The sequence below is a fragment of the Muntiacus reevesi genome, chromosome 3 (assembly GCF_963930625.1).
Source record: "Muntiacus reevesi chromosome 3, mMunRee1.1, whole genome shotgun sequence".
Classification (NCBI taxonomy): Eukaryota; Metazoa; Chordata; class Mammalia; order Artiodactyla; family Cervidae; genus Muntiacus; species Muntiacus reevesi.
The window spans coordinates 108905807-108977624 of NC_089251.1; the positions used below are offsets into that span (position 1 = coordinate 108905807).

Consider the following 71818-nt stretch of genomic DNA (forward strand, 5'->3'; position numbering starts at 1 on the left):
CTCCAGGCAAGAATACTGGAGTGGGTTGCCATTTCCTTCTCCAGGGGATCTTCCTGACTCAGGAACTGAACCCGTGTCTCCTGTATTGCGGGCAGATTCTTTACCGACTGAGCCATAAGCGATGCCCTACCTTGATGTTGGGGGCATACATTAAAAGTCTGACCTATATATTTACTTTAGTAATTTCACCTCTAGGAATTTATTTAAAGGAAATTTATTTAAGGAAGTGACGTTTTATCCATAAGGATATTCAACTCAGCATGTAATAGCAAAAGATTGCAAACAATAGTAGGGAAGTTGGCAAAGTTAATGACAGATGGTCACAACATAGAACACTGTTAACAACCATAAATCTGTATATATGCACAGAAACACACTCACAATACATTGAGTTTAAGAAGTGAAAAAAAAAGTCAGATAACAAAAAGAATGTATACCATTTATTACCATTTTTATAACAAGGGGAAAAAAGCTCAGTAACTAAGGTCTTCCTATGTGTCAGGCATTGTTCCAAGTGCTTCAAAGGTGTTGACTTATTTAAGTCCTTACACTAACTATTAGGTACTGTTATTATCCCCTTTTATGGACAAGGAAACTAAAGCACAGAGAACTGAAAGAGCCTGTCAAGTCACATGCCAGGAAGTCACAGAGCTGAGGTTTGGCTCTGGACAGGCTGTGGAGGCTGTGCTCATATTGCTTCTTTTCATATAGGAAAAAAGGCTGGAAGGATGTCCTCAGAGCATCCTTATCTCTGTGCTTATCTCTGGGAGGTAATATGTTTTGTTGTATTTTTTGTTGTTGTTGTTGTTTATCTGTCTTCTCTACAGTTGACACACATTACCCTTATGTAACAAGACAAATACCAATAAAAATGTTTAAGGAGATCTTTTTGCAGATTTGAACCAGTCTCTCTAAGCCTCAATTTCCTCATTTGTAAAAGAACAGTACAAATTCTTTACTCTATTTAGTAGTACAAATAGAGAGTAATAACATCTTTCCCATAGAGCTAATGCCAATACTAAAGCAATGCTTGTGAAGGCACTCTGATAATGTAGATTTGGGATGTGCCAGGTGCTACGGTACAAAGCAATACAAAGTAGAATGCAATGAGGCAAGATGTCTGCAGGAATTCAGAGACTGTCAAGTTGAGCAAACTCGTGGGAGCTCGAGGGAGTTCGTAGCTCTTCTGATTGTCTTTAGAGCCTTCCATGACTTTTTTCTTTTCGGTACCATTTATTTATTTGGCTGTACCAGGTCTCAGCTGTGGCTTGCAGATCTTCCATCTTCACTGCAGCAAGCAGGATCTTTTAGTTGTGGCATGCAGGATCCGGTTCCTGGACCGGGGATCAAACGTGGGCCCCCTGCACTGGGAGAATCTTAGCCTCTTAGCACTGGGCCATTAGGGAAGTCTCAAGCCTCCCATGACTTCTCAACTGAGGATTATATGCATCTTCCTCATGCCCTAGGCGTGACAAGTTGGGAGACAGGTATTGTCATGGTCTTATATATAAATAGATGGTTCTCATAGCCCATTATTATATTTTTTTCATTGAGTATTGGTCTCCCGGATTTCCTCTAATGATCAATTCACTTGCCAGTCAGAGGCTGTTATGGTTGTTCTTCTGAATGTTGCTCTCCATCTCGCTTTTCACATAACTTCTGGCCTGAAGGACTGGGAGTTCTCCCTAGTGGGCAAAGGGATGGACAGCCTGGCTCGATGGACTAGCAGGGAGCTTGCTGATAGAGCCTGGACTCCACTTGTGGGATATACACTTCATGAAGCTAATCTATGTACCTCTGGGTATTTAGGAGCTAGTTTCTCACTTTTTCCGGTTGTTTCGTATGATCACCACCTTTGAGGATTATGGAAGACAAAGGGGGTCTCCTTCACACATGCACCCCCATGGAGGGGGGCTGCCCTTAGGAAAACCAAGAGCAGAAATTGTCAACCAGAGTGAGACACTGCCTTTAGGTGTATGGTGGGCAAAACTTTATCTCCACCTTGGTAAGATCTTCAGCTGGACCTAAGAATGAAACAGACATGAAGCAAACTAGCAAGGCAGAAGCGTTCAAGTCTATTTAATGTGAGTTCTGTGTGACACAGGCGCCGACACAGGGAAATGAAGACCCTAAGAAGTGGTGAAGCCTAAATTCTTTTCATTTTTTAAAAATTTATTTATTTATTTTTATTTTATTTCTGATTGTGCTGGGTCTTTGTTGCTGTGTTTGGGCTTTCTCTACTTTCTGGGGGGAGGGGCTACTCTCTAGCCGATTTCTCATTGCAGTGGTTTCTCTTGTTGCCGAGCACAGGATCTAGGCACACAGGTTTCAGTAGCTACAGTCCTTGGGCTCTAAAGCAGGGGCTCAGTAGTTGTTGCACATGGGCTTAGTTGCCCTTTGGCATTTGGGAACCTCCTGGACCAGAGATTTCATTTCAAGGAGGATTCTTAACCACTGGACCACCAGAGAAGTTCCCTACATACTCTTCTATTAGATTAAATGAAGAGAGGCAACTGTGGAAAAGTAACTAAAATATTTGGGGAGCCTAAAGGAAGATGGGGGCTTCCCTGATGGCTCAGCAGTAAAGAATCCACCTACAACGCAGGAGACATTGAACCTGGGTTCAATCCCTGGGTTGGGAAGATCCCCTGGAGAAGGAAATGGCAACCCACTCCAGTATTCTTGCCTGGAAAATTCCATGGACAGAGGACCCCGACAGGCTACAGTCTATAGAGTCACAAAGAGTCAGACATGAATGAGCATGCACACACAAAGGAAGATGAGTCATTATCGAATTGGGTCCTATTACTTGCTGCTTTTAAAATCAATTATTACTCAGCCGTTAAAAAGAATTCATTTGAATCAGTTCTAATGAGATGGATGAAACTGGAGCCCATTATACAGAGTGAAGTAAGCCAGAAAGATAAAGAACATTACAGCATACTAACACATATATATGGAATTTAGAAAGATGGTAACGATAACCCTATATGCAAAACAGAAAAAGAGACACAGAAGTACAGAACAGACTTTTGAACTCTGTGGGAGAAGGTGAGGGTGGGATGTTTTGAAAGAATAGCATGTATATTATCTATGGTTAATCAGATCACCAGCTCAGGTGGGATGCATGAATCAAGTGCTCGGGCCTGGTGGGCTGGGAAGACCCAGAGGAATCGGGTGGAGAGGGAGGTGGGAGGGGGGTTCGGGATGGGGAATACGTGTAACTCTATGGCTGATTCATATCAATGTATGACAAAACCCACTGAAAAATAAAAAAATTTAAAAATTAAAAAAAAATAATAAAAAATAAAATAAAAAATAAAATAAAATAAAATCAATACATACTCTATCAGTGTTGATACAAAAGCTGCCTTTAATCAGAATGCCAGAAATCTGGGGAGATGGACTCAGTGTCTTCCAAAACCATCTCTGAATTTTCTGCTTTTAGAGGGAACAGGGAAGCAATCTCAGTTCATCATTGAGATGAGGGGTCAGAGTTGTCACCATCCCCCACTGTGCAGCCTTGTGTGCAAGCTTGCTGACTCCTCATGATCTTCACTTAAATTTTGTCTCAATTAGAAAAAAGCCAAAGGCAAAAAGAATTTTAGGTAAAGAAAGTCCTTGAGGACTCATGATCTTTATTTAGATGTTATCTTGTTCACACAGTTTGTTAGAGAGATTGCTGAAGGGGAAGCTACGGAAGAGATTTGATCATCTGTTGATTCTTCATTTCTACTTCATCGATTTATGGAAAGAACCAACAAGTTAGGCAAATACTGTGTAATCAAAAGATTTGAAAGGAGTGCTAGAGCTGAAGATGAGTAGAGCATGGGGGTGCCTTGTTTAAGATTAGTGTCAAGATAAAGGGGTGCCTCCTTCAGAGAGCTCTTTCCTGCAAAGGGTTTTTTTTTTTTTTTCCTGCCAAAAGCTGCTTGGAAATCCCTACTTGTGAGAACATCATTCCATTTCTATGGCATCATGGGTGAAAGATCATCTTCTGTAGCTTCTTCATGCTGATACAGAGCACCATATCTTTAGAGGAGTGGAAAATATCTACATGGGTATGTAGAATCTCTTTGCTGAAAGTTGTACTCACCTATTTACAGATGTGGGCAGAACAAGCTACAATTATTCTGATGCCAACAAATATATAGATTATTATGAGCAATAATGCTAATCCCATTCTCTTACAGCCAATTCTGGGAAATGTGCGAGCCATAGATTCAGTACTGCTCAAGATGGAGCAGCTTATGTCATGGTTGCAATCTGGTCATCAAGCAGTTAGCTTTTTCCCTACGTTGTGGCAGTTCTTACAGTATCTGTAAAACAATTCAGGAATGTGCATCAAATACTGAATCTGTGACTCCGTTGTCCTAATCATTAACTTGAACCTGCTCTTTTGTGATTCAGGGAGGCCTGGGAGATTTCAACTTTTCTATAAACAAGAGGCAGGAGATATGAAAGGGCCTTTGTACTTAGAATGTTCAAACTACTGTCCAATTGCACTCACCTCACATGCTAGCAAAGTAATGCTCAAAATTCGCTATGCCAGACTTCAACAGTTTCTTGAACTGAGAAATTCCAAATGTTCAAGCTGGATTTAGAAAAGGCAGAGGAACCACAGATCAAATTGCCAACATCTGCTGGATCATCAAAAAAGTGAGAGAGTTCCAGAAAAACATCTACATCTGTTTTATTGACTAGGCCAAAGCCTTTGACTGTGTGGATCACAACAAACTGTGGGAAATTCTGAAAGACATGGGAATACCAGAACACCTGACCTGCCTTCTGAGAAATCTGTATGCAGGTCAAGAAGCAACAATTAGAACCAGACATGGAACAATGGACTGGTTCCAAACTGGGAAAGGAGTACATCAATCAAGGCTGTATATTATCATCCTGCTTATGTAACTTCAATGCAGAGTACATCATGTGAAATTCCAGGCTGGATAAAGCACAAGCTGGAATCAATATTGCTGGGAGAAATATCAATAACTTCAGATATGTAGATGACACCACCCTTATGGCAGAAAGCAAGAGGAACTGAGGAGCCTTTTGATAAAAGTGAAAGAGGAGAGTGGAAAAACTGGCTTAAAACTCAACATTTCAAAAAACTAAAATCATGGCTTCTGGTCCCATCACTTCATGGCAAATAGATGGGGAAATGATGGAAATAGTGAGAGACTTTATTTTCTTGGGCTCCAAAATCACTGCAGGTGGTGACTGCAGCCATGAAATTAAAAGACTCTTGCTCCTTGCAAGAAGAGCTATGACCAACCTAGATAGCATATTAAAAAGCAGAAATATCATGTTGCCGACAAAGGTCTGTCTAGTCAAAGCTATGATTTTTCCAGGAGTTATGTATGGATGTGAGAGTTGGACTATAAAGAAAGCTGAGCACCAAAGAATTGATGCTTTTGAACTGTGGTGTTGGAGAAGACTCTTGAGAGTCCTTGGACAGCAAGGAGATCCAACCAGTCCATCCTAAAGGAAATCAGTCCTGAATATTCACTGGAAGGACTGATGCTGAAGCTCCAATACTTTGGCCACCTGATACAAAGAACTGACTTATTTGAAAATATCCTGATGCTGGGAAAGATTGAAGGTGGGAGAAGGAGACAACAGAGGATGAGATGGTTGGGTGGCATCACCAACTCAGTGGACATGAGTCTGAGTAAACTCTGGGAGTTGGTGATGGACAAGGAGGCCTGGTGCAGTCTATGGGGTCACAAAGAGTCAGACATAACTGAGCAACTGAACTCAACTGAACTGACTTGTACTTGGGGAGGGGGCTGTGGCCTCCAGGATTCTGCTTCATTTTGGAGTTACTTCTGACAAGTTCTGTTTGTATAGAATTCTCTTGGCCTCGATCTCCCATTGCTGATGATAAGACTGTTTCTTTCCTCCTAATATCAGAAGGCTATCTTTCACAAGGGAATTTTCTCCTGTTTTCAGGAAGAAAAGGCGAGGAGCGTCAGAGCATCCTTCTTGTACCTATTGTTTTTCAAGTGTCTTTAGCTCAAAATAATCACTGTGGCAAAGTGGCATATTTGGGAATGGTGTATTCTGCCAGCCTTCAGCTGGATCTGGAATACCCAAGCACCCATCCTTAAAGATTCTGATCCTGGACTGGGGGTCCTGGTATCAGAAGCCTTGAAAGGTCCTGGAAGTTGAGAACCTTTGGGTCAGAATCACAGAAAGTGTGGGAGTTTTGCAATGACTTCCTGTGCCCCATTTAATAACTAAACCAAAATCGCTATAATGGCTGAGGACTGATTTGCAATTGCTCTGGAACGTGTGAGCAACTGGGAAGTCCACAGCAGCTGCTTCCCCAGGAAACAAAACCACTGTGTGGGGAGGGGTGTGTATTTTGATACCAGTCTGGCAACAAGATAAGACCCGCCAAGATACATAACATCAGGCAGGTGGTCCACCTTCCTCTTGACAGGTCCCAAGAAACCTTGCTTCCCCTAAGTGAAATAAGCTATCTGCTGACAGAGCTGCAAGCCTTCAAAGCTGTGCCCCGAATTCATAGATGAGTTTGAAGAAGAAAAAGAACCAAACCAGCTTGTTTGAGATGGACATACAGCAGGGGTAAGGGATCCAGCCTGAAAGTCAGGCAGTTCAACGGGAGACTTGTTCCAAATGTTTGGCAAACACGTGTGTTTTGTCTCACCTGCCCTAACCTTTTGTGGGTCTAAATATTGAACAATAAGCATCAGCCTGCCACTTGGCAGTCCTTCAAAGCCGGACTTTCAAAAATGCCTTTTTGGGGACTTTCTTGGTGGTCCAGTGGTTACCATGCCTTGCTTCCATTGCAGGGATGCAGAGGACACGGGTTCGAACCCTGATTGGAGAACTGAGATCACACATGCCATGCAGTGCAGCCAAAAAAATAAATAATTTTTTAAAAAGAATGAAATAAACGTTTTGCCTCACTGCTACTTATAGATTTGGTAGGTTTTGTTGATTTTAGCTTCTACTGATACTAATTCAAAACAGATTCCTGAGGGGAAAGAATTTCAGTGAATGTGGAAATCCTCTCATTTTCCTTCCATTTTACAGGGTCTGAGCACAATGCCTGTAACCGCATTCCTTCCCAATGTTAGCAGGTTAATTTTTGTGTTTATATATAACTGGCACTACCTGTCCTTGATTCTCAGGAGAAGAACTGAGGAAACAAATGTCCCAGACACCAACTTTCCTTTCTGATATGTAGTAAAGGGAAAAGGTTTTGAGTCGTTTAGTGCTTGAATGGAACCTCATTCACTGTTGTATTACCAGGCCTTGACGGAGTGCCTGTCTCAAAGAAGCCACCAGCTAAATCTTTGCTAAACAAATGCATGGCATGAAGCACTCACATATTTATTATGCATTTGGTGCCCAGCATTGGTGACTGATCTACATCCTGAGAGCTATTTGTTTATATCAGCATTTTCCTATTTGAACTGAGAACCACTAATTAGATAGTGTTGGTGGAACTGACTTTAAAGCCCAGCCTGGGACATGCAGAGAGGCTGGGCCAAAGCAGAAATGACACTCAGCTGTGGATGTGTCTGGTGGTGGAAGTAAAGTCCAATCCTGTAAAGAACAATACTGCATAGAAACCTGAAATTTTAGGTCCATGAATCAAGGTAAATTGGACATGGTGAAGCAGGAGATGGCAAGAGTGAACGTCAGTATCTTATGAATCAGTGAACTAAAATGGACAGGACTGGATGAATTTGATGACCTTTATATCTACTACTGTGGGCAAGAATACCTTAGAAGAAATGGAGTAGCCTTCATAGTCAACAAAAAAGTTTAAAATGTAGTTGTTTGGTGTAATCTGAAAAATGACAGAATAATCTTGGTTCGTTTCCAAGGCAAACCGTTCAATATCACAGTAATCCAAGTCTATGCTCCAACCACTAATGCCGAAGAAGCTAAAAGTGACCACCAGTTCTATGAAGACCTACAAGACCTTCTAGAACTAGTACCCAAAAAAGATGTCCTTTTCATCACAGGGGATTGGAATGCAAAAGTATGAAGTCAAGAGATACCTGGAGTAACAGGCAAGTTTGGCCTTGGAGTACAAAATGAAACAAGTAAAAGGCTAACAGAGTTCTGTCAAGAGAACACACTGGCCACAGCAAACACCCTCTTCCAGCAACACAAGAGACAACTCTACACATGGAGATCACCCGATGGTCAATACTGAAATCCGATTGATTATATGCTATGCAGCCAAAGATGGAGAGGCTCTATACAGTCAGCAAAAAAAAAAGACCGGAAGCTGACTGTGCCTCAGATCATGAGTTCCTTATTCCAAAAATTCAGACTTAAACTGAAGAAAGTAATGAAAACTACTAGGCCACTCAGGTATGACCTGAATCAAGCCCCTTATGACTGTACAGTGGAGGGACAAATAGATTCAAGGGGTTAGATCTAGCAGACAGACTGCCTGGAGAACCAAGGACGGGGGTTTGTGACATTGTACAGGAGGCAGTGACCAAAATCGTCCCAAAGAAAAAGAAATGCAAGAAGGCAAAGTGGTTGTCTGAGGAGTCTTTTCAAATAGCTGAGAAATGAAGAGAAGAGAAAGGCAAGGGAGAAAGGGAAAGATATACCCAACTGAACACAAAGTTCTAGAGAACAGAAAGGAGAGATAAGAAAGCCGTCTTAAGTGAACAGAGGAAGAAAAAGAAACAGAGGAAAACAACAGATGGGAAAGATTAGATGTCTCTTCAAGAAAACTGGAGATATCAAGGGGATGTTTCACACAAGGATGGGCACATTAAAGGACAGAAATGGTAAAGACCTAACAGAAATAGAAGAGATTAAGAAGGGGTAGCAAGAATACACAGAAAAACTATACCAAAAAAAGTCTTAATGACCTGGATAACCATGATAACCATGGTGTGGTCACTCACCTAGAGCCAGACATCCTAGAGCATGAAGTCAAGTGGGCCTTAGGAAGCACTACTATAAACAAACCTAGTGGAGGTAATAGAATTCCAGCTGAGCTATTTAAAATCCTAAAAGATGATGCTGTTAAAGTGCTGCAGTCAACATGTCAGCAAATTTGTAAAACTCAGCAGAGGCCACAGGTACAAAGGTCAGTTTTCATTCCAACCACAAAGCAGGGCAATGCCAAAGAACGTTCAAATTACCATACAATTGTGCTCATTTCATAAGCTAGGAAGGTTACGTTCAAAATCCTTCAAGCTAGGTTTCAGTAGTATGTGAACTGACAACTTCCAGATGTATAAGCTGGGTTTAGAAAAGACAGAGGAACTAGAGATCAAAGTGCCAACAGAAAAAGCAAGAGAATTCCAGAAAAACTTCTACTCCTGCTTCATTGACTAATCTAAAACCTTTGACTGTGTGGATCATAAGAAACTGTGGGAAATTCTTAAAGAGATGGGAATACCTGACCACCTTACCTGTCTCCTGAGAAACCTGTATGCAAGTCAAGAAGCAAACTTAGAACCTTACATGGAATAATGGACTGGTTCAAAATAGGGAAAGGAGTATGTCAAGGCTGTATATTGACACCTGCTTATTTAATTTATATGTAGAGTGCATCACGTGAAATGCCAGGTTGGAGGAATCCCAAGCTGAACTCAAGACTGTTGGGAGCAATATCAACAACCTTAGATTTGCAGATGACACAACTCTAATGACAGAAGGTGAAGGAGAACTAAAGAAACTCGATGAGGGTGAAAGAGTGGAGTGAAATAACCGACTTAAAATTAAACATTCAAAAAATTAAGATCATGGCATCTAGTCCCATCATTTCATGGCAAACAGATGGGGGAAAAGTGGAAACAGTGACAGATTTTATTTTCTTGGGCTCCAAAATCACTGTTGATGGTGACTGCCATTAAGTTAAAAGACACTTGGTCCTTGGTAGAAAGGCTATGACAAACTTAGACAGCATATTAAAAAGCAGAGACATCACATTGCCGACAAAGGTCTGTCTAGTCAAAGCTATGGTTTTTCCAGTAGTCATGTATGGATGTGAGAGTTGGACCATAAAGAGAGCTGAGCACTGAAGAATTGATGCTTTTGAACTGTGGTGTTGGAGAAGACTCTTGAGAGTCTCTTGGACTGCAAGGAGATCAAACCTGTCAATCCTAAAAGAAATTAGTCCTGAATATTCACTGGAAGGACTAATGCTGGAGCTGAAACTCCAACACTTTGGCCACCTGATGTGAAGAACTGACTCATTGGAAAAGACCTTGATGCTGGGCAAGGTTGAAGGTGGGAGAAGGAGACAACAGAGGATGAGATGGTTAGATAGCATCATGGACTGAATGGACTTGAATCTGAGAAAACTCCAGGAGATAGTAAAGGACAGGGAAACCTGTCCATGGGGAGGTTGGCGTCCTGCATGGGCTACAGTCCATGGGGTCGCAAAGAGTTGGACACAACTGAGCGACTGAATGACAATAATATTGGATGTCCTGAAGAGAATGCGTTTTTAATTCCTGCTTTCCAGTTCTGGGCTGTTGTGAGTACTTGGTAAATTATTAATGAAGGATGAGGCTGGAGCTGTATTGTGAGACTCCTGGGAGCCTGGATCATGGTGTAGGCTTTAACAATGCTCTTTGGAGGGCCCTGGGGAAGACACAGAGGTGAGTCAGACACAGATGCTGCAGGGGACATGGAGTGGGCTCCGGAGCCTGAGTTTGTGACTTTCAGCTTTAAACTGTTCTAAGCTTCAGATTCTTTATCTGTACACTGGAAATAAAAATATCACCTACTCTGTATTAATGTTTTGTCAAAAAAACAACCTAGCACAGGGCAGAGGGAGGCAGAATAAGTATCCAATACATCATGTGTGTGTACATAAGCATCAAATACATTCAGAGTTCAGTTGCTCAGTCATGTCTGACTCTTTGTGACCCCAATGACTGCAGCATGCCAGGCTTCCCTGTCCATCACCAACTCCCGGAGCTTGCTCAAACTCATGTCCATCAAGTCAGTGATGCCATCCAATTATCTCATCCTCTGTCATCCCCTCTCTTCCTGCCTTCAGTCTTTCCCAGCATCAGAGTCTTTTCCATTGAGTCAGTTCTTCGAATCAGGTGGCCAAAGTATTGGAGTTTCAGCTTCAGCATCAGTCCTTCCAGTGAATATTCAGGACTAATTTCTTTTAGGATTGACAGGTTTGATCTCCTTGCAGTCCAAGGGTCTCTCAAGAGTCTTCTCCAACACCACAGTTCAAAAGCATCAGTTCTTCGACACTCAGCTTTCTTTATAGTCGAACTCTCACATCCATACATGACTACTGGAAAAACCATAGCTTTGACTAGATGGACCTTTGTTGGCAAGGTAATGTCTCTGCTTTTTAATATGCTGTCTAGGTTGGTCATAGCTTTTCTTCTAAGCAGCAAGCTTCTTTTAATTTCATGGCTGCAGTCACCATCTGCAGGATTTTGGAACCCCCAAAAATAAAGTCTCTCAAATACATTACAGATAAGATCTCGAGGCTGATTTAATTTTATAATACAACTTGGGGCCAATACAAGTTTTGTTTTTTTTTTAAAGTAACACAATCAGATCCATGAGGGCAGAATGGAGGGAGAAGTAGGATTGTAGCAGGGATGAATTTAAAAGATATTTGGATGATGATATAAAAAGGAATTAGAAAAAAAGTGCTCAGACTAAAACAAGACTGTTCATTCTACAAAAAGTGAAAGTCGCTCAGTCCTGTCCTACTCTTCGGGTCCCCATGGAGTCCATGGAATTCTCCAGGCCAGAATTCTGGAGAGGGTAGCCTGTTCCTTCTCCAGGGGTCCTTCCCAACCAAGGGATCGAACCCAGGTCTCCCGCATTGCAGGCGGATTCTTTACCAACTGAACCCCCAGGGAAGCCCAAACCACTATATTAAAAAATATATTGCAATGGTCTTTTTTAAAGTCAAAGTCTTGAATCCATTAAATACCGCTTAGCTGTAATCTAGCTGCATGTCTAAGTCAGTTTCTTAAATTTTTAGGAAACAGATTACACTTTCAGTGAGGTAGTAGTTCCTTATTATGTACATCTCATTTGACTATAATGCTTAGCAGCTGAAAGTCCCATGCTCAGAAATATCTCTTCTACTCTACCCATTTCACCAAATTAATTTGATTAACAAACTCCTCTTTTAAAATGGTTTTCTTAAGAAACTTAAGGTCCATGGGTACGAGAACATAGGGGTGGGGAATAATGGTAACAGAAAAACTCAAGATTAAAAAACGAATCATGTGGGACTTACACCAAGTATACATAAATCTTCTAACAAAAATGTATGCTCGTAGAAACTGGCGTTCTCCTTTAAAACACCAGTTTTGGGTTGCTTATCCATTTACTCCAAATAAGTTGTCCCTTTTCTCTTCCTGGCACCTTGGTGACACAATCAACTGAACTCTTTACTTCCCCCTTTCACTTACAAACGGAGCCGAAAGGGGGAAATGAGAGCCCATTCTCTCAAACTTTTCTCGTGCACTTAGAACGTGCTCTGGGCTCAAACGAGTGTGCGCGTGAGTGGCTGGGTGTAAAAGTAGCTACACTACGGTGGGACTCAAGTTCAGGACAAAAGAGGAACTGATTAACTTGATCGGCACACGTGTCGGAAGGCTCTTCACAGAGGCAACTTCTCAAGAATTTCGAGGCTGCGGGCAGGGAGGACGGGAGGGAACCGCAGGCTGGCGGAGCTGCAGAGTAAATTTCCTTGACAGGGGAACACAGTCGAAGTGTCAGGGTCGGTCTCGGGAAGCAACTTGGTGGAGTATCTCGCATCCTGAGACTGGTTACACGACTAGGTGAACTTAACTCGGGAACTCAACGGCCCCTTCAGTGACGCCCCACGGCGGGGAACCACCGGGTTCCCAGGGCCGCAGGACCGCGAACCCGGCAGCCCCGGTGTAAACCGCGACCCGGGCGAGCCGCTCACGCCCCTCCCTTCCCCGCAGCCCGGCGCGCGCGGGGCTCGGAGCCGCCGTGAGGGGCTGGCGCTGACTGCGTCCTTGGGTACCGAGGCTGGCCGGGCGGGCGCCTCCCGGGAGAGGACAGTGTCTCCCGGGGCCCTGCGGAGGGCCGGCCACCGGGACCGCGGCGGTTATTCCCGACATGCTCCTCTCAGGGAGGATTTCAAACCTTCGGCCACAGCCAACTCCCCTCCCTCGGCCCCGTCGGGCCCCAGCAACAGGCGGTGGCCCGCGTATCATTGGCCGGGTCGCGCGAAAGCGTGTTTGATTGGCCGCCGCGCCTCCCGGCCCCGCTCCAGCGCTCGCCGCCGCCTCCATTTTGTCGGTCGAGACAGGAGGAGGAGGTCGGTTGAGACGCTGAGGTGGCCAGCAGCTAGCTCGTCGGTGCTCGTGGGCTTCGCCCGTTCCGTGCCTCGTCTCTCCCTGGAAGGGGAGGGGGGCTTCGAAGCCGAGCAGAAGCCGCCGCCGCCGCAGTCACGGGCTTGAAGTCGGTGAGTGGCGGCGGCGCGACGGGTGCGGCCATGTTGGCGGCGGCGCTCCCTATTGTTGGGGGAAGGAGGCGAGATCCGAGGCTGGGGGGCGCGGGCGGCCCGGAGGAGCGGGTTCCCGGGCCGGGCTCGAGGAACGCGGAGCGACTTGGAAGCCCAACCCCGTCGCGAAAGACCCGAACTTTCCGGGCTCCCTTTGGGAATGACTCAGGGTCTGGGAACTAATTTCTTTAGGGCTGTTAAAACAGTCTGGAAGGGCCTCTCACCCATTGGATAAGAGCTTCTTGTTTGGTAACTTGGCTTCTAGGACTATGAAGTGGAATCTCGAATGTTTAATGTTTATAATGGTGATTGTTTTCATATATTTAAGATGGGAAACTGTTATGGCTTGTGAAACTTATTTTAAAACGGGGGAGGAGTCAAGAGTTCTTAACCAAAGGAAACGCTGCGTGACGTAAACATACTGGGAGAGGAGGCTCTGCTAAACAGATACGTGATGTGTCTAAAGATTGGGAAATTCTGGTGGGACTTTAAAAACACGGTCTCTTTAGGAAACAAATTTTAAGCCCATTTCTTGGCATGACTGTAGAGGCTAACGTTTTCATGGTTTGACATCTTGGTCACTAAATCCATGTGAGACATTATTTTCTGCCTTTTTGTTCAGTAAGTAGCCATTCGTTAAATTTTTTCTGGAGTAAATATAAACGATCACTTTCTCTGTTTTTTAATTGAAATAATGAAGAAATCGTTGCTTTTCTAGCTAAGACTTCTCTCAAACTTGTGTGCTGTGGAGACTCAGATGTTGGCCTCAGCTCCTAGGCTGAACTCAGCAGATCGGCCCATGAAAACTTCTGTATTGAGACAAAGGAAAGGATCTGTCAGAAAGCAACATCTATTATCCTGGGCGTGGCAGCAAGGAAGAGGACAGGTAGTGGAAATCCTGCAATCGGAAAAGCAGACTGAAAGGTATCAAAAACTTACGCTTGTAATGGGGCAGACATTTTATGATGGATTCATTCTAAACTAGAGCTTCCCAGGTGACTCCATGATAAAGAATCCAACCCGCCAATGCACGAGACCCAGGTTAGATACCCGGGTCAGGAAGATCCCCTGGTGGAGGAAATGGAAACCCACTCCAGTGTTCTTTGCTGGAGAATTCCATGGACAGGGGAGCCTGGCGGGCTGCGGTCCATGGGATTGCAAAAGGTCGGATATGACTAAGCATGCACAGGGGCACGTCCTAAACTGTTTACAGGATTACTTAGATTTGTTGGTAATTTTTTTCTTAGGAAGGTAATAAAGGCTGTACATGTAATTAAGTGTGAACAGTATAGTGAAGCTAAAGAAGCTGAATAGCACATATATGAGTCTTCTCCAAGATATTTGGAGTTACAAATTGGGGCCTTTGAAGTTTTGTACTACTTTGTGGAGTTTCACTAATTTTGTTTCCACTCACAGGTGACAAAGAAGCTGAAGATGGGTGGTGGAGAGAGGTATAACATTCCAGCCCCTCAAACTAGAAATGTTAGTAAGAACCAACAACAGCTTAGTAGACAGAAGACCAAGGATCAGAATTCCCAGATGAAGATTGTTCACAAGAAAAAGGAAAGAGGACATACTTATAATTCATCATCAGCTGCATGGCAGGCCATGCAAAATGGGGGGAAGAACAAAAGTTTTCCAAACAATCAAAACTGGAACTCTAGCTTATCAAGTCCCACCTTACTTTTTAAGTCTCAAACTAATCAGAACTATGCCGGGGCCAAATTTAGTGAGCCGCCATCACCAAGTGTTCTTCCTAAACCACCAAGCCACTGGGTTCCTGTTTCCTTTAATCCTTCTGATAAAGAAATAATGACATTTCAACTTAAAACCCTACTTAAAGTACAGGTATAAAATGAGATAAAGTACTAACACACTTAACCCTTAGTCATATTTAAGGATAACTGGCAATTGTTTCAGACCAAATTCACTAGGGAATTTGTAAAACTGATTAACATAGAAAATATAATTAGACTTCATCTTAATTGTTTTATGTGCACTGTGATGGTAGAATCAGTACAGTTTAAAATAACTGAATTATGCATAATTGTATTTGATCTCTTTACTAGTGTTCTCAATTGAGTAACCATACAAGTGAAACCATTCAAGTTTAGATTTGGGGAATGGTAAAGGAATCAACTTTATATATTGCTTGTTGGGAGAAAATACTAAAGATTATCATTTCATGGATCAGCAGATTGACTTGTTAAGATCTGGTAAATCTGATTATAAGCATCCAGTTAAAGACATACAGGAGTTGAAAACTATTTGAATCTTTGAGACGTTATTGTCCTAGAGACACCTATATCAGTATACCTAAACCAGTAGTATGACAACAACCTGATGCACTGCCTAAAGAAAATGTGAATTTTTTTTTTTTTTTAAGAGAATAGCTGTATTTTAATGAACTGTGTGGTGGTGAATGTGGAAAGGGCACTGGGGCTATTTAGAATGAAACAAGTATACCCCACTGGCCCTGTTACATGCAGTGGATAGGTGTCTGCCAACAAATGCACCAAAACCATTTTTTATAGAAACAGTATTTGGTGTTCAGAGTAGCTTTCAAAATACATTCTTGCATGATGGCACTGCACAAGCTATTCTGACAGTGATATGGCTTTAAATCATCCCTGCAAAGGTTTTTTAAAGTTGGGAGCTGTATAATGTGAAAGTTCTGCATACCTAGGAAAGAGCCATGTAAATACACCTAATAAAATTGTAGCATATGTAAAGTTTTGTTGGCATTTATCCTACAAAAATAGAATATTTTAGTACGAATTTGCTGAATGTAAGACATGGACTCTTTTATACTATGGCCTAATTTTAAAGGTCAAAAAAAAAAAACAAACCCTGTTTTTAAATTTTGCCCTTGTGCTGAAGTGCCAGTGTATGTATGTTATAATTGATCTTGCTGTAAACTATATTTCAAAGTAAAATGTAGTGTAAGAAGTTCTATATAACTGAAAAGTTTTAAGCTGCTAAAACACTTGCTATTTTTGAGATGTGAAATGCAGTATGGGGTTATTTTTTTTCTTAAACCCAAAGATGAACTATTGCTTAATAGTCCCTCCAACCTTAAAGATTCCTTTTGGCTTTCAACAACTTGTGTAACCTATGAGTACAGTGTACGTCAGTGTATACTTTTTCTTGTCAACAGGTGCAACCCAGGGGACCAACTTATTGCAAACGATGTAATTTCTTGCATAATACCTTGATAACATTTTTGGCTTAAACATGCTAATTAAAACAGCCATCCCAGTAGTAAAAGTAAAGTGTGTGTATGGGGGGGGATCTATTTTCTAATTTGGCAGCTTTTTTTATACTTTTAAGCAGAATAGCTAAATTGTTTCTCCAAATAAATTGAGGTGAGATAGTATTGTCCAAGTCAAATGATGATATCCTAAAAACAAGTTTTATATAGTACTTAATGTACATACATGAATTTGAAGCATGAAATTAAAAAATAAAATTGTTTCTTCCTCACTGGCTTGTTTTTATTGTATAGAAGTTGTTATGACTACCTATTTGCATAACTAACCCCACTGAAAGACAACAGAACCATTGGTTTTAAGAAGCAACCCATCTGCTGACAAAGACTTGGATTAGCACCTATACATTAAAAAGGCAACTGACTTCCTCTTTCCAGCAGGGCTAACAGTAAAAGGCCACAGGATATTTCGGGAATTTACATAAAGCTTTTGAAATTTATTTCATACTTAATAATAAAGCAGGTTTAATTGCCTAAGATGGCTTAGGTTTGTAGAAAAAAATTAAAATTGCTCAAATTGACAGAACATTTCTGTTACCTATTTGTTAACATATATAGTTTTCACAAGAGGACCTTGGGGAAAAAAGAACTATAACTGGCTTTCTAATACATTCCAAAAGATAGGGTAGCTTTTAAGTTCTACACTAGGCAAGCTGTGATGCCCAGGGCCAGGCTGCATTTTCTCATGCAAACTGTAGGAAGTAATTGATTTGGAGGAAATTAATATTTGAATTGTCACTTTTCTCCTGTGTATCCCAGTGTAATTTCTATTAGCGATAATGCCAAGAACCACCAAGTTCTCCTTTGTACCATACTGGAATTCCACTGGATTGAACAATCCTTATCTCAGGCATTAAGTTAGGTTTTGATGTATACATATTATATTCTATATTTTCTTGGCTTGGAATTGACAAGTGGTAAAAAAAACATTCTTCACTACAAAAATAGCTAAGGGTAACTTTATACTTTAGATACAAAGTTATAGTTAGCCTATAAGAAGTATGTTGACATCATTTTCCCAAATTGTTCTAAGAACCAAAAAGTTTAGAGCTCATCTATCTTGTAGGGCTGCAGTCAGCAAAAGCATGAGCCTTGTCAGTGTTATAATTTAAATTTGTCATCTTTTTGATGGCAGCATATACAGTTCGATACAATCTTCAGTCTATAACCTATCTTTACACTTAAGTTCTCTTCATCCCAGAAGCAAGCACAAGAAGGAAAAAACCAAAGGGTTTTGGGTAAGTTTTCTCGTGTTTCTTTAACTGTATTCTCATAGGCAATTACTTTGTAAAATAAATGGGATAAAGTACATCTCCAACCTCTTACACAAATGAGGAAAGCCTACCCAGTCACAAATCTGTCAGGCAGAGCTAAACCTAAAAAAAAAAAAAAAAAAAAAATTCAAGATTTTTTGGATCCTTGACCAGTTTTATTTCATTATCTAGCATTCAGAGATGTGCTCTACAAAAAACTAGACACAAAAAGGCCTTTTACTTCTTTACAAACTACTCTGTCAATTATCAATAAAGTCAATTTACACACCTTGCTTTTTAGGCCAAATATTAAAAGAATCCCACCTTTAACATAAGGGTGAAACAACTGTTAACAATACAGAGGAACAACACAATGAATATAACCAACACTGCTAAAGGGACAAAGGGAAAACCCAAAAACGAACCTTTTCCTTAGCAGCTAGCTACGTTTTGCAGATAGTAGCTGTGAATGATCTGCTGACTTCATTTATCAATGAGGACAGTTGCACCTGGGACTCCAGGTGTAAAAAGCTTTGATAGGCCTCTTAGTTGAACACTGTTACTCCTGAGCTACCACTGTGCTGTTCAAGTTCACAGCCTCCCCACTTCAAAATACCTCAGGATTTTGTAAACAAGAATGTTCAAAATGCAATACAATGTGATTGAAATTTGGGAAGCTAGATTGGAAAGTGAGTGATAGCTGCTGTCAACAGCTGATCCTGGATTACATTTAACCTCTTTTTCATCCAAGAAAGTTAAAAATACTCTATTTTTTGACAAATCTATTAAATCTTGCAAGTGAATTCTAGATTCCATTGTATTAATTGTATTAAGTTATTAAATTTACCCATTTGATTAAAAAAGATGAACCAAATGAAAAACCATGGACACTAACTAGTATCTGCCACTTACTTGCTGTGTGGTCTTGTCAAGTTTGAAATATTAAAAAATGAAGCAGGGGTAAAAATACTCCATTTCACATCTCCCTTAGATGTATTCTGCTATATTTTCAAAATTTTTATAAAGGCTTAAACACTTCTATATTTTTAGGGGAATAACTTTAGATAAAAAGTTTTAAATGCAGCAGAAATAAGACAAATATGCAAGTGATGAAATCAATGTATAGGTAAACTGCACATCCTAATGAGGAACTAAGGAATCCAAAACATTTTGTGATACTACAAAAGTTATTTATTCACTATACACAGAACATGTCCCCTATAAAATGTACATGTAAATCACTAAAAAGTATAATTTGGTGAACATTTTCTCAATTACAGAACATACTAAATCAGTTGGGAATTAACAGCTCTCTGTCTGCCTCAAAATAAATCTTAATTATAGCACCCAGAGTCTCCTTTACATCTGATGCAAAGTTAAATACTTATTTTGGGGATTGTTGCCTAATATGTGTCTGAGGAGGCAGAGTTAACAATTAAATATAACTCTAATATATTACAGTCACTGCACAATAAATCAGTTTATTACAGATTAAAACAAATCATTTTTTCATTATTTGTTACTAATGGGATGCAAACAAATACTGGATACTTTTAAATGGCAAATAACCACAAAATTGCTTCTTTGATAATATATCGGATTTTATAATTACATAGGATATAAATGGTGTAAAATATTGTTATAATACACCTCAAACAAGACAATGAGGCCACAATGTAATGATTCACTAGACTGTGCTCAGTAGACATTTATTGAATAAGTGGGTTTTATCTGTTTTTCTCCCCAATTACCCCATACAATTTTTTTGGGCATACTAAGGGCTCAGTAAATGTTTGCTGTATATACTGACTAGGAAAGAGGTGAGAAGAGATGGACCCTCTTAGCTGGATGTCAAGTATCATAATTGGAATTTACGAGGGAGCGTGTTCAAGGAGGATGTAAACCACATATGGCATACCAGTAAGGAAACTCAGATGCCAACAAAGCAAAGCATTAGCACAAAACACTGGCACTGGAATAATAAACAAAGGCAAGATTTCCCAATAGCAAAAATAGAACTGACTTTAAGAGATAACCAAGTTTATATTGGACCATACCTTTTCTCACCCAATTCACTTTGAGACAGACCAATAGAGGCACTGTAAGACTATGGCTGTCTTCCTTGATATTCAGACATCCTAGTTTCCAATAATTTAACACGGACCTGTTACCCATGAATCAGTATAAACCTATTCAAATTTAGGGATTAGTTTCCACAAGTACAAAGTTGAATTTCCTTTTATTTGTCCTAAAATGCTTACTTTCAAACTTGAAGGGACTTCAAATATTCCATGTAGTTTCCATAACATTCTTTTATCTTTTCAGACCAGAGTCAAAATATTCGTACAGTATTCATACTGCAGCACCTTCCACCCACCCTTTGGTCGCTTGAACTGCCCTTCTTTGGTTCTTTTTCCGCTTTCTCAGATCTTTCTTGAAGTGTAGTAAGCAGAACTGTACTGGGTATTCCAGCTGCAGTTTGGTCTTAAATAAAAGAAGGATGTTTGTCAGTTTGGTTTTTCTTTATTCTTCTCTGTGGTATACAGGATTTTGTTAGTTGAACTGGATGTAGCAGCTTACAGGGCCAAATTTTCAAGAGAATAGTATAATAGTTCCCAGGTATTTTCCCTGGGTTGTAACTTAAGAGAGCTCATACTCTATGTAGCACTTTCCTTTCTTAAGCATTATCTGTCATTATTCTTCTTGTTTACTTGGCTTCAAAAAAAAAAAAAAATGCAGAGAGATCTTAAGTAAAAAGAGAGGTGAACTGTCAGCTCTCACTTGAGTCTTGATATGTTCTACTCCAATACTGGGTTGTGCCAGACACAGAACATACTCAATAATTATGCAACTATGTAACCCAACATTAAAGCCCTCTATAAGGATCCTCAAGTATCAGTAGGATCCCTACCCTGGGTTCAACTATAAAATAGTCCCTTTGAAGCCATGTTAAGTATGTCACTTTAGAAATAACATATAAAGTTCCCAAGAAAATCTAAAAATAAGTGACATAAAAAAGCTGAAAACATCAGGACTTCTAATTCTATATGGACTGAGAACAATTTCAATGGGTTATTTCCTAAATCTACTCTATTTATAGTCCACTTAAAAAAAAAAATCATCTAAGGATCAGGCCTGAGCTCAAATCCTGGATCTGCCTTTTAAAGCTTTTTCTTTGTGCCTCAGTTTATCATCTGTGACATGGAGAAAATAAAATTATCTTTCTTACAGGTTCATGATGAGTAAATGAATTAATACATAAGACTAGAACAGTGTCTGGCACATCATAATAAATATCAGCTATACTTGTTTTCAGTATAAAGCTAGAACTCAGACCACAAAACACCTAAACCAGTTCCCCACAGAGACTACCACTTAACACTGCGTGCTCACCAACACTGAAGGCAAAAATATTTTAAATCAGGCCATAAACGTTAAGGCCCAATCCACCCTGTTTAGGATGGGGACGAGTAGAATTATTGGTCCATCTAATAATGAAAATATAAACTTAAAAATCTGACTCAAATTTCATTTTAATCCATATCTTAACACTACAAATAACCTAAGTTATTTAACCCAAGGGGTTTAATATGCCATCATGAAGCAACCTGAAATTACATAGGAAATGTTAAGTACTATGTAAAAGATGTACCTTTCTGGCAAGTTCTACCATTTCCAAAGTAAAAGCTGTGCCTAGTGCAACACTGATTTAAAATACTCCTAAATCTACAAAGAATTGTTTCCACTGTTATTTTAGAATCTCATTCAAAACTATAATAATTCCAGTTAATCATTATTTCCTTCATTTTGTTTTTATTATAGCATGTTTGCTTAATTTACAGCAAGCAGAAAATAAGCTGGGTCTTGTTTTGATCCAAACATTGATGTTTTAAAGGTTGTACACAATATTTGTTAAAAAGAACATATAAAAATACCTTTTTAGAAGCTTCTATAAGAAAGAAAATACAAAGTTTAACCCCACAACTTTCCTCTTTGCTAGAACTGCAAACTACTGCTACAGTTTTAAATAGACTTTTTGTTTAAACTATACATCCAGGAAAATCTAAAAAAATTAAAGAAACGTGCATATAAATGATTGCATAGCAGAACATGAACATTAACTGCAAACAGTAAAGAAATGAAAGTTAGAAATACTATTAAATATACAAAGGTTCTAGAATCAATCCTTTAAACACATTCCACAAACAGTATTTAAAAACCACCTTTTGTTCTTTACAGGCAAGGCCTAGATCTCTAAAACCAAAACTGAAAAAAGTAATCCTCTAAAAGGGATAGTTTCCCCACAACATTTCTTACTTATGCCTGTAAGCAAGCAATCTAAAATTTTAAAGATGCTAGCTTTTACTCTGAAATGAGACTGGACATATCAAGTCACTCTTTATTGCCCCCACATGATCTCACAGAGAGATGTTAGACATTTTTATAAAGAGTAGGGTATTATTTTCTTATATCAGGTACTACACTGATAATCAATCAAAAACTCAAGAGATGTGACTTTCTTGAAATTATTTTTTTCCAAGGTTATTTTAAATCTCATGGCACCAGAGAATCACTTAGAATGGGAGTGTTGCTTTTTAACTTGCCTCACGTTAAAATAAACTGAGGTGTGAAGAACAAGCTTCCTTCATAAAGAGATGGGCACATTTTGATACAAATGCACACACCAAGGGCTTTAAGCATCAAAATTCAGTCCTTCTATACTATGCACTCACAAACAAAACCTCCTTTGAAGCACTTTACTTGCTTTTAACAGCAGTAAGAAAACTATGCATTATGATCAACAACGCTCCTTAAAGTTTAGAATAACTACGTAAGAGCATTCTTTTCCCCTTAAAATTATTTCTGCCATCATCAACCTGCCCAAATTTTAAGGTGAGTTTTTCCGACGTTTGTATGGTTCCAAATCTTCATAGAAACCAGGAAAGTGAAGGCTCCTTGTTTCAATCAAACAATCTGCCTGAAAATGCTACTTAACCCAGTTGTCATTTCCCAAGACAGTGGGGGTTAACAAAAGAACTATTCCACACTGTGCCATAAATTATCATCACGGGCTTAGACATCTTGACAAGACAAAAAGGTCCACCCTGAACCTAAATGTGTCTGGTCGGTCAGTGTTGTACTGTGGCTACAACTTCACTTTTTTTATCATTCTATCTTATTAGCAAGCTACATTTCTAGGTTAACAGTTCTACCAAATATGGATATGAAAGTTTTATTTTTAATAAGACAATGTTGCAAATTATGGTCAACCAACATCTTTTCACCAATACTTCAAGCATAAAAAATGAGAATCTTTACAAAAATATACAGAGACACCACGAATTGGTAGCTGCCCATAACATTAAACAAACTGGACTCTTAAGAGTGGCTTCTCAACAGCATATCATTTTAATTATAACCATTGCCTGGTACAGGGAAAACTGACAAGTGTTTTTTAAGCATCATTGCAACATTGTATTCCTGATAATTTAAGTAAACCAAACTATGAGTAAATGAATGATACATGCCTAAAAATATCATGGTTTATACTATCAGTGGCCACTGGACTTAGGACTAGTCCAAGACCTTGACCTAGATTTTGACCTAGACCTAGACTGTGATCTTGACTGAGATTTGGATCTAGGTGGTTCTTTTTTCCTTGATTCCTTTTCATATCTTGAGCCAGACTTATAATGTGTTTTGGAATCTGTTTTAGAGGTGCCTCTAGTTTTGGTGTGAGATGCAGACCTAGAACGTGATTTAGCCTTCATTTCTTTCTTGGGCTGGGACTTGGACCGTGATCTTGAATTGGATTTAGATCTTGAAAAAGATCGATTTCGGTGTTTGAATCTTTCAAAACAGAGGAGAAATACAATTAGAGTAAAAATTAGATTCTATATTAATCAAATTTGTTTTTAGAGCAAAAGTTCACTCTGAAATTGAAAAATGTATAAAGTCTTTTTCAAAGCAAAGTTATTTACCTATCATTGTCGGAATGGCTTCTGCTACGCCGTGGTCTTCCAGTCGGTCTACTGCTAAAAAGTACATCAGAAAAAGCAAACAGTGACACATGTCTATTTATAAGTTTCTAATTAAAAAAGTGAACCATAAAACTTAAAAAAATAGAGTAATAAAAATATTTTAAGTCTCAATGAAGCATACAATATACATAATTAAAAAGTATACAAAAAGATTAAAAAAATTAAAGACTAACAAAGTTTTTCTGACACATCACTGTGGTACACATCACTTACTTTCTAGGACTATAAGATCTTCTATAGTTGTAATCGAAGGACCGACTTCTTGATCTTCTTCTGTCATAACTTCGGCTTCTAGAACGTCTGTATCTGTCATAATCATCATAGCGTGAAGAACTATACACATTCCTCCCTTCCTTGGCTTTCATCTGATTTGGAGCTATGAAACAGAAGGGAAATATTTACAAACATTAAAAATGTAGTATTTAAGCCTTCAAATTATAGAAAAATTTCCTGTATCACTTTCCCCTTTGCCCCGAAATCTGTGTCAAGGCTAACTGTGAATATCTTGGAAAAGGTATTTATTTTCAAGCAAGGCTATTTAGAGATGGTTTTATGTTAAAAATGATACTCTCAACTATCCCAATTATTTTTTTTCCCCAAAGACCTCTCACATCTAGCTTGTTGTCCAAAATAAGTCAACTACTTCAACATCAGGAAAATATTTTTAAAATTCCAAATTAAAACACAAATGACTTTTGAACCACATGCTAATTTGGAACAATCTTACCATGGTTTCCATTCATCTGGAACACAATTAACAATGACAAAATACTTAATGGTGGCCTGTGAATAATATGTAATGTCAAAATGCAACAACATACATTTAGTTATATAGTTCTGAGAAACCATGACAAAGAAAACTAACAGTTGCTGAATGCCTTAGACATACCCATATCCTTGGAGAGGCCTCAATCCTTTCATTAATCTCATTTGATCCTATGAAGCAGATGCTTTACGTATGTGTGTATGAAGGTATAAATAATACAGTGACCACCCAGGAACCTATCATCCAACCCAAAAACTAGAGAATTACCAATAGCTTGTATCTACCTAAGTGATTCTCCTCTCTTCAGTAACTATTTTAACCTCTATCTTTTACTATCTTGCTTAAGGTAACATAACGGTTAGGCCAGAATTTAAACCCAGGTCCATTTGACTATAAAGCCTGTACTTCTGCCTTATTAGCATGCAGCCAGCACCTGGTGTATGCCTGCATTAACAAAAATCAAGTACTAATAACAGCATCTATTCTAGGTTTAATCTATATACTCTTTCTCAGTCTGTCAACTTGTACAGTCAGGCACCTACATAATTACTCAATATACCATGATGATCTTTATAAGGAAGGGAAAAGACTCAAGAGAACCAAAACTTTATAAATTTTATTTAATTACACAATCAGTATATTAAACATGCCATAACTGATAATAATGAAATACTTTCTTAGTGTCGAAACATACTTCAGGGATTCTGGTTAATGCATTCTAAATCCTTATGTCTACCTTGAAATTCTGCAAAGTATTCAAGAATTCCCCCAAACTATCGTTTTCAGTTTTGAACAGATAGACATATTGCACAAATATTTCCAAGAAGCACTTTCAAAACAGTGTCTAAATATGATGTATTTTACATGTATTAGACATAAGAGTACTTATACTTACTCTTTCGATCCCCCTGTGCAAACTGTATTTCAATTTGGCGTCCACAAATCCACTTTCTGTCCAAATTGTGTAAAGCATCTTCGGCATCACGAACATCCTCAAATGTGCTAAATGTTAAGGGGCTTGGGAAGTTTTGCAAACTTTGATAATGAGTTCAGTTGGTAAGCCTGGAACAATTTGCAATCTCTCAACATTATTCTAGAAAATCAAGACCCCACTAACTAGTTGGTTGATTCAGTTATAAACACTTCATAGTATGAAGGTACTTGTGGTAAGTTTGAAAACACATGCAAATACATATTATAAAGTTATTATTGATATAAAGTCTGTTATAGCTGAACCACCAAGTAAGCCCATCAGGATTTTCCTGTTTTAAGAATTTTACAGAAAAAGACAAAATAGAAAAACAAATGCCAATTTTATGTTGTATGCCAAAACAAAAATTTCTTAAAATAAAACCAAAACTGTTTTTTGTATTTTTGTTTCAAATGAAAAAAAAAATGCCAATAGTTCTTGTGTAAGCAAGCATTAACCTCAAATTAATCTTGCTATTTTTTCAAACATATCTAACAGATTATTTCATGTAGCTGTCTTACTATACCACACTAAGACTGATATGCTAGCCACTTGCAGTTATCAAGACAGAATCAAGCAACACTAAAGACATCACTATACCAAAAGCACATTACACCCATGCACAGACTATAAAAGCACACTGTCAGGAAATAACAGACCATTTCTAAAGATTCCTGGATTAGAAAGCCCTAACCATGACACTAAACATAAAGCTTCCCATGAGGAAATGGGTTTGGGACTGGTTTTCAATTTGAGAATTCAAGATAATACTTGTAAGCCCAAAGCAGGAATTGCTGGTACCCAGCTTTTGATCTGAGAGGCCAAGTTGCTTTGTTCTCCCCAGTCAATGTAAGGTTCACAAAATTCTTCAGGCCAAATTTAGTTGCTTTCCTAAAACCACCATTCTAATAGATGCCAAGCACATATTCAGAGCAGTATCTAACAGAAAAGCTTCTCAAGTGGACCTAGGCTAGGTTTGGGTGTGGATTTTCATTCTAAAATTCACATACTAAAATTCACTGTTCTAACTTGTCCATTTCTATTTCTTAAATTTGAGAGGAGTGCAGATCTTAAGTGCTGATTAAAAACATCCCAGAGCGATATACTCCCTTCTACACTGATATTAATATTCTCCTACTCCAGAGGCTAAAAGGTCTGTCTCACTATATTTGCTATTTTTTGTTCTGAAAGGACTTAAGGACCACAGCAGAGTCCCAGTTCTCTCTTCCCGAGGCCATTATGTGTAGTGAAGGAGAGGTTTTCTCAAGTCTTACATCATGACGCTTTCATCATGAAAAGACAAAGGTTGATGGGGAGTTTACAGCCTGGAATACTATAACCAAACACTCTTCCAGGTTAATGCAGTCCAGCTCTAAAATAATTGAAAAGAACAAGTTCATTTAATGGTATACTACTTTGAGACAAAATAAAAGGATTTAGATCATGAAACATAAAAATTACTAATGAGAGTCAATCACCATCTGGGGCTACCCTCAAAAACAGAATCCTGGGTTGGATGAACCATGGCAAGGCTCTACCTTACCCGTTAAGAGACAGTCAGTTGGGAATGGGGTCAGATAAAAAAGAGAACAACAGCAAAGACAAATATTCTGATGCCAGTTATGGAGAAATTTATACTCAACGTCTTTGCAAAATCCTGATACGCATTTCTTTTTAACTATTTTAAGACCAAAGAAAAATTCTATATATATAAAAAAAGCTGTAATTTGCCTTGAGGTTCCTTTGAATAATAACTCTTCTCTGGCTCAAGTATCACAAACTCCTGATCCTGGTTCCCAGGCCACCCACAAACCAGGTAAAATCAGGTCAACATTCTAAGCCAGAATACGCTGCTAGTTAAAAAAAAAAAAAAAAAAAGAAGAAAACAAGCCAGATATAGTTCTTACCCTCTCTGTAACAGAGTTTTGCAACCAATTCTCACAAGTCCTTGAGCAGTGGCCCTGCAGAGTAGCAGCTTTGGGCATTTCCCCTAAGTCTCTCTAGAACTCTGCTAAGTTTCCAGAGATCCGGTGAATGTAAGCAGTAAGAATTTAAGTACACAGCCCAAACCTTTGCTGTCACAAGATGATCTCACGGAAGGAAATAATATCACCTGAGACTCCGGGCCAGGGAACAATTGCCCATAGATCCTGATTAGTGCTTATAGCAAGGATAAGGCCTTTTGCAGCCCATTCTGGGACAACTGACCATATGTGCTAAAGCATTCAGGGCCAGTAGGTTTCACAGAACTAAGCTGCAGATTTTAGAAGAATGTGTGTGCCACTAGCATTCCCTTTAAAAATCTATAAACAGACAGTATCTCTAGTGGATATGACCTTCTAAGACCACCAGAGCAGTTTCTAAGTAATTCCCAATGCATGCACCTGTATCCCCTTTCACCACGCCTCTGTGGAGTCGGTTTGACTCCAGAACCTCATGCTACTCCAAGAGCCCTGCCTGCCACCCTATGGCACCTGACCACCTGGCCCAAAACAGAACTATGCTGAGTTTAAGCTTAACAACATTACATCCTGTTACACTTGAACTTCACAAGCTAAGAGAGAGTGCATTTATACAAGACCACACCACAACATCAAAAGCCCACAAAATCAAGTTACAGGTTTTGTCCCTAGACCAAACCGGAAAAATTTTGAAAATTAACTGCTTACAAAACATTAGAAAAAAAAAAGAAAAAAAGAGGAAAAAAAACAAGGAAAATAGTTATTCTGTAGGATACATCAGGTATGACTCCTTTAATCTTGGCCATCATTCAACTTCATCTTGACCTTTAACTCTTTAAGTGCTTGTCAGAAGGACTTGTCATGAGATGCTTGGCCAAATATGACAGATGGCTTTATCTTTAACTTTGAAAAACAACCTTTTCCCCCTTTTGTAGATAAAGCGAGGCTTTGTCTCCCATTAGGCTTGTCCTTCTTCCAGCTTTTCTTTATATTTTCTTTTCCCAAACTCTCCCTTCTCTTCAAGCCTGATCCTTAAGAGGTCTTTGGCTTGTCTACTTGCCTTAAGTGTTGAACTCTACTCTAAAGGTTCTTTCATGCTTTCTCTTTGGGGTCGCCATTAACTGTACAGCTTTACATTCTCTGAGGTAACAACAGAGGACAGCAAATTAGGGGACAATATTAAAGAAGCTTACCTCATTGTTATTATACAATTTGTTTTTGATCAAGTGATTCAAATTAACAAACAAGAATACCAAACTTTAATTGCTAAGCACAAGAACATATTAACCTTTGAGTTACATTAGAGGTGGTAGAGTGTATTCAAATTTAAATCACATATTATAATTGATTTGAGTTTCAGCAGCATGAATGGGAATTTAAATATTTTACTATTTTTGGATTAACTTTAAGAAATAGTAAGAACAATGCGAGTCAGAATTAATTTAGAAAAAAATTGAAGACAAAACATTAGAGGACAAAAAAAAAAAACACCAAAAAAACTACTTTTTAGATGTTACCTCTTACAAAAACTTGAATTTCAAACTTCAACACCCCTCACTAATCAGCCATCTGAAGAAAGGATATTGAACATATGCAAATCCTCTTGGACGGCGAGTGTAGAAATCAAGTGGAACATACACATCAACTATAGGACCATAGCGACCAAATTCCCGACGTAAATCTTCAGACCTAAAATACATCATAAAAAGACGCCAAATTTTTATGTTCACTCTTAACAGTTTCTTTGTAAGAAATAGCTTTCTTTCTGTACTATCTTAAATAATGAAAGGGACTGTGCTATGTTCCCGGATGACCTGAAACAAACAGGGAGAGTCAACTGTAAAAATATACAACATGTCTTTTTGAAAAAGGACAGCCAGAATCCATGATTTTGGAAGATAATAAAAGAGTTGGTGATAAAACCTACTAGTGTTTTACATCAACAGGAAAACAGACATTTATGAAAACTTGATTACAACTTAATCTTCACTGCTTTTATCCACAATCTTCACTTTTCATAAAAACTATAGTTAACATTAAGTTGTATGTAAGTATTAATTAAAAAAAAAACAGTATTAAAGCAACTCTAGTATTCTGAAAAATATCAAGCACTTTTTTTGCCCCAAATTTTAGCGACAGGGTTACACACTTGATAACAGGTAGATACGGTTTGAAAAATAAAAGACAAATATATAAAATTTCCCCATAAATGTCAGTATGACAAAAGGGAAAATTTCCTAGAAGCTAGAGTACTATTGCTTACTTTCCTTTCCCTACTTAAAAGACAGAAAAATCACACAAGGCTACCAAAATGGTGTGGTGTGTAAAGTGGTTACTTGAGAAACCGTAAATCTGGTAACACCTTTTCCAAAAAATTCTGACCGCAACTCCAAACAATTAAGGGAATTGGCGAGAACAAAGGGACGGTCCAGATTAATCCAATTTAGCTATCAACGCCCTAACTGTAGAAGATTCCTAAACCTCCGTTTTCAAAGCGTGATCGGCATTTCCCGGAAAAAGGGAAGGACTATTTCGTACCGTCTCACTGGGAGAAATTTTTTTTATCTCTAATCTCAACATCCCTTTTCTCCAAACATCTCCAACACCAAAAAAAAAAAAAAAAGGCAAATATAACACAGCAAAAAGGGTAGCAAATGCTACGCCACACTCGCCCCCCGCCCCGATCCCGTTATTTTACTGCAATTTTAACTAAAAGAAAAAAAAAGAAAAAAAAAAAAAGCCAACTTGTGGGCCGAGGGGGCGTGCACCCCAAAGAACGTTAACTTCAAATCAATGGGGAGCTGATGATCGGCGGAGACCCGAGATTGGAACCGAAGAGAGGAAGCGGGGAGGAAGGCTCCCCCCATCTGCGGAGGGGGAGGGGGCCGAAACCCCCGCCACGCGGCCCGCGCTCCCGCGACCGCCTGGGAGATCAGCGGCCGCCGCCCTCGCTCCCACGCGGCGGTTGAGCCGGCGGCGCGGCCTAGTTTGGGCCCGAAAGCCCGCGCGGTACCCGCCATCTTCACCCCTTCCCCTCCCCCCGACCCAGGCCCCAAGCGTCGCCGCAGCGGTCTTTCCCTACCGCCTGCGGCCTCCCCTGTACATACCTGGTATCGTCGGCTACGTTCCTCACGAAGAGAGACGTGTTGGGGGGGCGCAGGTACCGGGACATGACGCCGGCGTTGAGTCTCCGCAGGGACACTAACGGGCTCAGCAAACCGTCTGCAGCTTCGGCGCCGGATCCTCCTCAGACACACACACACACAGCCAGAGGGCTCCGCTACAGCGACCGCCTCTTCTCGCGAGACTTCACTCCCGCTCCCCACCCACTCCCCTCCTACCTGGGCTCCACGCCGGGACCTGCAACGGTTCTTTCCCGCGAGATCACTAGGCGTGCGCCTGCGCACACGGGCGGCCGGTGTACGTGCCGCAGCCTCGGTCTCATTCATTGGCTTTTTGAGCTACCTCCCCCCTTTGCCCGCAGCCCGCTCTTTCTTTCTTTAAGGCTTTATTTTCCCGCCTTTTCCTGCCTAGCGTCGCTTTCCCCTCTCATTCACCCCCCTAAGTCAGGAAGCAGATGTTTTAACTTGTGCGCCATACTGTACAGTCGTTACAGAGTTTTAAATGTTATCATTCGGAGAGACAGGCCTTTTTTTCTGTCTGGTCCATGTTATGTCCTCCTGGCTTTCATGAGATCGCTGACCTGCAAGAGAAGAATTGACGGCCTCTCTGGTGTTAGTGTGAGAGGGAAGGACGTGTGTGTCCTTGCAGAGAGATCGGCCTGCCTCTCCGTTGCTTTCGGCGGGCTCACTCCCTGAGCACCTTTGCCCCGGTGGCCCCTAGCCACCACCCCACTTGTTCTTTTCCCTTCACCCATCCACGCGGTTTCCTCTCCATGAAAGGCCAGTTCCTCCCCAAGTGGGACGCAAACCTCACATATTAGTCGCCATTGTCATCTACGCCGTCTCTGTTGCTAACGGCTTCCTGAGCGTGCTTCGTTCCTGTATTGAAGTGTCTCTCCAACTCTTTGATCTCAGAACTTCACACTCTTAAACAGATTATGGGAAGATTTCAAAGAGGTTTGTTTATGTGGGTTGTGAAAGTGAAAGTCGCTCAGTGGTGTCCGACTCTGCAACCCCGAATTCTCCAGGCCAAAATGATGGAGTGGGTAGCCTTTCCCTTCTCCAGGAGATCTTCCCAACCCGGGGATGGAACCCAGGTCTTCCGTATTGCAGGCGGATTCTTTACCAGCTGAGCCACAAGGGAAGCCCAAGAATATTGGAGTGGGCAGCCTATCCCTTCTCCAGCGGATCTTCCTGACTCAGGAGTGGAACCGGGGTCTTCTGCATTGCAGGCAGATTCTTTACCAACTGAGCTCTCAGGGAAGACATGTGGGTCATAGCTATTAATATTTACTGAACTTAGAACTTAAAATGGAGAAAATTTTGACACAACACAGAAGCACATATCCCACCATCCTTCATCACATATCTTGTCGCCTCTGGGAAACGGCAATTGTGAGAAACTGGACATGAAAGGGCTTCCCTGGTGGCTCAGATGGTAAGGAATGCCTGGCGGGTCCATGAGGTTGCAGAGAGTGGGACACAACTTAACCACTAAACAACAACAACAAGGAAATTAACACGTGGATAAATGTTTAGAACAGAGTCTGTTGCATATTGAGTCCTCTATAATGTTAATGGGATGGCTACGTAATTTGTGGGACTCAGGGCAAATTGAAAATGCTCAAAAATTAAGATGACAATGGCAGCGCTCTAAGTCAAGGGCAAGGTGATTCTGAGTGTGGGTTCCCGTGCAACTGCCCAGGTGCCATGGCCGCTGGAGCCTGCCCTGAATATTAGCAATTACTATTGTTACTCTTAATGCCTTGAGAAATAATAGGAGCAAATATTTACTGACTAGAATCACTTTCTTCCTCGCATGCCAGAGCCCCGTTATCTTTTGTGCTTTAGAATCCCAGAGTCTTGAAAAGATGGTATTGGGAAAAGTAGAGAAAGCAAGCACTTCTTAGCTGGGGCTTGAGCTGGGCACTTTACCAAACTAGCAATCTGCTGCAGGTGGTGGTGGGTGGGAGCAGCAGAGGCAGGTGGGGGAGGAGATACATAAAAGAATTTTGGAAGTGCAGCACTTCCTCACAAAAGTGCTTCCACGTGCGGTTAAGAGGACCGTATTTCTTTGTGAGCACAATGCCAGAGTTGGTAATTTTTTTGAAAGCCAAATGTTAACCTCTGAAAACCGTCTGCTGGCACTGCTTCACTTCTTGAAGAAATTATGTTTCATTGGGATTTACATCAGAAAACCACTCTCCTTGCGTTCTATTCTTAGAATTGCACAAATAAGATCCAAGTGTAAAATACATACCTATGAATTTCCTTGATGCTGAAACAACTCTGTCCTGATTTATGGGTGATGGTACAGACATCACACCTAACAGGGCTGTGCTGCTTGTTGGAGGGAAACTCAGGGATCAATTCTGTGTTTTTATTAAAGCCTTGGAATGATGTTATGAGCCTGTCTCCATAAACAAAACCAAAATCTTGAGTCAGTATATCAAGCTTAAGTTTATTGCTACAATTGTTTAATTGAGACAATTGCCCTGCATGGTGCTCAGTACTGCCTCTGTCTCCATGAACAAACAGTTAGAAGCATGCTCTTTAAATGTGTTTAATAAGTCATGCCTGGTGTTTCCCTCTCATTCTAATGAGTAGGCAGCAAGCCAAGTTCCCCACATTGAGGACTCCATGTTTCCTTTTAGACATTCTTTACCTGTGGGTCAGAAACTTTAGGACACACATAAACATAGAATCAATTTATCTATGTACAGGCCCTTTTTTGAAGTCCAGCTACCACTAGCTCTGCTGTGTGAGTGAATTCACCACTAATGTAACTTATTTATCTTATTCCTTAGATGATTTGTGCTAGCACATGGATTGCTACTTTAAATCTGCTTAAGATAAAAATCATTTGTTATATCTTAGCCTCCTTTTAATGTCTCAACATCTTTCCCAGTTATAAATGTCCTGTATTTATTGTTAACATTTTGGAAATAGAGAAACTTTTAAAGACAACAAACATTACCTGTGATCATATCTCTCAGAACTAATTCTTTCTAAAACTTTTCCAAATTTCTGAACTTTTCTTTTTTTTTTTCCATTTATTCTGATTAGTTGGAGGCTAATTACTTTACAACATTGTAGTGGTTTTTGCCATACATTGACATGAATCAGCCATGGATTTACATGTGTTCCCTATCCCGATCCCCCCTCCCTGAGCATTTCTATAATGGTTTAAGTTGGGGTCATATTATATATACAGTTTAATGAAGTGTTTTTTCCCTCACTAAACATTTTATAAAGAATATCTTCTCTGACCATTAGAAAGTTTTAATAGAGTTTTTAATCATTGAAGTATTAATTATGAACTGCATTAAATTACCTGTAACAAAAACTTGAAATAATAATAGTGTTGCTCATGATAGCTTACTTGTTATTGAGCACTTAAATGCCAGACATTTTTCTCACAAAAGAGAAAGAAGTAGCAGATTGTTACAACTTTTAGAAGTCATTCTGCTCATAGTTTTCAATTATTTTAAGTCACATATATTAACTATTTAATCCTCATACCAAACCTATACACTAAGTTACTATTATTCTCTCCATTTTATAGATAAAGAAACAGGTATACAGTATGGTCTAAACAAATTAGAGTTTCACTTATTTGCTTTTTGTATGCTGAGAAGTCAGGAATAGGGAGTCCAAGAGTGGTATGGCAGCTTCAGATTATCCAGGCTCCTCCTCCTTTCTTCTCCACTATCCCCGGTGCTGGCTTCTATATTCAAATTGCCTCATAGTCACAAAATAGCTGCTGGAGCTTCCGGCATCATGTCTACATCCCAAGAAAAAAGAAAGAATAGGAGAAAGTTCAAAAGACATATCCTACTTGAATCATCACCTACCCCACAGCCTCAGCCACAGCACCTTCAGGATCCAGTCCAAGAGCAGAAGACCAATGTCCCAGTTCAATCAATTAAGCAGGTGAAGTTCTCTCTTACCCAACCTGTTTCAGACCTTCTATTCAGGCCTTCCATTGGTTAGATGAAGCCCACCCACTTCGGGAGGGCAGCCTCCTTTACACCACACTCAGTTCTGTTTGTAAGGAATAAGAGGGACTGTAAGGATGTTATGGATACATTCAAAGAATACATTTTATTACATAGTTGTAGTATAACTGATTTATTTAGAAATGGTGATGATGACAATAAAAGTGAACACTGGATAAGCACTAACTACAAGCATATACTGCATGTAGTTACTGTTTATCATTTTATCTGCATTATCTAATTTGATCATTTAATTCCCATTCTACAGATAAAGAGATTGAAACTTTGAGACCCTATGAGGCTTCCTGACAATATATAAGGCTAAGGGGATAAAAGACAATTTAAGATAGTTCCCATGTTTTCAAGGAGTTCTTAAGTGGGTGAGGTACACAGTATTTGTAAAATTGAGTTTCAGGTTAGTTTTACATGGTTCATAATTGGCTGGTTTTAATTTTAATCAGATTAGTTTTATATTGTCCAAGATACCAATCAACTACTATCCAATCCCAGAGTAACAATAGGCCAAGTAAAAAAAGCTTGCTTAAAATATCTACATGTTTTTTGAGTGTCGCTGAGCCTATGTCAGAGACTGTCTGAAGTACAACACACAAGTAGACAAACGAAGTCAACTTAACCAAGTTTTGCTGTGCCAGATATTTGGTCAAACATTATGTTGTGTGTGTCTGTGAAGATATTTTGGGAGGAGATTAACATTTGATCAGGTAGACTGAGCAAAGGAGGCTGCCCTCCCTAAGTGGGTGGGCTTCATCCAATCAACGGAAGGCCTGAATAGAAGGTCTGAAACAGGTTGGGTAAGAGAGAACTTCACCTGCTTAATTGATTGAACTGGAACATTGGCCTTCTGTTCTTGGACTGGATCCTGAAGGTGCTGTGGCTGAGGCTGTTAGCTAACCTCACATAGGGTGGGGGGAGGCAGGAGGGTCACTCTAAAAAGGAGACCTAGGCAGCACATTTCTGTTACCGAATGCAAGTTCCAAGATCATGTGCCAGATGCACAGTGGGGTCAAATAAACCGAAACATTGGAGTTTTAAGCTGAGAAAGATCTATTGCAAGGTCATGCAAGGAGAACAGGTGGCTCATCCTGCCAGACCCTGAACTCCCTGAGGGTTTCAATAAATCATGTTTAAAGGTCACGTGAGGGATGAGGGTCGCAGGGTGTGTGATCACCTCATGCACGTGTCTCTCATTGGTTGATGGTGATCAGTCTTTAGGTGCCAGTAGGTCTGGGGTTACATGCTCATGATCATCAAATGGTTAATTTTTTCCATTTGGTGGAGGCTTTTAGCATCTGAAAAATTCAGGAAATATGTTTGAGATACTATTATCTGGTCCTTCAAAGACGGCTACCTATAGCAGAGGATACGGGGAGGGGTATGTCCCAGGAAGGCCCAGTAGGGTCCTTCATGGTTTCACATCCATGGTGGCTAAAGTTCGCGCCTTGATCTATGCAGATTCCCTTTTTCTTATATTATTGGGAAGCATCTCCTTCATGGGTCCCATGACTCTCTTATTAAGGGGAAAACTTGGAAGAGGGAGGCTCTTGGGATCCAGTAGCTGCAGTTGGTCTTGGGCCACATCTGGCATTTTTCCTGTCCCTCCTCCTCTGTCTTCACACTCAAGTCATTCTTCCAATCGTGATGGCTTGCCGGGTGGTGGTCTGAGCCCCTCATCACCATGTCCTCAGGTCAGGGTGCAGCACTTGTCCACTCACAGTACAGTTGTCAGGGGACATCAAGGGAGACCTGACTAGGTCCCCTGGGTTCCACATGCACTCCTCCCAATGCCAGTGGTATCACAGTAACCCTTCCTCTTATTGCCAAAAGGGTCGATCAGCTGGTTGTGGGACACTGTACCCAGGGCTAAGCATTGATCTTTGTTTCTGGCAGATTGGCAGCAGCTAGGTTGGTCTTGATAAGTGGAAGTATATGCCAGGGGTTGAAAACTACAGCCCTTGGGCCAAGTTGGGCTTGTAGCTTGTTTTTGTATGATCCTCATACCCTGGTGGCTCCAATAGTAAAAAATCTGCCTACTATGTAGGAGACCTGGGTTTGATCCTTGGGTTGGGAAGATCCCCTAGAGAAGGAAATGGCAACCCACTCCAGTATTCTTGCCTGGGAAATCCCAAGGGCAGAGGAGCTTGGCAGGCTACAGTTCATGGGGTTGTAAAGAGTCAGACTTGAATGAGCAACTAACAGTTTCAGTTTCATATTAAGAATGAGTCATGTTTTTAAATGATTGAAAAAAATAGAAAGGTTAATATTAATTTGTTTATTACCCAGCTCCCTCTGCTGAATGTCTGTTTCTTAAAAGCATGGACTTGTCTATTTTATTCATGCTGGGACAGTCTCACATCGCAAAAGCATGTAAGAAAATGTGAATCTATGGAACCTTTGTACATTGCTGTTGAGAATGTAAAATGGTGCAGCCACTGTGGAAAACAGTTCAACCCTTCCTCGATAAACTTAACATAGAATTACATAGAACATAAACATAGGAATACCCAGCAATTCTACTCCTGGTGTAGATACTCCAAAGAATTGAAAACAGTGTTCAAACAAAAATTTGGACATGAATGTTTACAGCAACACTATTCACAATAACTAAAGGTGGAACAACCCAAATATTCATTAATTGATTGCTGAGTCAATAAAATATAATTATTCATGCAGCTTGATATTATTCAGCCATAAAAAGGAATGAATTACTACCACATGGATGAATCTTGAAAACATTATACTAAGTGAAACAAGCCAGACATAAAAGACCACATGCATTAATATGAAATATTTAAATGGATAACTTTAGGAACAGAAAGGAGATTGTGGTAACCAGGGGCTGCTGGGGATGGCCTGCTCAATGGGTGCAAGGTTCTCTTTCGGGGTGAAGAAAGTGTGTTGGAAAGAGGAACACGAAAAGGAAAGAGGTTGTAGTGATGGCTGCACAACAGCAACATTGTGATGTATTAAGTGTCCCTCAAAGGCACATTTTAAAACTGTTAAGATGGTAAATTGTATGTTATGTGCATTTTAACACAATAAAAAGAGGTCATTAAAAATAGGAAAAAAATTTAATGTATTGCTGAATGTTGGGACAACTGCCTCGTTTCCAAATTTTCTTTATGAAAACTAACACTGAGATGAATATCTTTGTACCTTTTGGTTAGGACAAATTTTTAATTTGTTTTGAATCACTGAGTCAAAAAATATGAAAAACTTTAAGGGCTTGATAGACATGATCAAAATGTCCTTTGGAAAGCTGTACCGATTATACTCTTCTTATTCATTCAATACGAAACATGTGCAGAATTGATACTTTCTGCTAAAACTGGGAGTACACTGAGGAATAAGCCACAGTTCTCAGGGGATCGAAATTTAACTGGGTGATACAGTATGTTAGGAGGCAGTAACAATAAGGGATAAGAAATGGAAGTTTAGGGTGATGCTGACACAAAGGGAGACTTAATTCACGGTTGGTTTGGAAGGGAGGTGATATTTGGCAGATCTAGGGGATTTCTCAGCCTGAGGCAGCCACTCTCACCAATTCTGGACATTATTTTAAAAAAGAAGTTTCAAAATTTTCTAGATTTTTCTAGATTAAGATTTTTACTTCTTTAAACTTAAATGTATTTGATTTCTAGTGAAGATGAAGATTTCCCCCATATTTATTGACCATTTCTATTTCCTCTCTAGCCCATTTTTTTCCGTTCGTGTGTAAACATTTTTCTCAGAAGTTTGGAGAGTTCTTTATGTAGTAAGGATACCTCTATTCTAGTTATTTTCGTGGCAAATATATTCTGCTACTTTGTAATCTGTCTTCAAACCTTGTGTAGGTTAGTTTTTAAAGATAGTTTTATTGAGGTATAATTTACATACCGTAAATACCCCCATAGTAAATGTACAATTCAACAATTTTTAATCAAATTTAAAATGCAAAATGTAGTTATTTTTATGTATATACATTGGGCTTTACTGGTGACTCAGCCCGTAAAGAATCTGCCTGCAATGCGGGAGACCCTAGTTTGATCCCTGGTTCAGGATGATCCCCAGGAGAAGGGAATGGCTATCCACTCCAGTATTCTTGCCCAGAGAATCCCATGAACAGAAGAGCCTGACAGGCTACAGTCCATGGGGTTACAAAGAGTCAGACACGACTTCTTTCTCTCTCTCTCTCTATATATATATTCACACATATGTATATAGGGCATAAAATATATAGTAACTATATAGAATTGTGCAGGATGTTTTAAAAATATGTATATATCTTTCATTTATACAGTCACAGTGTTTTTGTTATTATTTTTGAGCTCAAACTATTGTAGAGATGAAAAATACCAGAAAAAAAAGTCAACATTCTTTCTGGAACCATATTTCATAATCCATTGTTGTTTATTTTTCTGCTTGGAACATGAGAGGAGACACATAGCTATGAGGAAAAAAAATCGCATTCACCTTAGGCATGAAAAGCAAAACCGCAGAGGTTTAACTGTTTAGCTTCAGGGCTGCTGCGCTGGGACTCTGACAGGGTTAGCAGGCAGCCCACAGGCATGTGGGAGGATCAGATGACTTGGAGCCCTGGGTGAGAAGTTGCCGCGGTTACCCGATTCTGATTTAGGGCAAGATGACCTCTGTTTCAGCACTGCCCTGCGTTCTGACTTCCCTCCCTCTCCTGTGCAGCCAGTGTCCTATTTTAAAGCATCTTTCCCTTTCTCTTTTCCCTTTCTTCCAGTCTGACTCTTTCTAGAATCCTCTGGGCTTAGTGATAACTGTTGGAGAGGAATGACTTCTGGATGATTCCCGCTTTTAGAGGGCATTTCAGCTCAAGTCCTGGCCTTGATGATCAGACCATAATCACCTCCAGGCCTGCGCTTTACATCTCCTCCCTCCTCTCCTGGGAATTCATCCTTCTTTGCCCCATCCTGTCACACCACGGAGGCAGGGAGGCTGGGCTACCCAGGCCTGCCTTTGCTTCCTGCTCTTTCACTCTGTGAAGTCAGGATCATTATCTCTCTTTGCAGTTGAGGAAGCTAAGAGGAGAACTTCCCTGGTGGTCTAATGGTGTAAAACTCCACACTTCCACCGCAGCGGACACAGGTTCCATCCCTGAGCAGGAAATTAAGATCCCACATGCCACACAATATGACGGAAAGAAAAAAAAAAGAGAGAATTCAAGGGATTTTACCAAGACCCACAGGTTAAAGCAGGGCAGACACTGTCTTTTGTTCTTGCTCATGCCCTGTTTGGGGAACCCCCTGTTTTCCATGTCTTGGTTAGAGGCAGAGCCTGTCTCACAGTATGGATACTTGCTTTCCTGGTCTCCCTTGCCGCGAAGGTGAGGACCTGGGACCTAAGCTTCACCCATCACCCGCCCCTTTCCGGGGTTAGACAGCAGGCTGGAACCACGCAGGAGCAGGGACCACAGGGAGCTCTCCTGATGGCAGGGGCCGTCCCGAGAGTGGCCCGGACCGGTGCGCAGCCACCGTGCAGTTCCGAAGGAGTGGCTCCTCTGTTGGAAGTGAGGCATGCCTGGGGTTTAAACCTCAGCATCAGGGGAGTCTTGGGAGTGAGTGAGGTCACTAGGGCTCATAGCCCAGGGCTGGGCTATGAACTGTCATCTCTTTTTAAATATTTATTTTTGTTTTTATTTATTTACTTATTGGACTGTGCCAGGTCTTACCTGCAGCGTGCAGGATCTTTACTGTGGCTCGTGAACTCTTAGTTGCAGCATGTGGGATCTAATACCCTGATCAGGGATCAAACCAGGGACCCTGCATTGGGAGTGTGGACTCTTAGCCACTGGACCACCAGGCAAGGCCCTGAACTGTTATCTTTCAATGGGCCACATAATTTTGGGTAATGAGCCTTTTAGTGTCAACCTCAACAGACTGAATCAGAGGACTTTCCCCCCAAATTTTTGGGATTACCTAAGCACCCCAATATGCAAATACAATTCTGGGCAAAGGGGAAGGAGGTGGGCCTCTACATATAATGAAGGTTATATTTTTTTTCATCCTCATAGATAAGGATTCAGAGCCAGATTAAGAATCCACCTGCAACGAGGGAGACCTGTGTTCAATCCCTAGGCTGGAAAGATCCCCCGGAGGAGGGCTTGCAACCCACTCCAATATTCTTGCCTGAAGAACCCCCATGGACAGAGGAGTCTGGCAGCCTATAGTCCATGGGATCACAAAGAGTCAGACATGACTGAGTGACTAAGCGCACACACAGACAAATAAAACATTACGTCTTGTATCCAAGTGGTATGGAGAAGAAAATATTAGCTGTGTATGGGAAATAATTCCCATGTTTTAATTTAGAGCTCCATTTTCTCCTACCCTCATAATCATAGTCATAATGAATGATTATTCATATTGAGGAGGAAAACCTGGTCTGAATCTAAAACTTCTATGGCTGCTCATTAGGACATCCTTTAATTCTATCGAGTGAAACTGAACTGAAAAGACAGGGTCTATGTAGGAGCCAGATAGCATCCATCCTTCCACTTCACCCCCCGGCTTGACCACATCTCTGACACCAGCCCACTTTAGGGATGCAATGGACGGTTCACTGGGAAATCCAGAAACAGCTGGGGACATGAGAGGGAAGGGCAGGGCTGCTGATAATAAGCAAGTGTCTCAAAGTCTACAGATCTACATGGAATAAGCTCTCAGACCTGGGATCTTGAGGATGAGGGAGAAGAAGTGTAGGAATGCCCTGTGGGAGGCATAAAGAAACAAGAACCACAAAGAACTCTCTTTGGTGCCTGAAGTGATCACAAGAGTGGCGCAAGAGTTTAGTTGGGGCCAAAAAGACTAACGAAAACTTGGGAGAATGCAAATAATTAAGTGCTCATTGCCGTAGGAATTATTAGTACTTAATTATCCTAAAAAGGTCCCAAGACATTACCCCTATCTGACAGATGAGAACACAGGCCCATCGAGAGGTAAGCCCATTTCTAGTTAGTGACAGCATCAGCATGGAAATGGGAATGTTGACTTCTTTCTAGGGTGATTATGCACTATTACTGCTGTTTCTGGTTAATTGAATGTCCTAATTACTTGTTCTTATTCACTGATATCACCAGAGCATCAGGCTTGTTGGGAGATTATGGAGCTTATATAACATTTTATAGAAAAACAAACAAACTTTTTGGCCAACCCAAGAGTAAGTGTCATGGAAGATGGAGTGAACTTTGGAGTCACAGGTGGCTTTGAATCCTTATCTCGGCCACTTTCTAGCTCTGGTTAGGAACCCTTGGGGTAGTTCAGTTAGTTCCCCTGAACCTCAACTTTCTCATCCAAAGATAAGAATGAAACTTTTATCCTGATAGGATTTCATAAAGATTAGATGTAATAATAATGTAAAGTGTCTTGCACATAGGTGATCAATAAATGGTATATTAATGTTAATAATTTCATTTCTTATCCATGATTAGAAGTTAATCAATAAGAGAATACTGGGACTTTTCTAGTGGTCCAGGTGCTTGGGGCTCTGTGCTCCCAATGCAGGGAGTCTGGGTTTGATCTGTGGTCAGGGAACTAGATCTCACATGCTGCAACTAAGACCCAACACAACTAAATAAATAGATAGATATTAAAAAAGAAAAAAAAAGAGTACTTAGATCAGTACTAGATATTAATGTAGTTTTATTTCTGCTGGGAGGGACCCAAGGTCAAGAAACAATGGGTATTAAAAAAATAAAAGGTGAGCGACTTCCCTGGTGGTCCGGCGATAAGACTGTGCTTCCACTGCAGGGACGTGGGTTTGATACCTGGTTGGGGAACTAAGATCCCACATGCTGCATAGTGCAGTCAAAAAAGAGAAAAAGTACACCATACATTTGGAAAAAAAAAAACAAAATAGAAAATAAAGGGTGAAAACTTAAATATTTACAAAATTGAAGGGCATAGTCAAGGCTGCTGTGTTTAGATGTTCAGGTTGTATATCACCCAACACAGGGGTATAGTTTACATAGAGTATAATGTAGATGGTGGCCTCTGGATTTGTTCAGTGTACAAACTGAACCATCATGTGTGGTACCTCTCAGTATAATAGGTAATTAATAACCTATTAATTCAATGAATTAATTGGGTATTTTGTAAAAGGAGACCAGAAAGCAATTAAAGATGTCTTCAGATTTTATGATTGCAAGGGCCCTTGGGGATTATCTATCAATAATCTGTCTATCTATCTGTGTTCTCATCTGTCAGTTTGAATTCCTCATTTTTCAGATGAGGAAACTGAAATCCAGAGAGAGAAAGAGACATAGCTCATCCCAGGCAGAACTGGGACAAGAATCATGTCTTTCGTTCTTTGCTTCTTGTCCTTCCTGTTGATGAAGAATTTTTTTTTGTTGTTGGTAGGAGCTAATCATAAACTTCCATAGAGAAGGAGGGTTTTTAGCACCTTTGCTTTTTTAAATCTTTGTCAGTAGCAGACTCAGGATGGCTATGCAGAAATTTGTTCAGTTCTGAGTCTTTGCAAATTTTCTCACAATTCCTGTTGAGCAACACCCTCAAAAACATTTTGTTTGCTTCTGCTTTGACTTAATACTAGCTGGCAAGCTGTGTGGTTTAGTAATACCCTCAATCAGGTTGCTAGCTTGGTAGTAATCTGAGAGCAGTATCTCTGAAGGCCAGCTGAACTCCCTTGAAGTTTGCTATGGAGAACTGACAAACTGCTGCAAATTACAATTCAGAATCAAACAGGTAGAGCCTAGTGGGGCCTACTGGAGGCTGCAGGAAAGCTGATATCAAGCAGGCAGTAAATGCCTGGGCTTCAAATTAATAGCTGGCTATGCATTGCCAATTCATTTTCTCTATCTTCCACTGCCAGAAATCAGTCGGTAAATGGATAGGTTGGAAGCAATATGCCACTAGCTGCCACAGGGGTGCCAGGAAGGCTAATCGGTCACTATCAGTGGGGTAGACGGGAGGAATTCCAAGGGTGGGAAAAGTCCTGAGGGCTGGTGCCTTGGGGAGGGGACGGTGAGCAGGAATTGAACCTGATCCACGGTGAGAACATTGGGTAGGCTTGAAGCACAGGAGGTAGAAAAGATGAGATGGGGAATGCGTTCTGGGTGGGAGAAATGACAAGCTCAAAGGATTAGAGGTAGAAACATACAAGATGTGTTTGGGAAATGAAATATAGATCAATCTAACTGGGATGGTGAGAAGTGAAAGGAAGCTTGGTCTAGCTTGGTAGCTTCTTAACCTCCAAACTATGGGGCTTTAACTTTACATTGAAGATAATGGAGACCTATGAAAGGCTGACTTGGTGGGTAAAGATTCTGCCTGCATTGCAGGAGACACAGGAGATGCAGTTTCGATCACTGTTTCAGGAAGATCCCCTGACGGAGGGCATGACAACCCACTCCACTTTCTTGCCTGGGAATCCCATGGGCAGAGGGGCCTGCCGGGCTATATAGCACATGGGGACACAAAACGTCAGACACGACTGAGCACACAGCACATGTGAAAGACGTAGGCAGCACTGGTAAGTAACTTCTATTCAGTCTTTGAGTCTTTTACCTAAATCGAGGTAGAAGAATGGGAAGGGATTCTCCGTGACCAAGAGGGTAGCCTGTGCTGGTCATTTGTTTATTGCTTTCAGTCCTTACGCTCTGCTATATATCAGTGAGAGAGAAATTATATTTTCCAGATTCCCGAACTAGCTGGTTTCTGTTTAGGTTTTGTCAATGTAAGGCACTGCAAGATGAAAGGAAGAGAGAATTGACTACCTTTCTGACTCTGGTTTCTCGTGTCATCAGCGACAGCAGAACAGCTGAGAAGACAGTGTTGGTGGTGGTGACAGCTTTGGCTCTAGTGACAATGGCAGCAGTGAATCTGGGTGGTGGCTGCGGACAAGAAAGCAGCAACCCGAAAGCGTGGGCTCCCAGACTCCTGCTCAGACAACTGGGCTCCAACAGCCAACAGGCGCCTTAGGGATACTGTGTCCCTGAGTTTTAGGTAATACTTTTGCTCCTCTAGCCCAGAGTGGTGATGGTTTCCTGAAGTTATTAATCTTTGAGAGATTACCCCTTTCCTCTTTTGCCCCTTCATCTCTTCTAATACTCTTGTAGCCATTTCCTTTATTAATTACTTCTGTTTGAAATGCTTAAAACTAGTTTTCTTTCCTTTAATTAGATCCTGAACCAAGAACTTCCAGATGTTCAAGCTGGATTTAGAAAAGGCAGAGGAACCAGAGATCATATTGCCAACATTCATCGGATCATAGAAAAAGTAAGAGAATTCCAGAAAAACATCTACTTCTGCTTCATTGACTATGCTAAGACCTTTGACTGTGTGAATCACAGCAAACTGGAAAATTCTTAAAGAGATGTCAATACCAGGCCACCTTACCTGCCTCCTATATGGAGAAACCTGTATGCAGAGAAACTTTATGCTGGTCAGGAAGCAAAAGCAACATGGGACATGAAACAACAGACTGGTTCAAAACTGGGGAAGCAGTATGTAAAGGCTGCAATGACACCCTGTATTGTCACCCTGTTTATTTAACTTCTATGCAGAGTACATCATGTGAAATGCCAGGCTGAACGAAGCACAAGCTGGAATCAAGATTGCCGGGGGAAATATCAATAACCTCAGATATGCAGATGGTATCACCCTTATGGCAGATAGCAAAGAGGAACTAAAGAGCCTCTTGAAGATGAAAGAGGAGATTGAAAAAGCTGGCTTAAAGCTCAATATTCAGAAAACTAAGATCATGGCATATGGTCCCTTCACTTCATGGCAAATGGAAAGGGAAAAAGTGGAAGCAGATTTTATTTTCTTGGGCTCCAAAATCACTTCAGATGGTGACTGCAGCCATGAAATTAAAAGACACTTGCTCACTGCAAGAAAAGCTATGACCAACCTAGACAGCATATTAAAAAGCAGAGACATTACTTTGCCAACAAAGTCCCTCTAGTCAAAGGTTTGTTTCTTCCAGTAATCATGTAATGGATGTGAGCGTTGGGCCATAAAGAAGGCTGAGAGGCAACAAATTGATGATTTTGAACTGTGGTGTTGGAGAAGACTCTTGAGAGTCCCTTGGACTGCAAGGAGATTCAACCAGTCCATCCTAAAGGAAATCAGTCCTGAATATTCTTTGGAAGGACTGATGCTGAAGCTGAAACTCCAATACTTTGGCTACCTGATGTGAAGAACTGATTCATTAGAAAAGGCCCTGATTCTGGGAAAGATTGAAGGCAGGAAGAGAAGGGGATGACAGAGGACAAGATGGTTGGATTGCATCACCAACTCAATGGACATGAGTTTGAGCAAGCTCCGGGAGATGGTGATGGACAGGGAAGCCTGGCGTGCTGTGGTCCATGGGGTCACAGAGTCGGACATGACTGGGCGACTGAACAACAACATATAGCACCTAGCATACTTTATTTACTTGGTTTCGAGGACACTACACAGCTCAAAACATCTGCTTAGTGATAATTTCTATACCATGTTTTACTTTTTGTTTTTCTTTGTTTGCTTTTTTGGTCTTATTGAACCATGTCTTATAACATCAGCTTTATTGTGTTATTGTGTTAAGCAGGTCCGGGGCTGCACAGAGTCCTTTGAGGAATATAGCTTAGAGTAACTGCAGGGTCAATTGCAAAGCCAACACTCCAAATAAAAACAGATCTTAGTGAAAATTTCAATTTACCTTGAATAACTTCCTAACCATATAAGCAAGATTTTATTGCCAACATTAGATATATTAGGTTCACAAACTCTTAGCTACTTTACTGTGGTTAAAATTTTGTCTATATTTTGATCACCTCAAACCTAAAAATTTTGTGCATCAAAGAACACAGTGAACAGAGAAAAAAAGCAACCTATGGAATAGGAGAAATTATTTAAAAATCATATGTCTGATAAAGGATTAATATCTAGAATAAATAAAGAATTCTTAAAAGCCCCTAAATACTCTGATAATAAATAGGCAAAAGACTTCACTAAACATTTCACTGAAGGTGACATTCAAGTGGCCAGCAAGCACATGAAAAGCTGCTCAACATCACTAATCACCAGGTTTGTCCTTTATAATTATGGATATTTATTATTTCTTTTGATGTAAGTTGGATTAGTCATTGTTGAAGAGAAATTATGTGATTATTAATTAATCGGTTAGATTTTGGGACTAGAAGGCTTACGATCATCAAAATGAATACAGGGAATCCTATAATTGCTGCAGAGAAATGCAAATCAAAACCACAATGACATATCACCTCACGTTCATTAGAAAGGCTGCTAAAAACCCAGAAAATGAGATGGTTTGGTGAGGATATGGTGAAATAGGAACCCTTGTGCACTATTGTCCAGATTGTGCAATGTTGCAACCACTATGGAAAACAGTATGGAAGATCCTAAAAAAATTAAAAATAGAACTGAGTGTGTATATCCGAGATAAATGAAAGCAGAGTCTCAAAGAGATACATGCATACAACCATATATATAGCAGCATTATTCACAATTGCCAAGAGGTAAAGCACTCCAAATGTCTGTCAACAGATGAGTAAGATACAGAAGGAAGAAATAAAGGATAAAGAAAATACAGTATATACATACAATGGAATATTATTTAGCCTTAAAAAGAAAAGAAATCTTGTCACACGCTACAACATGGGTGAAAGTTGAGGATGTTATGCTAAATGAAATAAACCAATCACAAAAAGATAAATACTGTATGATTTCACATATGTGAAGTAGATTCATGGGGTACCAGGGGCTGGTGAGCAGGGCAAAAGTTGAGAGCGTTGTTAAGTGAGTATAGGGTTTCAGATTTACAAGCTGAAAAAGTTTTGGAAATCTGTTTCACAGCACTGTAAATATACTTAACATGACTAAACTGTACATTTAAAGATGGTTAAGATAGAAAATCTTCTACTAGGTGTTTTATACTACACACACAAAAAAAGCCTCCATTTTGCTCTATTTCAAGGATTTTGTGGGGGAGTCACTAATTCAATCTTTACTCAAATGTAACTTGAACTTAAATGTCTTGATAATACTTCCTGTTACTAGATGGCCATGCTAAATTCCATCACAAATAGTATAAACCAATAATCATTCAATTAACAAGAGTTTCAGTTCAGTTCAGTTGCTCAGTCATGTCTGATTATTTGCGACCCCGTGAACTGCAGCATGTCAGGCCTCCCTGTCCATCACCAACTCTTGGAGTTCACCCAAACTCATGTCCATTGAGTCGGTGATGCCATCCAACCATCTCATCCTCTGTTTTTCCCTTCTCCTCCTGCCCTCAATCAACAAGGGTTTAGAGAGCTTTTTGCTGGTATGCACGGTGGGCATCTGTTAGGTTCTGAAGTTACAGAGCTGAGTAAACCAATTTTGTCCAGGAACTTGCAGGCTTACCCTGTAGTGCTGGCTGATTCTGTTAGAAGCAAATCGGTACAGGCCATCGCCGACACATTCCTGGAAACCTGAATCACGTCCACTCCCTCTGCTGGGTTCAACTGCTGATAGAGTTGTGAGGGCTAAATAGAACTCTCACTGGTCAGTGTACCTGGATGACCCTGTCTTCTGCTGCTGCTGCTAAGTCACTTCAGTCGTGTCCGACTCTGTGCGACCCCATAGACGGCAGCCCACCAGGCTCCCCCGTCCCCGGGATTCTCCAGGTAAGAACACTGGAGTGGGTCACCATTTCCTTCTCCAATGCATGAAAGTGAAGAGTGAAAGTGAAGTCGCTCAGTCGTGTCCGACACTTAGCGACCCCATGGACTGCAGCCTACCAGGCTCCTCCGTCCGTGGGATTTTCCAGGCAAGAGCACTGGAGTGGGGTGCCATTGCCTTCTCCACAGCCCAACAGTTTAGGACAAGACTGACTTTTTCTAGCATGTTCTAAGTTCCTCTTATATCCACCAGATAAGTCTGTTAAGAATGATTCTTTCCAAATATGTGACCAGTTGAACCTGGTATTCCCCACAATCCTCTGGTTTCATGGTCTGTCTTTGGATCAGCAAGAATTGCCTGAACAGCCACTCTGGCTGCCTTCATTTTTGTCTGCAGCTCTCCGAGCTCTTCTATTTGCAGCAGAACTTGAGCAACTTCACAGAGAACTGCATTTCCTGTGTCAAAACCAAGAATATGCTCGTCTGAAGCACCAGGCAAGCCTCCTTTTGTTTGGCTTGTCCCAGCAACTACATCCTGTGTCAGGAGCTCCTGGACCACAGTGAGAATTGCCTTAACCATCACCTAAACCTTAATCATTATCAGGTAGTCACCATGACACTGAATCTGAAGAAGGGTAGCAAAGCCTATACCCCAGCTTTCCAAGCAGGATTATTTACATCCAAATTGATGCAGGGCTCTGCAGTTTTAGTTGTACTGTCTACATGTTTGGGTTTCCCTGGTGGCTCAGAGGGTAATGCGTCTGCCTGCAATGCGGGAGACCCAGGTTTGATCCCTCGGTCAGGAAGATTCCCTGGAGAAGGAAATGGCAACCCACTCCAGTATTCTTGCCTGGAGAATCCCATGGACGGAGGAGCCTGGTGGGCTACAGTCCACGGGGTCGCAAAGAGTCAAATGCGACTGAGCGATTTCACTTTCTTTCTACATGTTTTGCATTATCAGGTCCCAAGTCCTTATAGTTTTCAGCATTATCTGCATAATCAAGTCTCATGGCTGAACCAAGAAGCCAGTCAATTGTTACCTGGAGATCTTGAATCTGGAAAAAACAGTTCCTGTCTGTGAGATATCTTTTGAAGAACTTGTCGAGTCAATGCTGTGAATGTTTCATAAAGTCTTTCTGTCTTCAGTCTTATCTGCTGGTGTCTGATGTTCTGGTCTTCAAGCCAAACCATGGTTTCTAATTCTATTTCATCTTTGCACTGTAGCTGGCAAGGTTGCAGTGGTCCTGGCCCCCCAGGCTTCGGTCAGGAGGGGAGACGGGAGGAGGAGTGGGTGATGCAGGCGCTAGCAATATTGTGAGAGCAGGCTGGTGGTTCTTTGGCCTTCGTAACTCCCGTGACCTTACTTCTGTACCATCTAAGTGCCCACTGCCACGGTCACACCCTGGACCTTGTATCATCACCACACCCTCTCATCCTTCGAAATTTTTATTTCTTTATTTATTTTACCCAGTTGCTCCCACGACATCTGTTCTTCAAACTGGTTAAAATTGCCAAGATCCTGGCCTCTCCGTGGTCTCCCTTTCTACTCACTTTCCTGTTGGCGGACATGAAGAGACGTCTGCCAACCCCCAGCTGTATCGCAGAGGCTGCTGGGGCTCTGCCCACGTCATCTTGGATTCCTTTCACTGTCTGGCGGCACAGAGCCCCCCCATGTGCCTTCACTGCCCACAGCCAGCACCTCTGACTCTTGTCTGAGCTTTGCCCTCAGGCTGCCCGAATCCCCCTCCCTGCGCAGAGAAGCGCAGGTGGCCTGGAATTTCCGCCCTCCCCGCCTCCACCCACGAAGGGCGCCTCTTAACCTCTGACTGATGGGTTTGGGAGTACAAATCGCCCAGCAGCCCAGCAACCTTGCCCCATGACTGGAGTGACTCTGGGGTGTGAGAGCTTCCCTGAGCAGGCGGACAGCCCAAGTCAGGGCGCCCTTCGTGGCACTTTGCTATCGTGGCGTTCTTCCCTTCCTGCTCTGTCTTCCTACTTCCCTTCAGGTTATTCTTGAAGATATTCCTGCTTCCTGAAAGGTCACTGCCCAGGAATCCTCATCTCACCTGCATCCGGTTTTGCCTTCTTTCTCTCATGGAGAAGAAGAACCTCCTTCCTTCAATATAGCCCCAAGTATTCACCCTCCCTCTCCTTCCCTGAGTGGGGTAGGAGGTGGATGGGCCTCCGGGCTGGACAGCTGGTATCTGTCAAGTGGAATAAAATTGAAGCTTTGTTTTTCCCCAGACGCTCCAAGGACAAAGCTAATGGCAGAGATAGAGTGCCCGCTGCTGAGGTCGAGGAAAACGTTCCTGTCTGTGCATGCACAGGAAGGCTTCTTGGGGGTCATGTAGGGGGGGGCACCACCCCACAAGCCTGTGTGGTGGAATCCATCTGCCACACGGGTTGGGGAGGGTCCTCAGACGGGTCAGATGTGAAAAAAGAAGTAATTGGCCAAAGGGAATCAAAGACCTGGAGGACCGCCCTGCATAAGTGATTGACATCACCTCCTCACTGTGCTCCTCCTCCTCAGGAATGATGCTCACAGCGGTGCTCTCTGGCTGCGTTTCTCTGCCCTGCTCCAGTCTTAAAAACAATTTGCTTCTTTGTGTGCTGTCCCACTTGCGCTGTGTCTCTGATAATAAACTTTGCACCTATTGTTACAGTTGCTGCCTGCTTTCAAATGGGGTGGGAGCGTGGCACGAGCCAGGGCCACTTTAGCTCTAACCTCTAAGCCTTGGTGGTCTAGCAGTTGGGTTTCCCCGTTTTCATCCAGGCTCTTGTTGCTCAGTCTCTAAGTCATATCAGACTCTGCAACAAAAGTCAGGCCCATTGAATTGACGATGCTTTTTAACCATCTTATCCTCTGTCTCCCCCTTCTCCTTTTGCCTTCAATCTTTCCCAGCATCATGGTCTTTTCCAATGAGTTGGCTCTTCTCAGCTGGTAGCCAAAATATTGGAACTTCAGTTTCAGCATCAGTCCTTCCAATGAATATTCAGTGTTGATTTCCTTTAGGACTGACTGCTTTGATCTCCTTGGGACTCTCCAGGAGACTCTCAGTACCACAATTCGAAAGCATCAATTCTTTGTCTCTCAGCCTTCTTTATGGTCCATCTCTCACATCCATACATGACTACTATAGCTTTTACTATACTGACATTTGTTGGCGAAGTGATGACTTTGCTTTTGAATATGCTGTCTAGGTTTGTCATTAACTTTCCTTTCAAGGGTTTTTTAATTTCACCATCCGCAGTGATTTTGGAGTCCAAGAAAATAAAATCTGTCACTGCTTCCACTTTTCCCCCTTCTATTTGCCATGAAGGGATAGGATCAGATACCATGATCTTAATTTCATCCAGGCTGCCCAGGTTGAGATTCTGGGCAGGGAACTAAGGTCTGTCTTCAGGACCATTCCCTCCTGTCTCTGTGAGATCACTTCCCTTTGCATCAACACATCTATCCTAGGCAAATTACCTAATTCCCTGGCTTAATTTATCATCTGTGTTAGTTTCCTAAGGTTTCTGTAAGAAAACACTGCAGACTGGGTGGCTTAAGCAACAGAAATTTATGGTCTCACAGCTCCGGAGACTAGCCGTCCAAGATCAAGGTGTGGTGGGGTTGGTTCCTTCTGAGGTCTGTGAGGGGGAAAAATCTGTTCCATCCCTCTCTCCTAGCTTCTGGCGTTTTGCTGGCATTTTCTGATGTCTTTTGGCTTGCTGCCTTTATCTTTCCATGGCAATCTGCGCGTCCAAATTTCCCAGTCATGTTGGATTAGGGCCAACTCTCATGATCTCATTTTTACTCGATCACCTCTGCAAAGACCCTGTCTCCAAACTGAGGACACATCCTGAGATACTGGAGGCGAGGACGTGGGCGAGTGTGCTCAGTCCTGTCCAACTGTCTTGTGACAGGTTCCTCTGTCCATGGGATTCTCCAGCTAAGAATACATGATTCCCTTGTGTCTGCTGCATTGGCCGGTGGGTTCTTTACCGCTGGCACGACCTGGGAAGCCTCACCTGGAAGGTGAGGATATAAATTTGGGGCAGACACAGTTCAACCCATAGCACCATCTCTGTGCTTCTGAGCCCATGTAACTCTCGAAAACTGTAGACATGCCTTGTCACCATTGGCCAGATTGATCCACTTGAGTGCCCCACATAACCCTTCATCTTTTCTGGCTTCTCAGCACTTTTTGCTCTGTTTGGGGAGTTTCTAGCCATTTGAATCCCGTCTCTACCCCGGAGGTGTTTTCCAGCCTCTTTCGTGGTCAGGCTCAGGCCTGTGAGCTCTTCTCCACCAAAAGGACTTGTACCTATGAAACTCTGATTCAGAAGGAGCAGTTTGAGGAAGGAGGCTTGGAGTGGAAACTGCTTCCCGGGCAGTGGCAGAGGATTTCAGGGATACAGCAGCTTCAAGCTGAGTTGAGCTCTTGATGCACAAGTGATGGCGTTACTAGTATGTGTGTGTGCATGTGCGTGCTCAGTCGTGTTCAATTCCTTGTCACCCCATGGACTGTAGCCCGCCAGGCTCCTCTGTCCATGGAATTTTCCAGGCAAGAATACTAGAGGGGGTTGCTGTTTCCTACTCCAGGAGATTTTCCTGACCCAGGGATCGGCCAGATCTCTTGCATCAGCTGCATTGGCAGGCGAATTCCTTACTATTGCACCGTCTGGGAAGCGCATTACTGGTGTAGCAGTGGTTGGAGTCAAATAGAGAGCCTGACTGAATTGCAGATGGTGGCCTTGGTGCATCCTGGTGGCAGCCACAGTGGCAGAGCAGTAGTTTCTCCATCAGGCCAGGGTTTTGGTTTTAGAATCTTTACTTGGAAGCTTAATCTTGAGCCAGTTTCTTCAGTTCCACACAGATTCTGTGGGCTATTGAGATCATTTTAATACTCTTATTTTCTGTGTAACCAGCCAGGATCAGCTTCTGTTGCCTACAATTAGGAAAACTGATGCATGTAAAATTTAGTATTTTAAGGTGGTTTCTGGAAGTCACAGGTCCTAATCTGTGGAATTAACTGTGAGGAGGAGAATAGTAGTTAATGAGGCTGGAAAGCTGGTGCACTTTGTTATGAAGTGGCATTTGGTCAAACTGTTTTTTTGCTACACAATGGGACAGAGTCATAGCCATGCCAATCAGGGCTAGAGGAAATGGTGGAAAAAATTTAGAATATTGATGTTGTTGTACTGGTGATTTCCTGCCCCTTTGACAAAGTCCTCCAAAACAGGTTTTCCATAAGAATTATCTGCCAGTTCAAGGGAGTAAAGTCTATTAGCAAAGATGGCACTGGACATTTCCTTGTCCACTGCAGGACAAGGGAATCTTTTTTTCCTTTTAAATTCATTTATTTTAAATGAAACAAAGATTAATATTTTTAATGATAAAGGGTACAATTCACAAAGAAGTTAGACATCATAAACCATTAGACACCTTAACAACAAAGAAACAAAGATATATAAAGCAAAGATCAGAAGAAACATAAGGGAAAAGAAACAATATATGATCATATGAGACATATAAACATTCTTCTGAGAGTATTTTATCAAAGTGCAGAAAAAATAATAGGAGTGTCTTGAATGACATCATTAATAGTTTAAGTATAATAGATTTATATTTAATTAATTTATATTAATTATATCCTACACAAACATATTTAAAATTTTGTATCTCATACACTGTTATTAGATGTCCATAGGACATTTAGAAAAACTGCCAAAAAGTTACACACTACTAAATTTCAAAAAGCAGAATTCTTTTTTTGTGTGATTCAGTTACATATACACATGTTATTTTAAAAATTATTTTCCATTACAGATTATTACAAGATATTACCTGTGTTTATAGTAAATCTTTTTTGCTTGCTCTTTATCTATTTTTTGAAATTAAAAATCTAGCATTCTATTCATACTAAGTCAAACAAGTGGAATCAAAATGTCATAAATTTTTTAGTTAGGCAAAAATTCATAAATTTTCTAATATATGTTATACATATTATTTATATGTATGTTTACAAAAGCTTTTCTACTATGCTCAATAAAGGCTTGAGAAAGAACATCAAAAAGAAAAAGAGGTGGAGGAATTGGAAAACATAAACCAAATGAAATGGGAGCACTGACTATGAACTAGAAAAAGTGAAACAAACTAGATAAAAGCAAAACATCCTCATATAGTTCAGTCGTTTTTAAACATGGCTGCTCATTAGAAATGTTTCTGGACCTCTGGCAGAAAAAAAAAAAAAAAAAACCCAAGCAATACCTGGGCATTTGTATTTTTCAAAAAATTCTAAGATAATTCTGATATGTATCTGGATTTAAAAAAATTATTACAGGTTTTTCTATTAAAAGGTAGTTTTGGTGATACAGAATTTTATAATTTTTCTGTTGACCAATCATGATACAATGGTATTAAATGAGTAACACTTAAATAATCACAATAGTAAAAGATGTTTGTCAGTTTTAACAATTACTAGTTAGACAAAAAATAAAAGATAACTACAATGGCAAGCCATAATGAGAACACGATTAACCTAACAATATAAAATAATTACATGCAATTTGGGGGGTCAAGCAGAGTGATGTGGTAAGTGGATGTGCATACATGCACATGTTTTCTTCTGCTCAGCCAGTCTATGCATTTTGGTTGGTGCATTTAATCCATTTACATTTAAGATAATTGTTGATATGTATGATCCTATTGCTGTTTTCTTAATTGTTTTGGGTTTATTTTCTGTAGGTAAGGTTTTTCCTTCTCTTGTTTACTCCCTAGAGAAGTTCCTTTAGCATTTGTTGTAAAGCTAGTTTGGCAGTGCTAAATTCTCTTAACTTTTGCTTGTCTGGAAAGGTTTTTATCTCTCCACCAAATCTGAAGGAGAGTCTTGCTGGGTAGAGTATTCTTGGTTACAGATTCTTCCCTTTTATCACTTTAAATATGTCATGCCATTCCCTTCTGGCTTGTAGAGTTTCTGTTGAGAAATCAGCAGATAACCTGATGGGAGGTCCCTTGTATGTCCTTTGCTGTTTTTCCCTTGTTGCTTTTAATATTTTATCTCTGTCTTTAATTTTTGTCAGTTTGGTTACTGTGTGTCTTGGTGTGTTCCTCCTCGGGTTTATCCCGCCTGGGACTTTCTGTGCTTCCTGGACTTGGCTGACTATTCCCTTTCCCATCTTAGGGAAGTTTTCACCTATTATCTCTTCAAATATTTTCTCATCTTCTCTCTCTTTCTTCTACCCTTATAACGCCAATGTTCATGCTTTTAATGTTGTCCCAGAGGTCTCTTAGATTGTCTTCATTTCTTTTCATTCTTTATCCTATATTCTGTTCTGAGGCAGTGATTTCCACCATTCTGTCCTCCATGTTATTTACCCGTGCTTCTGCCTGATTTATTCTGCTATGGATTTCTTCTAGTGTATTATTCATCTCTGTTTGTTTTTTTTTTTAGTTCCTGTTCAGTTCAGTTTAGTTCAGTCACTCAGTTGTGTCCAACTCTTTGTGACTCCATGGACTGCAGCATGCCAGGCTTCCCTTCCCTTCACCAGCTCCTGGAGTTTACTCAAACTCATCTCCATCAAGTCGGTAATGCAATCCAACCATCTCATCCTCTGTTGTCCCCTTCTCCTCCCACCTTCAATCTTTTCCAGCATCAGGGTCTTTTCCAAGGAGTCAGTTCTTCTCATCAGGTGGCCAAAGTATTGGAGTTTCAGCTTCAGCATCAGTCCTTCCAATGAATATTCAGGACTGATTTCCTTTAGGGTTGACTGGTTTGATCTCCTTGCTGTCCAAATGACTCTCAAGAGTCTTCTCCAACATCACAGTTCAAAAGCATCAATTCTTCAGTGCTCAGCTTTCTTTATAGTCCAAAAGCATCAGTTCTTCAGCACTCAGCTTTCTTTATAGTCCAACTCTCACATTTATACATGACTACTGGAAAAACCATAGTTTTGACTAGACAGACCTTTGTTGACAAAGTAATGCCTCTGCTTTTTAATATGCTGTCTAGTTTGGTCATAGCTTTTCTTGCAAGAAGCAAGCATCTTTTAATTTCATGGCTGCAGTCACCATCTGCAGTGATTTTGGAACCCCCCAAAATAAAGTCTGTCACTGTTTCCACTGTTTCTCCATCTATTTGCCATGAAGTGATGGGACCAGAGGCCATGATCTTAGTTTTCCGAATGTTGAATTTTAAGCCAACTTTTTTTACTCTCCTTTTTCACTTTCATCAAGAGGCTCTTTAGTTCTTTGCTTTCTGCCATAAGGGTGGTATCATCTGCATATCTCAGGTTCTTGATATTTCTCCTGGCAATCTTGATTCCAGCTTATGTTTCATCCAGTCCAGCATTTCTCATCATGTACCCTGCATATAAGTTAAATAAGCAGGGTGACAATGTACAGCCTCGATGTACTCCTTTCCCGATTTGGAACCAGTCTGTTGTTTCATGTCAAGTTCCAACTGTTGCTTCTTGACCTGCATACAGATTTCTCAGGAGGCAGATAAGGTGGTCTGGTACTCCCATCTCTTGAAGAATTTTCCACAGTTTGTTGTGATCCACACAGTCAAAGGCTTTGGTGTAGTCTATAAAGTAGAAGTAGATGTGTGAGGCTGCCAGGGTTAATACCATGACAGGCGGCCTGGACCTAAGTTTTAGCTTCCCCCGAAATGGTAAGATTCCCTACCCCCATCAGATAACCTGGAGCCAGCCAATCAATATGCACCCAGTAAGAAACAAAGGGAGAGCTGAAAAGCCCGCGAAAGTCTGTACCAATAGAATTGCTTTGCAAACATGTAACCAATCCGCTTAAGCCAGCTACTAACTGCTTATGCATATCTTATAAATTTGTGTAACAGCTTGGGCTCAGCGCTTTCTGACCCTGCACCACTGTGATGGTTGCGGCAGAAAACCCTGGCTCGAGTCAGTAATAAACTTCCCTTTTTTTGCGAGTTGCATTGTCTTGGAAGCCTTCTCTCTTCCCGCTCGGGGATTCGGACATCAGGCATAACAGATGTTTTTCTGGAACTCTCTAGCTTTTTTGATGATCCAACAGATGTTGGCAATTAGATCTCTGGTTTCTCTGCCTTTTCTAAATCTAGCTTGAACATCTGGAAGTTCACGATTCACGTTCTGTTGAAGCCTGGCTTGGAGAATTTTGAGCATTACTTTGCTAGCATGTGAGATGAGTGCAATTGTGCAGTAGTTTGAGCATTCTTTGGCATTGTCTTTCTCTGGGATTGGAATGAAAACTGACCTTTTCCAGTCCTGTGACCACTGCTGAGTTTTCCAAATTTGCTGGCATATTGACTGTAGCACTTTCACAACATCATCTTTTAGGATTTGAAATAGCTCAACTGGAATTCCATCACCTCCACCAGCTTTAGTTTTTGTAGGTCTTTGGTAAATATTTCTTGCATCTTCTCAATCTTTGCTTCCATTCTTTTTCTGAGATCCTGTATCATATTCACTATCATTGTTCTGAATTCTTTTTTGGGAAGATTGCCTATTTCCACTTCATTTAGCTGTTTTTCTGGGATTTTATCTTGTTCCTTCATCTGGGATGTAATTTTCTGCTTTTTCATGCTGATTAACTTGCTGTAAAGTGGTTTTGTTTTAGTCACTGTGGGACTGTGGTCCTTCTTTCTTCTTCTGTCTGCCCTGATGAAAGAGGCTGAAAGGCTTATGTAAGCCTCCTGATGGGAGGGTGTGTTTGTGGGAAAAACTGGGTCTTGCCCCGGTGGGCAGGGCCTTGCTCAGTAAAGCTTTAATCCAATTATCTGCTGATGGGTGGGGGTACTCTCCTTGGTAGTTTTTTGGCCTGAGGCGACTCAGCCCTTGGGTTTAAGGCCTCTGTGGTCAGGTTAATGGCGACCTCCAAGAGGGTTTACACCTTAGGGGACCCTCCCAGACATCTGCTACCAGCGCCCCCCAGCTCTGCGTGAGCCCCTGCCCACCCACGCCTCCACAGGACACCCTCAACACTAGCAGGTAGTTTTGGTTCAGCATCCTTTGGAGTTACAGCTCCTTTTCTCTGAGTCTTGGTGTGTGCAAGGTTTTGTTTGTACCCTCCAAGACTGGAACCTTTGTTTCCCCCAGTCCTGTGGAAATCTCGTAAGCAAATCCCATTGGGCTTCAAGGTCCTGTTGGAGACTCCCAGTCCCTTTGTCAGGTCCCCAGGCTGGGAAGCCTCATGTGGGGTTCTGAACCTTCGTAACAGTGGAGAACTTCCTTGGTATTATTATTCTCCAGTTCGTGGGTCACCCAGCGTGTATGGCATTTGATTTTATCGTGATTGTGCCCCTCCTACTGTCTTGCTGTAGCTTCTTCTATATCTTTGGACGTGGGGTATCTTTTTTTGGTGGGTTCCAGTGTCCTGTCGATGGTTGGTGAACAGCTAGTTGTGATTTTGGTGCTCTCTGGAGGAGATGAGTGCATGTTCTATTCCACCATCTTCCCCCCACCTTTAATTTTGAATTGTCTCGAGACAAAGACCTTTAAATTAAGTGAGAAGTAGGTTGGTGGAATACAGAGGCAAAAAATCAGGTCTTTAGACTTAAAGATTCTTCAGGGGAGGCAGAATTTTATCTTTATTCTTTCTGGGTCTCTGGCTGGGCCTGAGAATTAAATTCACTAAAACAGATTAACAGGAGAAAGCATAAAGATTTTTGTTATTTTTAACTTTTGGCCATGGCAGGTGGCATGTGGGATCTTAGTTCCCTGACCAGGGATCGAATTTACACCCCCTGCTTTGGAAACTCGGAGTCCTAACTGCTGGGCCACCAGGGAAGTCCCAGCATATGGATTTTGAAAATGAAGACCGACCTGCTCCCTGCCCTGAACCCAAAGAGTAGAGGCCTAAGTGCTTATATACTTGGTTGAACAAAGACAGGCAACAGTGGAAAAGTAAAACATATGGGGAGACTAAGGTAAGATGAGTTATTTTAACAAGGTCTGTTTGTATAGATTTCTCCTGCTCCCACTCCCATCTCTGGTGGTAAGAATGTTTCTTTCCTCCTGGCATCTTGCACTAGGGAGTTTTGTCTCCTGCTTTCAGGAAGAATAGTACAGGCTGTGGGGAGGTGGGCAGGGGTGGTCAGAATGTCCTTCTTGTACCTTCTGTTTCTCAAATGTCTTTATCTTAAAATAATCCTTATGCCAAAGTAGCATATTTGGGGTTGACATATTCTGCCAATTTTCAGCTCTGGAAAAAAGCTGGCTGGACAAGATCTTTTGATAAGGGTTATTCATAGAACTGAAGCAAATAGAGGAAGCCTGCTAAAATCTTAAAAGTTTCAATTATCAAAGAGCCTCCTGGGCTGTTCAATACAGCCTGTGAAGCCCCTAAGGTATTGATGGGACCGGATGTACATGAGCAGCAGTGTCTGCAAAGCTTGACAGCTTCCAGAAAGGGCATTCTTCCCAGTGCCTGACTCAGGTGCAGCTGTGGTGATGGGGAGAGAGTAGGATAAATAAAGTTATTTTAATTAAAAAATTCCACTAGCAGATTAAAGCAGAGAGGGAATTTTAAGGGAGTTTGGGAGACTGTTACAGGCTAATGACTACTCAAAAAAAGAATCCAGTAACCTAGCAACAATCTACGCTACCTTGAAGGAAGACCAGACACATCCTGTGCCAAGCATGCTCAAGCCACAAACCCTGAGAGCTGAAACATAAGACAACAGATATGGGTCAGAATGTTGGCTACATGGAATCGGGGAGTTCATGGTCCTTGAAGAGTAGCATCTCTGCAGGCAGCCAAGATAGGACTAGAGGTGAAAAGGGAAAAAAATTAAATGAAAGGGGACATTATACTGAAACCTGAGATGAACTACCAGATTTTAGTACGTCACCACACTTCTGCTAACATACATATGGTTTAATTGGTGCCATGACAGTCCCGGTTAGACCATACAGTGTTAAAAGGAAGAATTAATGATGTAAGCCTTGATGGCTACCCACAACGTGAGAAAAGGAGGCGGTCTTCTTCCCCTCCCCACTTTTCTTTTGCTTATAAAAATAAAGTCCTCCAGTCTTGGGGCAGAGACTGTATCTCTCACAAACATCCTGTACTAATAAGCTCACTCTTTGCCTGCCATGTGGCCTCTCACCGAATTCTTCCTGGCTCTGAGACATAAGAACCTGAGCTTCCGAAACTCCAGATATCAGGTGAATGGTTTAAAATGGTTAAAAGACAGTGGTTCGAGTCCCCTCCTAAGTCCGGGATCGTGGATTCTTGTCCCAGTCTGAGCTCTGGCTGGGTTCAAGTGCCATCTGGTTTTAGTAGGGAATAGTGAACAAGGAGACTCCCCCAGAACAGGGGCTGCCAATGGGGCTGGTCAAGGAGCTGCACAGCCAGGACCGTGAGAGCTCACTGCTGCTGCCCAGGGACCAGCGGCTCCGGGGTGTTTGCCATGCTCCCTATTCCCAAAGAGGGTTTAAAAAATTCATTGATCAATTAACCCATGAATCACTCACTTGTAGAAGTGATCATTTAGGTTATGTCTATCTATGTCTGTATGTCTCACTTCTCCTGTTAGGAAGAGAAATTTGTCTTTAAGCTTAAGCTTATGGATCCTTACTCAAGAAATATCTTGGCTCTAAACCTCTAAAGGTCTTGAATTTTGCACTGGAGTCACCGGCTAGCGTGAACTTCACAGCTCTATTTCTTGGGGGAGGGGTAAGTTCCTTTTATTTATGGGAAGAAGGATGTGTTTGAGTGTTGGCTAGCCAAAATGCTGGACTGCGGTAGAAACTGCTAGTGTTCTACCCCAAATAAACTCTCTCTTTATTATTTTTTTTTAACAGAGACTTGACTTTGTTTAGGGCTGAAGGTACTGTCATTTTCAGTCTCCTTTGTAGGCAGAGGCGGCCAGATGACACACAAACTCAGGATTTCCGGGATGTTTTTGCTTTTCTGACTGAATTTATTCCTGTTTTCACCTTCTTCTTCTGCTTGTCTGGAACGTGGTCGTGGTGCTGGAATTGTTCTAGCCTGTGGGTGACCAGGGCACATAGGTAGGAGGGTGAAGCTCTACACTGTAAGGTTGGCGACTGGAAAGACAGGAGCATGGCTTCCTAATGATAATGGGTACAACTTTCCAACTCTGGATTGCGTACCTCTGGGCTTGCTATATGGGAAAAGGAAACCCAAGAGCCTTGGGTTTTTTTGTTTTTGTTTGTTTGTTTGTTTGTTTTGCAGCTGAACACATTCTTAAGTAGATACACATCCAAAATGAAACATCACCTTCTCCCTGAAATCCACTCCCCTTCCTATGTTCCCTTGACCATCAGTTACTGAGAAATCAACATGCAATACTTGACCTCTATCTTTCATTTGCCCTTCCCCCAGTGCCTAACAATTTGTTGGTCTTACTGATTTGAAATCCTGAACAAGTCGCTGTGTTCTTGTCCTTCGAATTAAATGCTGACTCAAGTGTTAGTGATTGGCAAATATGAAGATGTAGAGAATAAAAAAAGCTGTTGAGTTGGGGAACTGGTAACAATTTAGACTATAATTTGCCACATAGCAGAATCACCAAACTCCTAGTTCCCTGAAAGAGATAAAGGTCTGACACACATTCCTAGGTTGTTTTTACAAGAAGCAGACCTCCCTCCAGATGAAAACTGCTGACCACAAGAAGATAGACTCTAGACTGGTTGAAACCAGAAAGTTGATGATGCTTGAAACTTCCTCTTGATGCCTACCAGTCCCAGAACTGTCAACAAGCTGATCATGCCCTGCTCCTTGAACACTATAAAACTCCTCACTATCCCCTACAGGGTGGGTCACACAGTCTTGAGGGCGTTAGCCCACTGTGGCCCTGTTTGCCTGGCAAACCACTAAAAGCTACTCTTTTCTATGTTACCCCAAATGCTGTCTCCTTGTTTCTATTCGGCAGAGCCTGAGTTACGGCAACAGATTCAATGCTTAAATCTTTTCCTGTTTTAAGTTGAGTTGAGTGTGTACGCACTAAGTCATTTCAGTTGTGTTCGACTCTTTGCGACTCTATAGACTGTAGCCCACCAGGCTCCTCTGTCCATGGGATTCTTCAGGCAAGAATACTGGAGTGGGTTGCCATTCCCTCCTCCAGGGGATCTTCCCGACCCAGGGATCGAACCCGCGTCTCTAATGTCTCCTGCATTCACAAGCAAGTTCTTTACCACTAGTGCCACCTGGGAAGCCCCATAAGTTGAACTGTGTCCCCCCCCAAAAGATCTCGTAAGTTCCTAGTCCCCAGAATCTCAGAATGGGACCTTACTTGGAAATAAGGTGGTTGCTGGTGTAATTAGTTAAGATGAGATTATGCTGAAGCAGGGTGGCTCCTTAGTCCAATACAACTGGTGTAGGAAGATGATGTGAAGAGACAGAGACCCACAGGGAGAACACAGAGGTGGAAATCGGGGAGAGGCAACTGCAAGCCAACGAGCGTGAGGCCTGATGGCCCCCAGAGGCTACGATGAAGGAAGGGTGAGTCTATTCAGGGAACAGACGGAACACAGCCCTGCTGGCACCATGATTTTGGACTTCTAGCCTTCAGAACTGTGAGAGAATATATTTCTGTTATTCAAGCCACCGTATCCATGGTACTTTTTTACAGCAGCTTCAGGGTACTTAGACATGCCCTGGTGCATTCACTCTCTACCAAGTCACTGGACTCCCATTTTGCTGCAAGTCTCTGAACTGGTCCCCCAGTTTCCAGTGTTGCTTCCTTTCCATTCCTGCCCCAGATAACAGCCTGGATGAACTTTCTAAAGCTCAAATTACTCTCTTGTTTACACATGTTTCAGTGGCTTCTCAGTACTCTAAAGATAAAATTCTGATCTCCCTTCCCTGATGCAAAAGGCCCCGTGGACCTTTCCAGCGTCCACTGGTCTCATGATTTTCAGTTCCTTTTGATGCCTGTGGAATTCCCCCAGTGTTCCTACCCAGTTTGACCCCTGGCTTTAAATCCCATTAGATGTCTTTTCTCCCAAAAAGCCATCCTCGACTCTCCCAACACTGATATCGCCCCTGCCGTGCGCTCTCTTAAAGCCTGGTTCTTCTCTATTGGAACACAAATCCTGTTTGTTATGATGCTTGCCTGATTGTCTATCTGCTTCCTTAGTCTGCAGGCTCATGGGATCAGGGACTGCGTCTTCCCTGGCAAGACAGCCTTGGTGACCAGGAGTGACTGCCCCATTTCAGGTGTTCAGTACATCGGACTGATGGGAACACAGGGCTGACTGCTTATATTATCTTTCCCCTGAGTTTCAGGTTTTGAAAGATTTTAACCACTAAACATAGTTTACTATTTAAGTTAACCTATTTGGTCTTATCCAGAGGTTCATACATGGTTTTCTTTTCTTTCTTTCTTCCTACCTTCCTTCCCTTTTTCTTTCTTTCATGTTGCATATTGCTCGACTGAAGATTACTTTCAAACCATTTTCTTTTTGAGGAATAACTTGGGGACCCAACAATCCTGATTTTTTAATCTAGTCAATCTCCCTCCATTTAATAGATAAGGAAGCTAAGGCCCCCAGGAGATAAGATGACTTGCTTGAGGTCAAAGTAAGTTAGTAATGTCACCAGGCTAAAACTCAAGTTTTCTAACTTATATCAAGATTCTTTCTGCTCTTTCACAATAGCTGAGCCAGTTGTGTGTTGGTGCAACATTTAACAACCGGCTCTCAATGGGAAACAAAAAAGAGCCTCAATCTGCAGCACTTGTCAGTTGCTTCCATGTACACGCTTTCACCTTGGCTGATTTCAAGCTACCTCTGTGAAGTCACTGAATATGAGAGTTGGTTCCAGCAGCCTCCAAATTCCACGCTTCCTTCAGGGTTTGTAGCGTTGGAGGCTTCAGCTCCTCTGAAAGTGGCTGTTGCCAGAACTTGCTAAATTCTGGCAATGAAATGATGTAAACGGCTATAAATAAAAGTAAAGGATCCCTAAGGAATGACCTGCTGAAAATGTGACAAGATGGAAAACTCAAATGAACAGAAAATGTTGTTCATTGTCATGGGTTGGAACCAAAAGCTAGTGATAACCTCTGCAAATATGAATTAATGAAATAGAAATACAAGTCCCCAAACAGTCCTGCCTCTACTTGGTAGCTTTTCTGACTTACCTCAGGCAAAAATAACTCTTCCTTCCTTTAGTAGTTCCCATATATTTATAGTCAGTCGCTTTTTCTTATTTTTAGAATTGCCTACAGAATGTATCCAAAGTTCCTAGCTTGGCAAAGAGGTCTTTTACCCAATGAGTTTTCAAAGGAGGTGGAGTGGGGCAGCAAGAGGAACACAGGGGATGGGGCTTGTTGATTCTGGGTTCACCTTTTGTCCCATTTACTGCTCTGCAGCCTCAGGCCAGGGTCTTGACCTCAGTTTGTGTATTCTTGGATACGTTTCTTATAAGGTTGACGCAGGATGAACCAGTGTAAGAATCTCAGGTACCTAACAGGTCACCTCGCACATTCTAAGAGGCGAGAAATACCTGTTCTCTCCTTTGATAGGTTAAACATTTCCTGCCTGTACAAATCATCTGTACGTTTTTTAAGACCTGTTTTTCCATGAATGAATGAGTTCATTTGCTCACTCTCCTAACAAATATTCAGAGAGAGAAAAATGCCTCTGTGGATCAACTCTCTGATCTCACTGTCTTTAAGATCTAGTGGTTTTGCAGAAGAAGGACACAGGTAAGTTCTTGAACTCAGGGGTCAGGGTGGCCAGGTAAGAGCCCAGGAAAGTTGCTCTTAAATGTGGACCAAAGTGCAGGGTGGGAATGAGGAGCCTGCGCATGATTAAGCCTCCCCATGATTAAGTCTCCCCAAAGACTCTGTGACTTGCCCTAGTGCCCCCACTAAGGTCTGGGTACCTAACTCACAGCTTTACACCCACTCTTTTAACCCTTGCTTTAGCCTCATGGATGGAGAACAAAACGGCAACCCACTCCAATATTCTTGCCTGGAAAATCCCATGGATGGAGGAGCGTGGTAGGCTGCTGTCCGTGGGGTCATAAAGAGTCGGACAAGACTGAGCGACTTCACTTTCACTTTAGCCTCATGGGGGTAGAATTATCCCCATTCTGCTGATGAGAAAACTGACCTACAGAGAAGTCCATGCTCTGTCGTGTTCCTTGTGCATCTACTATGCGCCAGGCACTGTTCTAGGCATTGGAAAGAGAGAATGGACAGACAAATGAAAAGTCCTGCCCTTGTGGAACTGACAAGAGCAAGGCAACAAACAAGATGAATAAGTAAGTATATATAGCATATGTCAAGTGGTGTTAAGTGTCTAGACGAAAAATAAAACTGAGCAGGAATTTTGGGGCAGGGGAGACTGCAGTTTGATGTAAAGTTGTGGGGAAAGGTCTCAGGAAGAATGTGGCCTCCAGGCAAAGAGGAGATGAGTGGGCCAAAGGGATAACTAGTTCAGAAACTTGCCTGAGGTTACTGGGAAGTGTCACTGGGCGCTGGAAGGACTGTGTCAGGTTCTCAAGCCAAGGCTTTCATTTCATCAGGCCTCTTTTTGAGGAAGCAGTGCTGCTGTCCTCTAAGCACCGTGCATGTGTGGGTGTGTGTGTTTCTGTGTCTGTCTGTCTATCTTTGAAAGTGTTCCATTTCCCTGGGCTGATCCCTGTGGGCCCCTCTGAGTTTCCCTGACAGCTCCCAGGGCCTGAGGCCCCATGTTATTGGTTTTCATGGAAACTTGGCAACTTTCTCTCCACCCGCCCTTTGCCCTGCAACCACATTCCAATGGCTTTATTTGTGTGCCTTGGAGCCGGGCCAGGGCTGGGCCTGGGACAGGTTGCCATGGTGATCTCCTACTCCTTCCAGATAGAACTTCTCAAGGATGTTGCCCTTGGGCCTGAAATAGTTCAGGCCAGCTCTCAGCTGCAGCAGGAGAAGCTGAGATAGGGAGCCTCACTCAGCTTTTCAACTCACACAAACCGAACCCTGGGTGAGAATGACTTCTGGGGGGTCGTTCTCCAGGGCACCCTAGCTTTAGGATCGGGGATGGTTTTTCCCTTGGACTGCAAGGAGATCCAACCAGTCTATCCTAAAGGAAATCAGTCCTGAATATTCATTGGAAGGACTGATGCTGAAGCTGAAACTCCAATACTTTCACCACCTGATGCCAAGAACTGACTCACTAGAAAAGACCCTGATGCTGGGAAAGATTGAAGATGGGAGGAGAAGGGAATGACAGAGGATGAGGTGGTTGGATGGCATCACCGACTCAATGGACATGAGTTTGAATAAACTCCGGGAGTTGGTGATGGACTGGGAGGCCTGGAGTGCTACAGTCCATGGAGTCACAGAGTTGGACATGACTGAGCGACTGAACTGAACTGAACTGAAGTGTCATATTCAGAACCTATCTCTGAGAGTCCTGCAGAAACAGAACAGTTTTTTAAAAACTCTGCTGAGGAAAGAGCATTCAATAAAATGCACCCATTTAAGTGCAGGGTTCCATGAAATTTGACAATGCATACACTCGTGTAACGACTACCACAATTTAAGATATAAAACTTATTCACCCCCACCCCCGCAAAGTTTCTTCCTCTTGCTTTGCAACAGGAGTTCAGTTCAGTCACTCAGCCGTGTGACTGAGTCTTTGCGACCCCATGGACTGCAGCACGCCAGGCCTCCCTGTCCATCACCAACTCCTGGAGTTTACTCAAACTCATGTCCGTAAAGTTGGTGATGCCATCCAACCATCTCATCCTCTGTCATCCCCTTCTCCTCCTTCCTTCAGTCTTTCCCAGCATCAGGGTCTTTTCTAGTGAGTCAGTTCTTTGCATCAGGTGGCCAAAGTATTGTAGTTTCAGCTTCAGCATCAGTCCTTTCAATGAATATTCAGGACTGAGTTCCTTTAGGATGGACTGGTTGGATCTCCTTGCAGTCCAAGGGACTCTCAAGAGTCTTCTCCAACACTACAGTTCAAAAGCATCAATTCTTTGGCGCTCAGTTTTCTTTATAGTCCAACTCTCACATCCATACATGACTACTGGAAAAACCACAGCTTTGACTAGACAGACCTTTGTTGGCAAAGTAAAGCCTCTGCTTTTTAATATGCTGTCTAGGTTGGTCATAGCTTTTCTTCCAAGGGACAAGTGTCTTTTAATTTCATGGCTTCAGTCACCATTTGCAGTGATTTTTGGAGCCCCCCTAAGATAAAGTCTCTCTCTGTTTCCATTGTTTCCCCATCTATTTGTCATGAAGTGATGGAACCGAACGCCATGATCTTAGTTTTCTGAATGTTGAGTTTTAAGCCAACTTTTTCACTCTCCTCTTTCACTTTCATCAAAAGGCTCTTTAGTTCTTCTTTGCTTTCTGCCATAAGGGTGGTGTCATCTGCATATCTGAGGTTATTGATATTTCTCCCGGCAATCTTGATTCCAGCAACAGGAGTTATTGGATCCTATTTGCAGTTAGTGGATGCTGTTTCCTCAGTAGGGGAAATATACAGAATAGCCCATTCTCAAGGCTCTGAACTTTAAAGGTGTAACACTTTCCCCTTTATATTGAGATGAAAAGTTGCAGAACAGAGAGTAATATTTGTTTGGTGGAAGGTTTATGGGAACACGGTGACGTGACCTATGCGGACAGTTGCAAGAACAAAGGATTCCAGCACCAAGAAGTTTGCAATAACTGCCCTCTTTCCCCTTTCAGCATCAAAGAAGCCGCGATTCTACTTCAGGTAAGCTGGTTCTTTGGGACACTAGTCTTCTCAGCCTGCTGGCTTTCGCTCTTCCTCGCCCCAATGCCTAATCTTTCCATTTACTAGCCTGTTGTGTAGACAGCAGTACAAGCTTGGACTCGGTAACATGATCACAGCTTGTCCATTCTCTTATTGTTAGGCATCTGGATTGTTTTTCATCTTTAGTTATTTCAAATACAGTTGCTATGTACATTTGTGCATAAATCTTTGTGTGAATACACACTTTCATTTCCCTTGGATAATACCAGGAGTGGAAAGGCTGGGTCATGTGGTAAATACTGTGGAACGTTAGCAGAAACTGCCACATAGCATGTTTGGCAGTAGCACTGACTGGGTGCAATTGGGTTTTGCTCACAGGGACTAGAACTATTGAAACCAAGCTCCCTTAAAACAGAGTTCCCCTGCTGAGTTCATGGTTAACCTTTCTATCCAAAACTGTATCCTTTTGTTGTCCTGTTCCTCAGGATTGAGGAGTATCAAAGAGATGGTTGGATAGCATTACCGACTCAGTGGACATGAGTTTGAGCAAGCTCCAGGAGTTGGTGATGGACAGGGAAGCCTGACGTGCTGCAGTCCATGGGGTCGCAAAGAGTGGGACACGACTGAGCAACTGAACTGAACTGGATTGAAAGAAAAGGGGGGATTGAAACTGAGCAGAATCCTGTGGGACCCTCCCAAGTACAAAAGCCCCTCTGTGTTTCCTGTTTCTTGATTGTAGGAAAAGATCTTAATCTCCTAGGCCTTCCCTGAGTTTCAGAGAACAGACTTGAGCAGTTACTAATTAGGGAGGTGAGGGAATGCAGAAACAAAGGAAAAGCAGTCAAGAAACAAGAGTTTAGAACTTCCCTGCTGATCCAGTGGTTAGAACTCTCCGCTTGCAATGCAGGGGGCCCAGGTTCCATCTCTGGTCAGGGAACTAGATCCTGCATGCCACCACTAAAAGAACTGACATGCTGCAAGTAAGGATCCCGCATGCTGCCACGAAGATCAAAGACCTTGTGTGCTGCAACTAAGACCCCGTGTAGCCAAGTTAAGAAAAGAAACAATACTTCAACAGATAGAGTCCTAGTTCTTCCTCAAGGGATGTATCAATATGTAATAATCTGATGCGTATTTTTGAGTTGTTCTGCAGAAACTAAGATCCTCACCCAGTTGGAAGATGCTGACAAAATGCTGATCACAATCATGTAGACTCTAGACTGGTTGGAGCCAGAAGGTTGATGATTAAGATTCCTGAAACACCAGCATGTAACGTCATCACAAACCAATCCGAAGAAAGTCTATGAGCTGCCACAGTCACTGCAAATGTTGCCTTGAAAAACCCTCCCCCAAGCACCATCTGAAGGATCAGGTCTTTTGAGCCTGAGTTGCCTGTTCTCCTTGCTTTATGTCTTGCAGTAAAAGCTCTACTTAACCGCAACCTGATGTCAGGAGACTGACTTTGCTGCACGTTGGATGAGCAGACCCATGTTGGTTTGGTAACACTACCAGTACCTTGTGAGAAGGGCAGAGCGGGGATTTCAAGGTAGCAAGAAGGGAGAGCAGGGGCCTCCATCAGTGAGTAACTTGTCTGCCTATTTAGGGAAATTTCCGTGAATACTTATTGGTAGGTAGCTAAGAACACGTGGGGAAAGAGTCAGGTAGTGAAGTGGCCACAAGGAGGAATGCTTGAGGGCAGTAGGGTGAATGGGTGAAGGGGATGGTGGGGGCTTTAGAAAGATGTGTGTGTAGTGGAGAGGGGACTCAATTATAGACCCTCAAAATCTCGGTACAAAGTCTGGTTTTCAGTCACTGATGGTTCTCCTTAGGGCAGCTTGCTTTTCTGTCCTTGTTTTCCACTTCTGAGTATGCCCTACTATCCAAGAGAAAGGAAGGCAAAAGGAAAAACACATATTTGTTGTGTCTGGACACTAGAGGTACTTTTCTTGTTTAATCCTTCTGAAGACTTGGCAACGTCTGTGTTCTTCATCCAGTCTTTGAGATTAAAAGAATTTTAGTGATTAACTGTAAATAATCATCAAAGGAGGGTATTAGGCAGAGTCACTGTTCTTCGTAAGAAGGAGATAGCTGGACCGGGGTGGGTGGAGGGTCAGGCTAGCAGGGGATCAGCAACTAAGAAGGGGAAGATGTGAGAGAGAAGAAGAGATGGTCAGAGACAGAGAGACAGCCAGAGACAGTGGGAGGAACAACTGTGGCAGCTACTGAAGGGAGAGGAATTTGAGGAAAGAGCTGAAAAGCTATAGAATATGTCACCCCAAAACATGACTGTAGGCATTTAGGAAGTGCTATGCCACCAAAGTTCCACTCTAATGGGAGAAAGCGAAGAGGAACTAAAGAGCCTCTTGATGAGGGTGCAGGAGGAAAGTGAAAGAGCCGGCTTAAGATTAAATATTAAAAAAATGAAAATCATGGCATCCGGCCCCATTATTGCCTGGTAAATAAAAGGGGAAAAGGTGGAAGCAGTGACAGATTTCCTCTCTTTGGGCTTTAAGATCACTGCAGATGGTGACTGCAGCCATGAAATCAGAAGACGATTGCCTCTTGGCAGGAAAGTGATGCCAAACCTAGACAGTGTGTTGAAAAGCAGAGACATTACTCTGCTGCCAAAGCTCCATCTATGGTCTTCCCAGTGGTCACTTAAGGTTGTGAGAGCTGGACCATAAAGAAGGTGGAGCACCAAAGACCTGTGGTCTTAGAGAAGACTCTTGAGAGTCCCTTGGACAGTAGGGAGATCAAACAGCCAATCCTAAAGGAAACCAAACCTGAATATTCACTGGAAGGACTGATGCTGAAGCTGAAACTTTAGTATTCTGGTCACCTGATGTGAATAAACAGCTCATCAAAAAGGTCCCTGCTGCTGGGAAAGATTGAGAACAGAAGAAGAGGGCGTCAGAGGATGAGATGGCTGGGCGGCATCACCGATGCAACAGACATGAACTCGGGCGAACTCCAGAAGATGGTGAGGGACAGGGAGGACTGGCGTGCTGCGATCCATGGGGTCATGAAGAGCAGGATACAACTGGAGGACTGGACAGCACCAACAACACCCCGAAGTATTCTGCTTCAGTATATCCGTTATTTTGAACTGTAGATACTTGAAAAGCAGCAAGGGCATGGAGAGGCTTTCTCTGAACTCCCCTATCTGCCTAACGATAAATTCTCCAAAAGGAGCTCAAGTGCCATAAATCCCCTCCCTGGGAGATTCATCAACCAGGGAAGAGTCATTCTTATCACAGAAGAGGAGAATGGATGTCAATAGACACCCAGACAACATTGTCACAGACTGTCTTATCTCCCACATAGTCTTCTAAAGGCCCATTCATCTTTCCTAAACATCACGTACCTTAAGAGGCCTACATTCCCTTTCCTCTTTCCCATTAACATAGCATTTAATTCTGAATTTTAAAACCACCTCTTTGGGGTGCTCATTTTTCCCAGGTATCTCCCATGTATACATGACCCATACATGTTAATAAGCTTTTGTTTATTTTTCTTTTACACTTTCTTTTTCTTTTATTACAGGATTCTCAGCCAAGAACTCATAAGTGTAAAAGGAAAATTATTTCTTCCTTTATAGAGTCAAGATTTTGGGGAAGTTTTGCTATGCGATGTGTAC

At 41.7% G+C, this 71818-nt stretch overlaps 2 protein-coding genes and 1 pseudogene across 9 annotated transcripts; 1 reads left to right on the forward strand and 2 right to left on the reverse strand.

Moving 5' to 3' along the window:
• The first annotated feature begins 13264 nt into the window (after positions 1 to 13264).
• On the forward strand, positions 13265 to 16969 carry PNRC2 (proline rich nuclear receptor coactivator 2). Of its 2 annotated transcripts, XM_065930057.1 has the most exons (3): positions 13265 to 13447; positions 14205 to 14410; positions 14903 to 16969. In XM_065930057.1, exon 3 carries the CDS (start codon positions 14921 to 14923, stop codon positions 15338 to 15340), a length of 420 nt encoding a protein of 139 aa, XP_065786129.1. In that variant the 5' UTR covers positions 13265 to 13447; positions 14205 to 14410; positions 14903 to 14920; the 3' UTR covers positions 15341 to 16969. The 2 variants fall into 2 exon arrangements, with proteins under 2 accessions (XP_065786129.1, XP_065786130.1); XM_065930058.1 differs by lacking the exon at positions 13265 to 13447 and having other exon boundaries at positions 14188 to 14410.
• Positions 16970 to 18161: 1192 nt separating this feature from the next.
• SRSF10 (serine and arginine rich splicing factor 10) lies at positions 18162 to 31045 on the reverse strand. 7 transcript variants are annotated; one of them, XM_065930052.1, is made up of 7 exons: positions 30853 to 31045; positions 29328 to 29434; positions 25710 to 25811; positions 24262 to 24424; positions 23989 to 24042; positions 23756 to 23857; positions 18162 to 20491 (listed from the first exon to the last, which is right to left on the reverse strand). In XM_065930052.1, the coding sequence occupies exons 1-7, from the start codon at positions 30915 to 30917 to the stop codon at positions 20431 to 20433; spliced, it is 654 nt and encodes a 217-aa protein (XP_065786124.1). In that variant the 5' UTR covers positions 30918 to 31045; the 3' UTR covers positions 18162 to 20430. The 7 variants fall into 7 exon arrangements, with proteins under 7 accessions (XP_065786124.1, XP_065786127.1, XP_065786126.1 ...); XM_065930055.1 differs by lacking the exon at positions 23756 to 23857 and having other exon boundaries at positions 23989 to 24039; positions 30853 to 31041; XM_065930054.1 differs by lacking the exon at positions 23756 to 23857 and having other exon boundaries at positions 30853 to 31041.
• Positions 31046 to 36230: 5185 nt separating this feature from the next.
• LOC136164081 (RNA transcription, translation and transport factor protein pseudogene) lies at positions 36231 to 49704 on the reverse strand (annotated as a pseudogene).
• Positions 49705 to 71818: the final 22114 nt, after the last annotated feature.

Coding starts and splice junctions, on each gene's coding strand:
- PNRC2 (XM_065930057.1), top strand. CDS start 14,921: ATGGGTGGTGGAGAGAGGTATAACATTCCAGCCCCTCAAACTAGAAAT.
- SRSF10 (XM_065930050.1), bottom strand. CDS start 30,917: ATGTCCCGGTACCTGCGCCCCCCCAACACGTCTCTCTTCGTGAGGAAC. Junction 25,812..29,327: donor AGGATTTGCATATGTTCAAT/ATCCTTTCTTCA, acceptor CATTTAGCACAT/TTGAGGATGTTCGTGATGCC. Junction 24,043..24,261: donor AGATCTTATAGTCCTAGAAA/GTAAGTGATGTG, acceptor TGTACTTTTTAG/CAGTAGACCGACTGGAAGAC.